Here is a 53,398-nt window from a genome sequence, read left to right on the forward strand (position 1 = left end):
CAAGTTATAAACATCTTATTCGCTTCATTCGACTCGTTATCTCCATAAATTGTTTTATCATTTTTTATCGTTTGGACAAAAACCTACATAAGTATGGCCTAAACCTTTAGAAATTCAACCCAAGTATTGGCACCTCCTTCCCTTTCTGATGGATGGCCCCGCTTTATATGAATGGCAGCAGCCGTCCAGGACCTTGTCGCCCGGCCGTCGTCCTTGGTTTGTGACTCTCTCGATCCGCGCGGAAGCTTTGCCGTGTTCGGGGAGGTCGAACTGTCTCTTAGCCCTTCCGATTCTGTGATTGACTGCTACGGAGAACCTCTGTTCCTTGCTGTCCTCGTGTTGAGCCGAGTGGCAGGTGAGCCGCAGCTAGAAGCTCGTAGGATAACTCCTTGACCTCTCAGCCGAAGCGAGACGAGGATTTATATAAAATAAAATAAAATCACAGAATAAAATGAATAAACCCGTCCGTGGTATAACGCCTGAGAAGTCGTAGCTACTAAGGTGCTCATGATAGTCGACCAACTCATGGAAGCTTTTAATGAGACCTCTTCCAAGGATATCTTCCCAAGGTAGGTCGTCGGGCTAGGGGCAAAATGCAACTGTTTTTACCCGCTTTTTATTTATATACAGCACCTGGGCAACGGTCTTCTAATCATGACGCCAATTAAAAACCTCGACATACGTGTTTCGACGTGTCGGCTGTAAAACCTCCAGGACGTGATGGGAATGTTGGATCATTAACCCTTTGAAAGTCTCCACCGTACAACGATTGTTTAAATGTATTTTTTTTTTAACGAAGCTTGTCTACAATGCCAAAATCTGTTTGAACTGCAGCATTCTACCTGGAACATTCTATTTTTAGTTTACAGCTATAATTGCCTATGGGAACCCTAAGGGGGACTGGCAGCTTGGAGTCGCTGCCGGCAAATCTACCAAGTTTCTATTGTTTTTTTTTTTACACCAGACCCAAGATGTCCAAAAAACGAAAGGAAAAAAAAAACGAAGTGGGTACCGGCTTATGACATAACCGAACGAAAAATGCGTCTTTTGGGGAATCGGATACATGGATGCGAAATGTACATCTTGGGTGACGATCTTCTAAACGCAGCGGTTCCTTTGTTTACGGCGAAGCAGTGAGATAAGACTTGCAAGTAGAACGAAAGAGCTTTAAAAACCCATGGAGACGGCTGCTGAAAGAGCCAAGATCTTTACGGGTTTCTTTATTGTACCGGATAAGGAAAATATTAATGCTCCTCCGCCATGAAAATATAAGGAGAGTGCGCCCCTAGCGAGACGGTCTGATTCCTTGGCCGCTAACAGAGGTCTCTTCCAGGGGTCAGAGGAAACTTGTAGAAGCTTGCGAAATAAAATAAAGAAAGGTCCTTTCCCGGGCAGCTCGCAGCAGAACATGGCGCTGCTTCCAATATGTCTTATTTCCAGAGCTAATTTCCCCCCAGGGACCCAAATCTATTGTTTCATTCCTACAGCACGAAGCATTGGAAATCTGCCCTCCCATCGAGCGCCGGATTACAGCGATTTGCAAACGCAGCACCATTTCTCCTCGATAACCACCGGGTAATTAAGACTAAGCAATTTAGCCTCCCCGACGGCCGCAAAATGGGAGTGAGTTCCCAGTCCGCTGTAATTCTCGGTTACGGAAGGGGTTAAAGGGCATTTCTGTTCTGGCGGTAATTAGGTTGACAGAGAATTGGCTACTATGTGCTATTAACCTCACAGCCCGCACAATACGTTCCCTGAATCTGTACAACCTGAACCCCGATCCACAGCGCTTAGAAACAGCCATTCTGGGGCAGTCACCATAGCAACCAATGGACCGCTCTTTGGATCAGCTGGCCCCATTACAAGGTTACCTACAGATAATTCTATAACCAGCGAAACGCCATGAAAAGGACATAAATGTGTAGATTATACTGTTTAATGACAGGCCACTTTCTCCCCTCTAGTAGGGCTTTTGACACCCAAAATGGGATCACTAAGGGTCATGCTGGCCCAAAATGGGAAGGCTGTTCTTTTTGATTTTGTCAACCCCAGCCTTGGCCATGCTTTTGTGTTTAGCTACATGATTAAAGGCCATAATCTTGGACTGGGTAGTTTCTTCGGGTGACCGGGCAGATCTTTGGAGGTCTCCCTGTCCTTCATAAATGACCCTGAATTTAAAGTATCAATTGATCTATGAGATAAGATACATTTGTATCTTTAAAACAAAGCAGCTTGGCAGATGCCCTGCCTCGTAACCCTGAATCCTTAACATAACCAAACTCTCCTAAAGTATTGGATTTACAAGAATAAAAACTCCAACAGCCATTCGCGTTGCTCTCCTGCAATCACCTCTTCCACGAGTCCCCTCGAGCAGATCGCCGTTGACTTTAATGTAAAGAGACAGCTCCCTGGCAAACAGGAGACCGCTGTGCTGACAAATTGGCTCCGGGCCTTCAGCTGAAATGTGTTTGGGTTCTCATACTAATGCCAGCAGGTGACGGACCAGCCATGAAATGACCCCTTTGCCCTCCTTCCTATGCGTATCCCGGACCCCGTGCCCAGGCTCTGTGGGTTTAACCAGCCTTGTCTTATCATGGAGGAGGAGGTAGCTCTTGAAGGCAGGACAATCTGGCTTCACAGGAGGAGAAAGATGGTCTGCCTGGCCTTTTGTCTACGCAACCGATCAGGGGGACTTTTATTTTGGAAAGTTGCACACTCTCGCTATGCTTTGTGGCCATAAGGTGGCAGCCGTTTGCCTTTAACGCCTCTATCTCCTTCCCTCCTGGCTCAGAGGCCTACAAGCTGTCATGAGAGGCCCCAACAACCTCCTTCCTACCTCAAACCCTTGCGCTTGTTGCCCTGGCCCAGTCTAACAGCCCCATTTAGTGAGTGCCCCAGCTCTTGTCCACCTCTACGCATCTCAATGACCACGACCTGTGACCAGGGGCGGTCTCTGCTTTTATTTCTCCTAAAAGGTTGGTGCTGCATGGTCTACAAGATGTCGATGAACAAAGGACCCAATGATCGTCCAGCTGTGTGGATCATGGGAGTCGTCGTTCATCAGCTGTAGGCAGTTAACCTGTAGTGAACTCTTCGGTTTTACCCCTTCTGTTTACCCACGTTCCTAAACTGGGCATGGAGGTTCCTACGAGACCCTCTGAGGGTCCCGTTTCCCCTAATTCTTCCTACGACCTTCCATTATTAGGCCGGAGTTGGTAGGGTGAGAAATATAGGGTAGAGGAAACGTTTCTGCTCCCACTTAGTGATGACCCTACCCTTCATATAACCCCTGCCTCAAAATGCCCCATAAGGCCCTCTTACATATTACTGATATTAACTAATGGGAACGGAAAAACTAAAAAAAAAAAAAAAACACAAAATCCAACGCTTTATACATTGTAAGGCGGGATTTATGCTATAAGCACATCCTCACTAGACGGGCACGTAAAATATTAACATATGCTGAAGGTGAATCACCTGGACACGCGTGTGCATGTAACTCACATGTTCTTTGTGCCCCTAATATCCTCTTATTTTTCTTCCTATTTCTGGTGATTTATGATTAAAAAAAGCCGACTGTCTCCCGGAATAGTCATAGTTTATCCGAGCATTTTCTGAATTGGAATTTCGGGGCACTCTGTCGCGGATACAGTTACTCTTGTGTTCCTTTTGTACAGATGGTCGCCGAGCAGGAACCTACTATACGTCGACTGAGAAATTTGGCAACTGGAATTGTGCAGACGTCGGATTATCACTCACAGCTAACACGAAAAAAAGCCAAATGTCTTTTTTTTCCCCCTTTGGTCGTAAATTTGGACAATGAAGCGTAGATCACTGGGTAATTAGGCTTCTGGGTAATCGCCGGACAGATACATTTCGTGTCCTCGGATGACCTCCCACTATTGATGTGCTGGGATACGAGAATAAATATTGATTATGGTACATGAGGTTGCTTCGGCTTCCATCAGCCGACCCCTGTAGTGGTTTATCTCATCGCTCTCCCCTGCTGTCTCTTGACCGTAGAACGGGGAACAGATGGGTTTGTCCTATCATGTGACTTCAGACGACGCTTATGTTCCAATTAGAACACTAAGGATACAGCATTGGGTCTTCTCTGTTCACCTTTAATGCCACCAGGCCACAAAATTGACAATATTACCATTAGGGCCAATAATAAACATTAATATATATATAATACGTATAGAGTATATGCTCAGGTATTGATCGTATCGACTGCTTCTACCAGCCTTAAACCCAGACTGCAGCAGGAAACATTCTGTGATGCTAAATAATTTAGAAACATTTTAAGTATCATTTGTGGAGGCATAAGGTTACATGACTTACTTTCGTCATATAGCATGATGGTCTACTTAATGTGCCAATAATATTCAGATAAGATTAAAGCGCGGACACCGGTGGATTTTACTGCATGTAAATCGGAGCAGGCATTCTGTAGTTATTGGAGTTAGAAACCGAGCGTTCTGGCTCCTTTAACTCCGCCCCCAGCTGGCTCTACCGAAACAGGAAGTGTACCTTAGTATGCTTCCTGCGCAAGATCAGCAGAACTCTAAAATACAATATTGGGGTCTTAAAAAGAGCTTGAGATATACAATTTCCTAACGTAACAACGGATATTTTTGTCCATATAAAGAACGCAGAAATTCGGGAACTATGTGTTTATAGAAAATAAAATGATCCTCTGCTCATTATGGGGGGTATTTCTAGATCTCTAGATCTAGAATTTAGCTTATTTTGATCTCAGATGAGATATCTTTTTTTATATATATTTTTGCTATAAAGGTTTATAGAGTACTACATAGAGTTTTTACGACCTCAGAGGTCCCTTCCCCAGATGCCATCCATACAGGAGAAATTTGCTTAGATAAATAAAACGGCTCTATTTCAATACAATCAGGAGGGAGGATGATGAAATTCTTAGATTATTAACCAGCACTAGGCTTTTATTTAATTGCCAGTTAAGGTTACGGCTCAATGCGAAGTTTGGTGGAAATTTTATTTATTTTTTTAACGAGAAGCCAGCAGGAAATGGGTCAGTTTTGTGTCTTTTTGGTGGAAATATTACCGAAAGAGGAAATATAAGCTTCACGGGGTACGAGTTTAACGCGCTCCTTTGCATCTCACATTCATTTCATTATGAAGAAGACGAGCCGCCGACGTATTGAGTAATTTGCGTTCTTTCTTAAAGCTTTTGCCCACGGTGGCAAATGAACTTAGGTCCTGCCGTGGTGCCTTGGCAGGGGTGGCTGCGCATGCACAGCGCGGGAGCATTGGTTTACATGGGCAGGGTGGCAACATCATATACAAGAAAAAAATGATGGTACGAATGCCTAGGAAACAGGCCAAGTTAAGATTCCTTGCACATATGTTTAGTTGCTCCCCTCTGGGCCACTGGAGGAAGTTTGGGCCTTGCTAGCAGCCATCTTTTTCTCTCTGTGGAGCAGCTTTAATGAGAGCTTTGACATGTCATACAAGTTAATGTGTCAAGTTACAGCTTGCAGGGGCCCCATTTCACTGCATGGGGGACACAAGCCATCCCAGCACCCATGGGAAAACAGCTCCAGCGGCTGTACGGTAGATACAGGGTGAGTGGCCGCCGCCATGATGGCGGCCACCTATGCGTGGCTTGAGCGGTCATGTTGCTGTACGGAAGAAAGCAGGCGCGTACCCCAGTGCGCATGCACCAGGTCCTTAGGTTCCCTCGCTCTCTTAGTGGCATAGAATGGGTTTGTTGAAATAAAAAAAGGGGAGGCGTGGTCTGTGGCGTCAGCGGAGGAGGGCGGGGCTACGCTCGGGGCAGGAGCCATGGCCACACTGGATGCTGAGGTGAGGGGGGACGGTACGGGGTGCCGGAGCTGGTCCCTGGGGCCCCCAGGAGCCGGGGAGGGGGAGGAGACAGGGGCGGCCTGTGCTCGGTGTGAGAAAGGCCCCGGGCCGTGAATGGGGTATAAGGAGCCGTGGGGCGGGGGTGCAGACACAACACAGACACACAGCCCATGGTGCGGCCTCATGTGTGCCCCAGAAAGCAACAAATACCCCACCTGCTGCCGCGCAGTGCATGCCCCCCTCTACATCTACCTGTGCACCCCCACTCTGTAACTTCCTCCTCCGGTGTACCTCAACATTATGTACCCCCCCCCCGCTGCATCACCATCTATCTCGACCCAGACCTATGTAGTTATCCCTACTGTGTACCCTGATGTATCCCCCTACACCCTCCGCTCCCTGCAATACCCCCAAATTATACCCTACCTGCTGTACCCCCCATATTATACCCTCCCCTACCTGCTGTACCCCCCATATTATACCCTCCCCTACCTGCTGTACCCTCCTATATTATACCCTCCCCTACCTGCTGTACCCTCCTATATTATACCCTCCCCTACCTGCTGTACCCTCCATATTATACCCTCCCCTACCAGCTGTACCCTCCATATTATACCCTCCCCTACCTGCTGTACCCCCCATATTATACCCTCCCCTACCTGCTGTACCCACTATATTATACCTATCCCTTTATAACCTCCCCTCCCTGCTGCATTAACCTTCTGTACCCCCTCTGACCTATATTATTACCCCTGTTCATGTACCCTCTGTAACTACTACCCTTTCCTGATTCTATCCAGAACCCCCAATAATTACAACATCCATCCATTTAAGGCCCTGATTAACCCCCGCTTTACCTGCCTGTACAAGTCTGCGCTTTCTCCCCACTCTGTAGATTACGTCTCTATCTGCTTTATTGCCCCTACCCCTGCTTTACTTGCGCCATGTCCGTCCCATACAGTTGCTGTTACTCAAACGCTAACCCCTATCATTGCCTCTCCGTATCCTTCACCTTCTCCTTTTCGACGGGCACATATGACTTTTCCTCCTTGGCCTTCTCCAAACCTACCTGACCATTAACCTTTGTCACCCCGGCCTTGATGGACTATGTTTACTCATAAGTCATAGCCGGTCATCTGACTCGCAAGGCATCATGGGGAACGTAGTGCTGTAAGACTTGAGTGCAAGGGGCTTAGTTACACCGTCCCATCTCCTCTGGGCTTCCGTCCATGAAATCGCCGCTTAAATGGGGAGTTAATTATGTTGATATTTCCTGTTCTGCAACTTTGTGGAATATCGTCGGAGTTCTTTTCACATTTCAGTAAATTCCATGTTTTGTTCGCTGTGTTTATGGTCGCTTGGTCGCATTTGTAACCGTTCCACAAATCCAACTAGGGTTCTACATAACGCTTAGTCCTACTTTTAGGGAGCGGAAAGCTTCTCCTTGTCCTAGACATTGTTGTAAACCCGCAGACCAAAGAACCGCACGATACTCCAAATTCCAGATCTCTACAGGTTCTGAAATGTCATTAAATTTGTTACGCCAGCCGTGGGGTAATCACATAAACGGGGTTCTTTTGGAACGAAGAACGATAAAAGAATTCCTTTGGTTGTGGAATCACCACGCAGCCCGTCGTTACACTATCGCACTTCGATACAAAATGTATTCACCATGATTGACCCTTAATCTTCAAAGGCCACATCCAATTTGGGTTTGGGTTGAGTAGGACACTTGGTCTTCCGTTGGCATTCTGCCTACCGGTTTGACGGTGGTGTTATGTTTGGGGGGCTGCACGTCCCACCGGCCATCTGCTGGAGCTTAGGAGCATGGTGTCCACCGCCCCGTAAGATGAGACGCATCAAACAGAATGATCTACCGAAAAGATTCCATTTTTAATTAGTACTTTCAGGGTGCATCGCTCTCAATCTCTATTTCCTTCACATGTTGCGTACAGAACCTCGTGTTACAGTGTACCACAGATAAATCTACACAAAAAAGAAAAGCCCACCCTAAAAAGTATATAAATACTCAGATTCCGGGGTGCTGCTGGAACGACCGATATTTACACACGACAAAGCGAGGATTCCGTGGATAAATCCTGAGGATGACCGTATATCGCTTATCCCGCCACTTTGTCAAAGTACCCCGAAGTTCTAACAGGGCTGTATCGCTTACAAAAGAGCGGAATCAGTATTGCTCATTTTAGAGCTGAATTAACCCACTGAGTCCCATAATTTAAAGCCCTCCCTGGACAGTAATAACGAGGCACAGATAGTTTTAGATAAAAGGTCCATTTACGTTTGGTTGAGTCGGATTCATCATTTCAAACTTGTTGCATTCTGGTTGATGCACCTCAATTAGTATAAAAGTTATTACTTTCCTAGACCCTTCAAATACTCTGTTTTGACCCCAAATAGTTTGAAAGCTCAATTCGAAGGGCCAGTTATATCAATTCTGCAATATGTAGGCTCATTTTACCATCAGGTTGAAGGACCACCGAAGTATCTGGTCTACAAGCCGCCGGTGGAACATCTCAGCCTTAAAGAGGTTCCAAGAAATAAAAAAGGGAGCCTTAGAGATTGTATCGCTGCACAGATTTCATTGCTGTTAAGGGCCGAAGATGGCCCACCTGTGGTCTGGTGTTTGGTGACACTTGAAGACTATACTCGGGGACCATTGTGGCCTTTCTAGTCTTCTAAAATAAGGCTTATCACCACTGTTCCTGAAGAACCTAGCTTTGTAGCTCAGTATGTAGGAGCAGAATGTAGGCCAGGAGTGTTGGTTACATTGTTTCCCGGCTCGGTACAGACTTGCTGATGCTATTTGCCTGCTTTTCTGGGGTCTTTTAAGTTCCTTACAGACCCCTCTACCACACCGGGGTTTTGTTTGATGGGCAGATCCGCAGAGCAGGGGATGTCCTCTCGCCTTTCGGTTTATTTACAGTGTTTTCTTGCACAATAGGACGTGCCATGAATCTTTATCTGTATTTTAGGAGGTGTTCATATGTATGGATCAGATTTCAACCCTGCTGTCTGGACTGAATTTTAACCCTCCTTCTCCCATGTCCAAGATCTGTATTGTATTTAGATCGTTCCGGGGTGCGCCTTTGTGTTTCCACGGTGGTCCTGCATCTCTCTGTGCATAGAGGTAGAAGGACGTTTAGATGTTTTATTTACAGGTTAAGCCTCCGTCGCCCGCTGGGAATGTGCAGCAAGTCGTGGCGTTGTGTTGTGGTAATAGCGAGATTAATGTGAGCTCAGGGGACGTGCGCCTCTGACAAAGCAGATACCCCCCCTGCCAGGTGTCTGTCCAGATGGGAAAAGCTGCTAGGGCAGATTATGGGGGTTTGTTAGACTGGCTTCACTCGGGTGGTCCGGTCCTTCTGAGTCCTCCAACATTTATCACCGCGCACACCTTCTTAAGAGCGTAGATAGCAAGTCTATTTGCGACTCCATGAAAGCCGATACTAGGTTTAATCCGGCATTTTTACATCTCCTTCCTCGTAGGGTTATTACGGTGGGCGGCCCATTTATTTGTTTGCCTCCTTTGATGCCAGCTTATGAGATGGTATCTCACTTTTAAGTAATGTTACTTAGGGAGCAGTGCTTTGCAAGCAGGCCCTGCGTATAGCCAAAAATAAGCTAAGGCAAGATTTTTGTAGAAAGCCGGGGAATAGGACAAATCAGAAGTAACTTTTTAGGAGTCCCCGGCCTTTGCTGGTGAGATGTTAGCGTCGGTGCGTAAAGACTTTCACAGAACTCATATAAAACGTCTCTACGGTTTTCCATCATTTCCAGTCATTTTCTATGTATTGGATTAATGGTAAAAGTAATCAAAGTAATGCTGCGGAGGTTGTTTAATGCAGCATTCTTTTATCTCGATCTGAAGCTAGCAATCATATTTCCCTTTGTTGGTTGAAATCCACGTATAAATTGCTAACAAGCTTTTGTGAAACCAGGCTGAGGACCATCCATGCACGGCCTTCTATCTCGCAGCGTCCACTAGAACTCGGACGGACGAAGCTTTCTTGTTTGGCAGAAAAAAAAAATGTGATTTAATGAGATTATGGAGATCGTTATATTTATACTTGGGTTCCTTTATTGGAATGAACCATTGTGATTTGCACTGGTTAGTGGCTATATAGCGCTCATCAGGTATCGATGGATCATACTACCTTTGACAGCTGTGGCCAACAATAATTTGGTATACGGCACCGGAAGCTGCAGGGTGCCAGGTATACCTTAGACCGTTTTAGCCCTCCGTGGTTGAACGTCACCGAATCGCTGTAGGGTCGCAGCATGTTTTGGGGTATTTTACTATCCCGGATAGGCCTGACTCCGGTATCCAACCTCCTCCTTGGGGTTAATTTGTCAAATTAAAAAAATAGACTTTTTTTCCTAGTTCTCTCCACGGTCAGTGGTTATATAATGTGCTTAGTGATTTATGGGGTAATAAAGCAGCGGTGCAGGCGGCTTCTGATATAATGTGGTCTCAGGCCAGTGAGAGGGGGGTCATTTGGGGTTTTCTCTCTAAACCGGGAGTTTAGCTCACTTTGCTTTATGAAAGGCCAATAGCGGCAAGTTTCTCCGGCAGGGGAGAGCTGAGCCGGCCCTGTATAATGCATTGAGGAGCCTGAAGTCATCTCACTGATTTAACCATACATTACATTGAAGCTTTTACTGTCAGAAAATTGCGCTTCCATTACTGTTCTGATAGCATACATGTGATTAGCTGCTACCATATTCATATTGATTTTAAAGGGAGCTCAGCTTCCATTAATTAAAGGCTACTGAGCATGTGCAGGAAGCTTACTTGAGTACACTTCCTGCCTTTAGTAGGGGCATCCGGGGGCGGAGTTAAATGAAGCAGAAATCTCATGTTCTAACTCCAGTAACTGAAGAACTCCTGCACCGATTTGCATGCAGTAAAATGCATTGGGGTCCTTGGGCTCCGGTATACATTTAACATGAAAACAGTCCCTATAATATCCTTCACTGAGGGGTTTTCTTTATGCTCTAGGGGACAACTGAGAGCCTTTGACTCGTTGGAGTTGAAGCTCCATCACGCTCGGCCGTAGGATGGTGGCCCACCTTGCTTTTCATGCTCTGTGTAATAGAAAATGTTTGACTATAGCCTGGGACTGAGAGAGACATCCCGGGGCTGTCCGCTGATGCCCTCACCTTTAATGATTGTTGGGAGATAAGCGGCCGCTCCTGCCCCACGGAGATCTCAGACAGCAGCTGCCAGGCCTGATATTAAGTGTCTCAACGTGGCCGCTCCCTACTTTGTATTCAAGGGTTTATTTTGTTAACTACTCATTTAGGATTTGGTTGATTCTGCCCCAAACACAGATATTGCATTCAGGTGTACCCCAGGCTGCTGTCTCTTTAAACTCCCTTTTATTTAAAGTGTCTCTTGAGGTTTTCTTCAATCATATACCTTCAGAAAGGCCATTTTTATTCTTTTTTTTATTTTTTTAAACAAAATACTGTTTGTAGATAATTAAAGGATACAATGTTACCTTTCCCTAACTCCGCCTTTTACCTAATTTGCATAATTATTCACTCCTCTCCACCTACTTCCAACTGCTCCATCTGAAGCTTTCAGGACATACCATCTTCCATCACAGGGTGGAATAAATTAATGGGGAACAGTAACCGAGTCAATCAGGTGAGAACGGATGCCCCCCCGTGAGTAGTTGGAAAGGTAACGTGCATTTTGTTATGGGGCCAGGAGAACGTAGAATGCGTAGTAATCATGAGAATGTATACGAATTACAAGCTGCCGGACAGCATTCATCAAGGAGTCCCTGCCGCATGTGGGCATCTACTTTTTAGACGGGCGGCTGGGGTGGGTTCGCGTGCGAGCTTCACCATACAACCCCCAGCGTTAATGGATTCCGTTAAAGTTTAGGAATATAGAATTTCACAAAACGTAACAATTTGGCCCATTGTTGGACCCACCTGCCTGAGGTCTCTTGGTGTATTAACCTCTGCCGGTTCTGCTGGAACACTGTAGCCTTCCCTAGGACACCTAGAACGTATATGATGAAAGGTTCTATTCCAAAACACAATCAACTGTTGAAACCCAAAGAATAAATTAGATAGAGAGAGCGAAATTTTTATTTCTAAAAACACGACCGTCCCCGTGATCCGGTTCACGCATTAATACAGCATCTGTGAGCTGGTTTGGTGCCGTCAGGAGGAGCTGCTGAGCACGCTCCCAGCACCTGCCGCTAGATGAAGCGTTGGAGCCACCATCGTAGGCCATGGCGGAGGTAGGACTTGTGATCTCAAGCATTAACGAGGTGGCCATTTAATGCCGTATCATTTGGATACAGGTTAATACATAAACATACATTCCATCTGTCCGCTTCTAGTCCGCTTACCTTCTCTCTTATGTTTCAAGGTCTACAAATAATGGCATTAAACATGACTTGGGCCCCATTGATTTCTTTTCATCCCAACTTGGGTTTCTAGGGTTCTGGCGACAGTTTCATGCTGTTCTAATGGGGGGGGGTAAAACCAGGGGGCTGTTGTATCTGAGGCTGGAAGGGTAAATCATTGGGTTGGGGTGGATCAGCCACAGACCGGTCTCGCTTTGTACCTCCTCTGATTTAACTCTATTTTGGGTGAAATCCCAGGCTTTACGCCCCATGTGGCTGCTTGCAAGGCCGACTTATGTTTCAGTAGGTGGTAAGAACGTGGGTTCCTTGTGTGTCCGTCCGTTACTGAACAAAGCTGTAGACTTGTTATTGCCCCAGGGGCACCCTGATTCATAGTATTGACCCCCCCCCCAAGTCCACAATACGGCCACCGTTGTAACAATCATCACATCTCTTATGGCTGAACTCAATGACCTGAAATCATCTACTCAGCTGTCCCCTCCTTTTGCCCTACAAGTGCTTACCTTCCCGGGGAGGAAAAAGCTTGCGTGAATGGCCTTTAAAGAAAACTGTGGTTTTAAATGTATACTTAGTAGCAACTTGCACAGCACATCGCATGGATCAAACTATTGTGTACAATGTGTGCCTTTTATTGCCGTTTCCGCCGTAACGTATAGGCGACGTTGTATTTTAAAGACCTTTGTTGGATTTGTCTTATTGGATAAACGGGGGAGAAATAGTAAATGCTATGGCAGCCGTGACAGAGAGGTGAGGAATGTCACAATTTCGCTGACAAATTATCCTGTTGCCAAGGAAACTCCCATATGGCCTTATTGCCTGAACCGGGGGAAAAAATAAACCTTTTTATTTATTTTTTATTCACATACGTTCCCATTAAGCATAAACATGGAGTCTGTATAAATATTTAATTGCGTACGCCTCCCCGCCGCCGTGTGTAACGCTTTGTCGCGCGGTCCGTGTTTCAAACACAAACCTCACAAATAAAAGTGTTTGAGTTAAACCTAGACCTTTAAACGCAGCCGCTGCAGACGTGTTCATCGGCACTATAGGGGGCCCGGAGGCGCTGTTATAATGTAAAGAATGGGTTTCTCAGGCATCGCGGTGTTAAAGATACAGTATCACTGCACTGGCTTCCATTGGTAGGAGACATCTTTGTGTTAAACCAGGACAGAGACCGTTGTGTTACATTGTTTATTGTGTTGACGTTGAATAAGAGGGCGAGTGTCTTTACAGAGAAGTCCGTTATTTGATTAAGGTGGCTCCTCTCGCTGTAATTGGAAGATGGAGCTCAATGTTTGGGGAAGGAATCCTCCTGCGTGCATTAGGGGCACGATCTGATAAGTAAGTCGGTGATGTTCGCTGCTGTCATAGCTATGACGCTTCCTCCTCCTGAAAGCTTTTGACTATGGCTGCGTGAACTGAGCGTTCCTCGAGTCCGGCTGCACCCACCGTCTGCCAGGAACGTGAGTCTGGAACGAGGCTCAGGCCTGAAGTCTGGATCAGGAAATACGGCTGCACTGGAGGGTTCTGGAGTCGCTGCCGACGTGGACTTGTTGCTTTTCTATTGGAGGAGACCCCGGCGTGGTTTCTGTAAGGGCTCTGTGCCGCCTCTCTCCCCGTTTGCATGCGTGTTTGCCAACTGGGACGCGTCTCGCGTGTTTTGCATGTTGATCTCGAACTCATTACGAAATGCTTAAACCTGGCTGTGGATTGTGTGACCTGTTAATCCAGCTGCTGCCATCTGACACCGGGCCGGTGCTGGGAACCAGTCTGTGACACTTACTGGTAACCATTACCCAGGTTGAGGTCTCTTTGGGGGGGTTTTCATAAATGATGTCCCCTGTAAGGCATCGTCACCTGCTTTGGATGGCCTCAATGCTTGGACTAGGACGATTCTTCATAAAATTGGAAACGCAATCCATAAAGTTCTATTTTCTTCTCCGGAATCTCCTTTGAGGTCTGCCGGTTGACCAGCTTTCTCGGATAGGCAACGTGTGTCCCATCTACAATGTCCCGGGTGGGCTTCCAGATGCCAATGGTTTGGGGTCCTCCTTGAATCTTTGATTTCATTTGTGAAGATCAAGAATTCTTTTCCCTAATAGCCCCGGTTAACGAGTTGATAACAAAATATATTGAGTATTTCTTGTTAACGAATGTTTTTTGCTATTTTTGGATTCTAGTTACTATGTTGCGTGTATTTTATCTTTGGAATATCTGGGTTCCTTTGTAACCAGTTGGGTAAGAATTGGCCTCGACTGGGTTTATAATTTTATTTCTGACGCTGTGTCGCAGCTCTTCCGGGATCCTTTGTCCAGTTCTTTGACTCCAACAACAGAATTGTGGGGCACAATATTAATAAAATGGATACAAATACAAAGTAATAAGTCTTGAGACACGAAAGTTCTGGAAAGTTTAGGAGCGACTTGTACCGCTTTATTTCGGATCGCTCCCCGCGTGTTGAATTTGGCCGGCTTCATATAGATAATGAGGCGGGAAACCATTTAAGATATTCTCGTTCTCCGTCTCCCAACTGCCTCCTTATTCACGCAGAAAATGTACAGACACATTATCCTCCCTTAATGGCGCATGGGATTATTAGAAACGTCATATTCGCTTTGTTGTATCTCCTTTTGTTAACCCTTTGTTACTGCGTAGCGACTGCTTCAGGTACAGTTGGGAAGAGTTTTGTTATTTGGCTACTGTGTATCCCCCAAAGCTAGTTACTCACCGCCGCCGAGAATACGGATAAGGAGTACAAAAGCCTTATTTACAGTAACACTTTTTTTAATTACATTTCTGACTAGTTACGTTAAATTTATATATCGCCAACAGACTCTGTAGCGCTGTTACAATAGGAGACGGTGGCTGTAAATAAGACAATTTAAATATTAACATGAGTATGTATATTCAGAGGTCACCTGCAAGGTCACTATGGATGGTTTATGGGTCTTTATTATGGGGCTATTATTTTGTCCCCCCCTTTTTCAGGCGAGGGCTTTAGATGTGTTATTGAAGTGACGTCTTTGCTTGCGATGGATAAATGATGCTTTTAAGTCGTAAGAGTGTAGGCCGGCTGGCATTCAGGAAAAGCCCACCTTTTTGAAGTTGAATGTCACCCCCACGTGTCGGGGGGGGGAAACCGTGCTGCAATATGCTTGGATTTCACAGCGACTGCTAAAAATAATAAGAATATTTTTTTTTTTAAAACACAGTTTGCCCAGTTTTGGTTGCATTAACCCATGCCTTGCATCAGCTTTCTGGAAATGGACTGAGAAGCGACCCCAAGATAACGATCTGTAGATGGTTTTAACAAAAAAAAACAAAAAAAAAACTTGAGCTGTCCTTGGTCTCCGCTGTTTTTTTGCTTGTTTTTTTGTGTTGGCCCCAGTGGCTGTCTCTTTTGTGGCTTCCCGGCCGGTTTCCGGAGCATGCCTGCTTTAAGTTACCTATAGAGGGAGCCGGGTCATGTGACTCTGCAGAAGCTTTTGTGGACCAAGGAAGAGGAATTGCGAGCAGAGCACGTTCGCTGACTCCCGCAGGCCTGTATATACTGCTCACGCTTTCCGGGAAGGCTATTTATCTGGGGCTGGCAAAGAAATCACAATCATTCCGGGTCACCCAACCGAGGGCCGCATCACAGAGCCGAGTGAGGGCCGCTTGTGGCCAGCATTGTTCCTCTCAGCTTGGGTTGTAGGCTACTTGCGCTCTTTCCTTTGTCACCAAACTGTTCTAGAATGTAGACGGCTTCTCGTTGGCCGTGGCTCCTCGCTCCCGCGTTCCGCGAGCTCGGAATGTTGTGGTTCCGGGGTCTCTGCTTTTGTTACGTTGTAGCCGCAGATCAGGCGGATAGTAACGCCCGGGCTTCCCGGAGGTGGGACGCGTTCTCAGCTCGTAGATGTTGAGTTTTTGAAGTCTTTCTGAGATAATCTACGTCTCAAAGGATTTCTCTTGAATTTTATAGACTTCAACCGCCAAAGCAAAACCACAATCAATCTGGATTTTGCCCGAGCGTGGTTACGCTTTTGTCTTATGAATTATTTTCCCACCCCTGCCAAATAGGTTCTTCTATAATGTTTATTGTTCTCTACATCGTAACCATCTCCAGTCTCTGTATTGATCATCGCGTCCAGTATTATCTGTTATTAATATCGCGCCAACAATTCCCGCAGAACGTCTTACAATACGTTATATTCAAGGGGAATATAAGGGTAAAACAATCCAAAACAGAGGGGAAAGAGGGCCCTGCTCGCAAGAGCTTACAATCTAGGAGGAACGGGGCGAGGAGAAGCATAGCGAATGTCGTGGTGGATCTGTTGTGTAAGCGGAGTTGCACGCTGGGGTGTGGATATCTCTCCCTTTGTTTTGGGGGAAATACACGTGATACACATTACAGGGTTGGGGCTTGTACCCTTCCATGCGCGCTGTCCCTTTAAATCTGCATTTTTTTACCAGCCAGATTGCATTTTCTCACTCTTTTCTTGGGCGGCGGTAGCGCTCGGTCCTTAATTATGTATATGTTTGAAAAAGTAGGGCATAAGACCGTCTTCTGCCAGCAATCTCCATGGCATTTCATGGATACCACCTCCTACTCCGTTATTCTACCAGCCGAGGGACGGTGCCCCAAATATATGCATATTTTTGCACTTTATGGATATTTTTTAGCAATTTTCTGTCCTATGTGTGTGCAATTTATTTTTCTCACCCCGACTGGCCTTCGCTTTAAGTCGGAATGGGTTAATGCCTCAAGTTGCCAGTTTCTTTGTAATTCTCCACCGTGTTTTTATTGTTGCTGTTTTTCGCCAACAAAGTGAACTTTTTTTTTTATTGGATTATATTCAAATTCAACTGCCGTAGACTACAATTCCTATGATGCTCCTCCAGCCTTAAGGACGCATCATGAGTATTGTAGTTAACCGTTCCGGCTGTCCTTGGAGCTGTCGGTTCTAAATATTCCATGTTTCATGCTAGACTAATTAGCCAGGAGTCCGGTCTATGGCTGCTCGGCGCTCCTGGCTTTCCTTAAGCTGCGTTATTTTGCTGTTTAGTAGTTATCCCCCCATTATCTGCGGTGTCCTGCCTGCTCTGTTACTGAAAGGCATGTGCTCTGTGCTTTCGGGTCTCTATCCCCCTTGATCAGTGATACCTCTAGGAATCCTACATACTGCCATTTGTTTATACTGTATCCAGATCTTAACCCCCCCCCCCCGGGCCCATCGCATGAAACTCTAATCAAAAGCAGGACTGTTAATATCATTAGGTCCCCCTGTTGGCTTTTAAGGCCTTTCGAGGTCCATGTGGGTTTCTGTGATAAACCCCAAAGCCCCTGTCTGTTCCCCCCCCCATCGGCCGTTGCCCCTGCAGAGTCTGCATTGCATGAAATGGCTGCGGAGAAGTGAAATGGTGTCCTCGTTGCTTGGTCTATCAGCAGGGGGAGCTCCATCTCACGCCGGCTCACCCAGCATCTGGATCACTCGCTCCTCTTGCTTTGAGTTCTCCTCCAAGACTGTTTGCAATAATCCAGGTGACACCGTTTGCCCCCAAATCTAGAGATTACCGGGGTCTGCCCCCCCACCACCACCCCGGTTCACCGGCTTTTATATTCCGCCGTTCTGTTCTCGTAACTTTTCCAGCCAAAAGTTCTGTTTTAAAGCCTGTTTTGTGTAAGTGGCTCTCGTGGAAACTCGTTCTTTTGCTTCTTTTCTCGCAGTAACAATGAGCGGCCCCTACAGATCTGGGTTTAAGAAGCAGCTGCCAACGTCGGTGAGCGTTGGCCGTCTCCTGACCAGGTCTCGCTGAGTCCTTACGCGTAGCTCCAACTAGTTTATTTCTTTTTGAAGCCCCTAGCATTTCCTGCCTTAATCTTGCATTTTTGCATAAATTAGTCCAAACCTGGACTTAAAAGATCCCAGGTTCCCAGCATGCATTGTTTTTACTATTGTCTTGATAATACGGCTTCCTACACTTTGGTCAACAGCGGCCGTGAAGTCCGGCATTTAGGAAAATGTCCCTGAACCGGTGGGTTATTTGGAAAGGCGCTGCACGAGTAAGTAGATGAGGAATTATCGGAAATGTATCTATTGGTAACTGCTCGCGTTGGGTCTAAATGCGGACGTCAGAATTGTAACGAGTGATCGTTTAGTGCTTTCGAGTCTTAAGTTGTACTTTCTATAGCGTGATTCCATAATGGAAGCCTGCGTAGCGTGTAAGAGCAGCTGTGATTTATAGGATATGTATGTAGTGTATGTGAATGTTTCGTTCTCCTGTTACTAGTAAAGAGATCCAGCCAAAAGAGGGTTAAAAAGCGGTCTAACTGGAAACGAAGACAAGCTGTTTCCCCGTCTCTGGATCCGTCCTGCTGTCCTTAGTGGTTTTGTATCCCCCGCTTTCATGTTGTTTTCCCGGTGCCCTCCATCGTCTCGTCCCCCTTCCCCACCTCTCTTCTGACGGCGTTATCATTTGGCTACAGACACGGCCATTGAGATGTTTGAATTTGTCACCAACCGTCTCCGAACGTTCAGGCTTTGTGGCCAGCTCGGCTATCACCCGCCGGCACGCAGGGCTCGGTCTGATACGGGAGCGTCCGTCGGCTTCACCGGCCCCTCTGTACAAACTAAAAATAATGGAACCCCAGGCGGAAGTATTAAGTAAAACTCAGCTGTATCCAAGCAGCTTGGGGGGACCTTCTTGTGGTTTTTCGTCCCTGTGTGGGTTTTGTGGACCAGCCGGTTGTCTTTACTCTCAGAGCTGACTGCACACAAGTCTTTATTTCGTTTTCTTCTACACGAGGGGAATAACCCCCTTGGGCTCTTCTGCTGACATTACTTCGGGGCAGTATAACCGAGAACAATGCCTAGTTTGCGCATGTTGGATGTGTGGAAATCTAATAGATCCCCTTTTGTTTCCACAATGGGGCATTTGCATTATTCTAATTGTTTCAAGAATTGTATTTGAATTGCGACACAAAACCAAAAAGCGACGGGCTGTAAACTGAAGAGTTTTTACGCAATACGGTGAAGAGGGGGGCCTTGGAATTGCTGAAAGGGAAGAAGACCTTTGGACGTACGTCGTGATGGCTCTGTAGCCAAGATACATAACCGCGGCTGGCCAGTAGGTCTCTGGCAGGCAGCTGAAGTACTGTAATTCTCATTACCCATAGGCAGCCTCTGCACGGCTCCCACAATGGCCGTTATCTAGGCCTGGTATCCCCTGGCAAAGCTTTCCATGAGACTATTGTATATGATGGCCCTATATAAGTAGTAAATATGTAGAATGTCCCGTGTTTGATGCCCGTTCTCTGGGTGTGATCACCCAGTGTGTGGCAGTTTAGAGACTGTCCGCAATCTCCTTGTGTAGGTGTTAAAGGTTCGCCCTTATCCTACTTCTGTGTGTAAATCTGCCTTTTGTGTCGATTAACCCAGTAGGCCTTTGCCAGAAGAGGAGCGTTTCATAAAAAAAACCCCAAAAAACAGAAGATTGTGTTTGTTGGATCCTTTATGGTTCCATGGGAGAAGCCCAACGTTCTGAAAGGTTCTAGGTGAAGGCCAAGGCTTCTGAGTCCTCCTCCTAACGCTTGCAACAGACGGTTACATTGTTGCTGTCAGATACAACTTGAAAGGGTCACCAAGCTCATAAACAATGCAGTGAGGAAGTAGCTGTGTGTTCGCAGAGCATGCTCACGACAAGCCTGTAGGGGGAGGTGGATGGGAAAGGATGATCTAATTCATTGCAATCCTTGGGATTGAAGGGAAAAAAAAGACCAGGCTTCATTTTAATGACAGAGCAGAAAGGGTTCTTGAGGGATTGGCCCTGTAGGCCTCGGCCTGCGATTCCGCACCTGGAGTGTCCTGTCTCTGTATCCTTTTTTCAGCGCATGATCCGAGACCCATGGGAGGGGAGCCGTCTGTAATGTCTTTGCTGCAATGATTCATTCTTATCAGGTTGGTCTGAAGCCAACCTGTTGTCTGGCTCTCTGAAGCCTTCTCCTTCCTTAGACCTTTTATTTCACCCACTATACTTTTTGTTTCCTTTGTGGGGAGATTATTTTTTTTTTTTAAGGGGTGGCTTTGGGGTTGCGGGGTCTTGAGGGCAACAGAAGTGGATTTCGGAGCACGAGGTAGATGCAGCATTGAACCTGCGTCATGTGGATTTCTCGGTCTAAATTCTACCACGAGTGGTCTCCATGCGACGGCTTCATTATCTTCTTACCGTCTGTGGACAGTATCCTTAGAACAGGGATGGCTGGACTTTGGCTCTCCAGCGATGGTGGACTACATCTCCCACAATGCCTTGGCAGACGGGGACGATGACCGGCCTGGTCAATTCCTCGGCCTTTCCTGGAAGATTCTTTTAAAATAATTTTTGCTAAAGCACCATATGGCGTTTGACTCTCCTTTGCTATCACTTCAGAATACAGAGAAATAGAAAATAAGTCTAGGATCTAGAAGAACAATCTGGCTTATTCAGTATTCTGAGATAATGGGAAGTCGGAGTTCCGGTACGGGGACCACATTGTATCTTCTGATACGTTCCTAGGGGCCACAACGTTCTTTGTAACCCGACCTCGCGTTTGCCGTTGGTTCGATTTCACTTCAAGACACTGTTATTTGCAGAAGTCAAAACAAATAGTGCGTAGCTGGGGTGGAATTAACATAATACTTGTTTCTTGAAGAAGCTCGTGTATTACGAGTCTTTACAAGTCTCGCAGGTACAAATGTTGAGGGCAATGGAAGTGGAATCTCTAATCTGGCCTTGCGTTGCCCACCCTTCATCCCCACCTTTCCTATGACCCCGGGCAACCTTTTACCCTGTAACATGGATTCCTATGTTATCAGGACTAGAATTTCCACTCAATCGTATTGGGAAAATCTGGCAGATGGGTCAAAAAAACACCTAGTAACCCTTCGCACCCTGCTAGTAACTTTCCTGTTGAACCTTGGATTATACTCCAAGGATGTCCCTTAACCAAGCTGAAGGGAGTGCCAATAAATGTATAGATAAATATATATATATTTTTTTTAAATCCAGTAAAATTGTTTTGTAGGCCAGAAATCCATGGGTTAAACCACGAGATTATTAACTAGCAGTAACACCCTTGCATTCCATCCCAGGGATCTTCTCCTCTCTATCCAGTCCTGATGACCCGCGGCTCTCTGTAACTGTATCGAGTCTCAGGATTCATTTTGTTGGGAATGATTAAAATACTTCGGCATTTGTGCTGCTATGAATTAGAGCCCCAAATTAAGAAATCATTTTGGGGAAAAACATCTGTTTGTTATATCTTGAGGTATTCATAAAACACCCGATGTCTGGTCTCGGCTGACCCTTTGTTGGTGGTCCCAGTTTCTCCCCTTGGGTTTGCTATTGATCCTGCGCCGTCTACGCGTTTCCGTCCCAATTAAAATCCCCCCTAATCCCTACATACTGCTGGATACTCTTGGTTCTGTGTTTTTAATGTTTTGTTTTTTATTTGTAAGGGAAGATCATCACGTTGGTGGCTTTTGTTCTTTTGATTCTGATCATCAGACTAATTTTGATGAAGTTTCTGGAGATCAGATCTCCAGCGAGCTTCTGTTTTTTAGCCGGTTCCATGTGCTTGAGCCTCGAGAAGCCCTGCTAATCACCGTGCATTGAATGTAGGACGGCCGTCAGAAGAAGGCAGCAGGGACTCTTATTGTGAAAGCAGACGCTGCCGTGCTGTTGGCTTTTGTTGGGTCTGCTGTCGGCCGACATTTTCTTTTGGAGGGTGCTGTGCTTCACCCCCCCACACACACTGCCAATCACAAGCCTGCTAATGGGTGCCTGGTGGAAAGAGGGCAGGAGGGAACTTTTGCCTCTTGGGGGGAGATAAGAAGGTATGGCTTCATACAGGAAAGTTGCAGCAGCAAGTTGTGCAGGGAAGTGGGGGGAGGGGGGGATTAAATGTACAGTCAGCTGACCAAAATGGTTGGGTGGCATGGATCATGTGGGGTTGGTGTTTAGCAGTGTGCAGGTTTGGGGCAATTGTGCGTGCGATTGCCCCCTCTTATTTATAGCATGGTCATCATTTTGCAAAGACACGGAGAGGACGCGTATCCCACGTAGAAGCCGTTTGGGCTTTAAACGGAGCCTCGTAGGCCGGTCGAGCCGGACCTGGCCGCGTCGGTCTAAGAAATTCAGGTGTTTGTGTCTGAGATCACCGATCGTGTGGAAGGATCTTTGGATCTGCCGTGGTCACAGCTTGGGGGGAGAGCTGTCTCTTTAGCTGAAGGTCCGTCTTCCCTTGCAGGGTCGGGAGATGTAGACAGTTGGCTCGTCTCTTGGGTAAGATTGCCTCGGCTCTTCATCTTATTTAAAGAAGAGGCTGTGTTTTTTTAATTTTATTTTTAAATGCACCGTCAAACGTTCTTGACTTTGCTAGGCGTCAATGGAAAATATATTTCGTCTCTGGGATTTGGGTCGGACGGGTCACATGACTGCTTCTAGACTTAAACATAAATCAGCAGGTATGGTGCCTTTTTTTAATTTGATTTACTTTTAGCCATTAATTGCGTTTCTAAAGGCGGCAAGGAAAAGGAGAGTAAAATAAGTACGTTGGAACGTCGTGTTGCCACGCGGGCTAAAAGGAAGACGTAAGCCACTTTGTATCGGAATTATCTTCAGCTCCCTGGCACCGGACTTTCTTTCTCCGACCTTTTTGGATCTCAAACAGACTCATATCTGCCCATGACGGACAGACCCCGATGCGGGATACCCTGCGTGTTTGCAGCTCCTTTCTCTCCGGAGAGCTTCCCGTTCATGTTGAGCGGGGTCCATCGTTTTGTATCGATGTCGCTGGATCTGTTGCAGTCTGATCAACTTCATCAATCTAATTCTTTGACTCCTTGAAGAAGCCGGGACGGGGTTTATGCCGGCAAAGGCTGGCCTCGGGCAACCGTCAGAGAAAACTGCGTGCAAATATAAGCCTTTTAAGCTTGTGGGCTCCGTCGAGGACCATCCGTCGGTTGAACTCGGTCGGTGTCTAAGATCTTCGGCGGCCCGGCTAGCGCCGCGCGGTCTGATGTTCACGGCATCCGGCATGTAACGAGTTCAATGAATGCTTTAAAACATTTATTAAAATATCTTAAGTAAATGCGGCTCAAACAATGTTTCTGAGGCTCTGCTGCTAACAGGGCGACAAATTCCATGAATTATCTAAAAGCGGCTATTTTCTGGGGTCCATCGTGAGGTTAAAATGTAGCATTAAGATCCCAACCTACCTGCCAAGGGTGAGGTTTGCGTTCTTGGGGTCCTACGTTGGGCGCCGGCTGTATTTTTAGCTCGTGGCATTTCAAACTGGCGACGAGGGGTGGAATTTGGCCCTCGCGTCTCTCTCGTTGGCTCCTTGGGGTTCTGCCATGTGTATGGAAGATAAGGATTGAATTGTTTCATTGTATCCTAAAACGTTATTGTTCTTTCTGGTTTACAGAGAGTAGGAGCCGGTAAGGTGGATGCGTTTCTCAAGACGGATTTGTTGAAAGATATTTCCAGCAGCAAAGAGGAAGGTGAGAAAATAATCTTACAAGCGCGCCGTTTAGTTACATTGTTATTATAGGCTTCAGTATCTGATATCTTCTTCTCGTGTTGTATTGGGCTGATTTCCCTTTTCTTCTTCTTCTTCAGTAACCGATGCCATGGCTGGGGATGAAAATCTTCCAGACAAGGCGAGTGATACCAACGGTTCATGCGAACATAGCGAAACTCAGGACCGCCACGCTTTAAACCCGCTTGGGGGGCAAGACAGCCCGAAACTGCCTCACCAGGACTCTACTTTTAAAAGCTGCTGGGTGGCAGAGAATGGCGTCTGCGAACGAGACCCCCTGAAATCCAACAATCCCATGCAAGCCTCTGTAGTCGGGAGCAACGGCTACATTTTAAGCAAAACCGCTGCCGTCGAGCAGCCTTTAAGGACTTCCAGTTCCTCTCCCCTTAGCGGCCACGCCGCCAAAACCCTCCCGGGATCCGCCAATAGAGTGAAGACGGCGCCCAGCGTGTACGTGACCCCCGTACCATCCCCCGCACCACCTCAAACCGGAGACCCTGCCAAGGACGAGGCGGTCAAGCAGCTCGATGCCTCTCTCTCCGACTCGAAAGTTCACAGAGCGCGGAAAACCATGCCGAAGACCGGCAGCAATTCGGTAATATGGGTGGCGGGATTTACAAAGCTTTCCAAGTCGTATTTTATTCGATTATTTCTCCAATGCTTTCTTTTTCCCACTTTAAAGCATAAAACAAATCAGAAACCGGCAAAACGAACCCAAAAAACATCAAAGAATCCACTTTGTTCTCGATTCCGATTTATTCCTGAAAACGTTCTAGTACACCTTCTCGTGTTCTTTGAAGGGTTACTCTGATTGCCGATTTTATTATTTTTTTTTCTCCCGTTCTGTTAAAGCCCATGCACAAGGACCCCAAAGAACCCGCAGATCTGAAAGAATCCGAGGAGAGTTCGCCCAAAAACGGTTTGGAGGGTGTGAAGCCGCAGCCGCTGGCCCTCTCGACCGCGCTACAACAGGTGCTACCTCAGAGCTCAGCGACCGCTGCAAAATCTCAGTCGGGTAAGAAAACGGATAAAAAAAAAACTCGCTCTGTTAACGATAAAGAACGGGTTTTTAGACACTATTAGCGACGGCTATTTTTCCCCAAAAAAAAGTTTTTGGCGTTCCTAGCTCCTATATATCATACTTTTTTGGAAGGCAGAAGCAGATCTGTTGACCGTTTCCAAATCAACTCTATTTTTATTGGTATTTACGAGGTCCGCCGAAAAACCCCCCAAAACAGATCAGCCCCCCCATCACGTCATTGATGAGTATTTCAGGTTCGTCTCATTAAACATTTTGCGGTTCTCCCGGCTCCCCCTTCCAGCTGCCGTGGCGTCTCGAAAGAAGAAACGACGGATGGGAATGTACAGCCTCGTACCCAAAAAAAAGACCAAAGTGTTGAAGCAGAGAACCGTACTGGAAATGTTCAAGAACATCTCTCCTGGTCCAAAGGTGACCGCTCATGTTTTGGTTTGGGAGAGTCAAAGTAGTGTTTTTTAAAGTAGTGCTTAAATATCCAAATAAACTCCCAATAATGTCCTCCATGCCCACCCTACAGAGCGAGAAGGAGTCCGATGTCCCTCACGTCAATGGGGAAAACGCGGATATGGATTCCGAAGAGGAATACTCCGAGGATCCAGAAGAGGAAGATTATCACAGCGGGGAGGCACCTGCCTCCGAAAACCAAGAGGAGCAGAGCGCTTCCCAGCAAACCGCGTCGGAAGCGGACAGCGTGAAGAAGGTATAGCCGTCTTACAGCGCTTTAGGGAAACCAAGGGGGGGTCGCACTATTTGTGTGGCCCCCCGATTGTATACTTGGCTAGTATGGCATACATGCTGCGGCTTCTTAACTCTCAGGGGGATGACCTGGAATCCGAAGGCGATGAAGAAGCCGAATCGATGGAGTCCTTGGAGGAGGAAGATGATGGAGATGAGTCTGACCTGGTGGGTGAATTATCCGTTTTTTATTTAAGGTCTGCTACAGGTCCTGCTGAGCGAGGCATGTGACATAATTATTGGGTTCACGCAGAGAAGTGGAACGATGTTGACGTGTTATAAGTATGATTTAAGTCATATGTAGCACCTCGACGTTCGTGTCTTCAAGTCCTTTGTCGGTCTTTGCCGGTGTTCTTGGGTGTTGAACCTTCTTGGCCTATCTCGCCCTTTTTATAAAGAAAAATGAACATTTCTCCTTTTTTTTTAGAGCTCCGAATCCAGCTTAAGGAAGAAGCAGCAGAAAAAGAGAGGCCAGGCAGGGAGCCCGTGTATGAAACCCTCCAGAAAATATAAAAAGAAGACCAAGACGAAGCCAGACGACCTTCACGGTAACAACTACTCTTTATACGTCTAGCAGAGCCCTTGTTTGTCTCTCTGACGTTTGCGCTGATTGGCCCTCGGGGAACCAGAAGTTAGTATCCGAGAGCGAACCGCGCAGGTTCGTTCCGTTACAACACGCAGAGATGGAGAGCAGTGTAAGTTTCCTGCAGGTTTGGGAATGTCCCTCCAGGGTGACGGTAGATACAGAATGATCTGCCGGCGGCAGCGCAGAATGAATACGCGCCACGGAATAGACACCCAGCGCAGCGCTCCGACCTTAGCTGGGCAATAAAAACTTCCACAATCGGTGGGAAAAATATATCCAGAAATAAAAAAAAAATATATACAAAAATAGACATCCTGGTTTTATTTTTTTCTCCTGTGTAGTTGCGGGGAGCGAGAGCCAGGAAAACAGCATGGAGTACACGGAGGTGTCCCTGGACAGCCTGGACCTCAGAGTCAAAGAGATGCTGTCTCCTCAGTCCAAAGGTGAGCGTTCACTAAACGGCAATTCCTCCGTCTGTCCGCCCGATAAGTAAAATCAAGTGTGGCGTATCGAGCGTATACATTCGGGGAGAAAAAGGGAATTATCGTGTGAATGCAGCGGCCAAAACTTTTATGGAAACGTTTTAATTGGGAAGTGAATGCGTTCCGTGTATTTTTACAAAAGAGTCAGTGGTTTGAGTAGCTGCACGCGGGGGGGGGGGTTGGTTAAGCAGTAGGAGCTTCTGTTCACTGTGCTGGGGGCTCCAACTCCTCTCATCACTCTAAGCCAGCAAGCTGCCGACCTCCAAGCTCTTAATGGGGTTCACCTGCCTGTAGGTAAGACTTCTGGTCGGACGCGCGTTTTAAGGCAGACAGAAGCTTCAGTAATCCGGCCCCCGTCTCCGAGGCTGTCTTCATATCCGATTACTCCGGGTATTGCTTCTCCCAGAACCTCGCAGCGATCGCTTATACTGCCCCCTGGTGGCCGCTCCCCGCATTAACGATCAATCTCCATAATTACCATCCAATCCACTCCTCCTCTGTCACGAAGCGGCCGCTCTTTGTGTCGGGGGGCGCGTTGAATGCGCCGCTCTCGCCGGAATTGTCTTTGTCACGCTCCTCGCCCGCGGGGACTGAATTCACTTAAAGTGTATATGTCATCCCAAAAAAATACACGGATGGCAGGACCCCCCTCGGTGACGTATAAAATCGTGTCTATGCTCGTGCAAGACGGGTTCGTAGCCCAGGTATGGATAAAGATTTCCGGCTATAGTTTCATCGCCATTAGGTCGATCGGGGCTTAGGGGCGAATGGAGGAACCTCTCGCCAGCATAACATTCAACCCAGGACTGTTTTTATTTTGACGGGTGTCTTGGGTGGCGTCATGGTGAATAATCCCGGTTACGTTTTCCTTTTAAAGACTTGTTTAATGGAGCCGAAGCCATGGAAACGGACGGTCTTCAAGGGATTCCCCTCTGCAGCTGCCGGATGGAAACCCCCAAGGAAGACGAGGTGACGGTGAAGTCCGGGGATCAGTGCATGGCCATCGAGAGCACGGGCAAAGAGGTACGGGGTCCGCGGAGACCATCCAAAGGCCACAGGCGGCTTGTTTCTTTTGGTATTTAGATGGTTAAACCAAACGTAATTGTTTGGCAAACGCGAGTGAAATGCGTCGGCTTCTTCTCCCTTATAACCGCACGTCCCTGGTTTCACAGCTGAGCCGGTGTGCGAGCGGAGTGACAAAGTACGAGCTGATGAGGCCGTCCAACAAGGTGCGGCACCTGGTGCTGTGCGAGGACCACCGGGGCCGGATGGTGAAACACCAGTGCTGTCCAGGCTGCGGCTACTTCTGCACGGCGGTGAGTCCCGACCCCCGGGGGCAACGAAGCCCTTCTGCCCGTCCGGAACTTGTGTCTTTAGCCAGTTTGCAGCTGTTTCGCTATTTGATTTAATAGCGGATGCCGGTTGTTCTCCTCCTGCAGGGGACTTTCGTGGAGTGCCAACCAGAAACCAGCATTTCCCACCGATTCCACAAAGAGTGCGCCACGCGAGTGAACAACACCAGCTACTGCCCCCACTGCGGGGAAGAGTCCTCCAAGGCCATAGAAGTGACCATCGCTAAGGCCGATACCACGTCCACGGTGGGCGCCACCATGTACGGACAGAAAGACAGCCCGGCGGACGGCCAGGCAGACACTACGACAGAAAGGTAAAGAAGTGACCCAAAAAGAGGAGCCGAGGGTCTGTTCAGAAAATGCCAACAGACTAGACGGTGGGGTATTGGTGCCCCCCACCAAATACGCTACTGATTCATGTGCGTGCGATAGAACCCGTTGGTAATTGCTGAATTCTGCAGAATTTCCCCCCAAAGTTTCTAGAGCGGACAGAATTGTCTTTCACACAGTGGAAGGGATGAGCGCGGTTGTCCCTGATGTTTTGTTAAACTCCTGTTTCCATAGTGATTTCACGATCCGGAAATCCACGCACGAACACAAAGCCGATGTTCCAGCTCCGCCGACTTGCGAAACCTCCGAGCCCTCCGAGGCCGCCGGCTCCGGGAGGTTCTTCTACCAGGGACAAGTCAAAGAGACCTTGGAAAGCGCCCTGCTTGCCCTGGACTCCGAAAAGTGAGAGCCGTCCTATGAGCGCTGAGCTGAAGAGGGCAACATAATCCCCGAGCGTTGGGTGGAAAAGGCGTTTATCCGCTAAACCTTTCGCTCCTTCTCTCTCCGCAGGCCCAAGAAGCTGCGTTTCCACCCAAAGCAGCTGTATTTTTCTGCTCGCCAAGGAGAACTTCAGAAGGTCCTCATGATGTTGGGTAAGCGCTCATTGACTCTACAGCCTCAAAGGATGGAGATAGAATGTATCGATGCAACCTGAACTGCTTTGTCCCTTACAGGCATCCTGATTTTTATTTTTGTAATTAAACTAATTGAGTGAAGCAGCCCCAAATGTGCTCAATAATGTCATAAATTAAAGATAAAGTGTAAAGGGACAAGCGGGTTCCCACGCCGCGGGGCTGCTACATTGTTTCACCGCTTCGCGTCGTATCCGGGGTGAAAACGCAGCCAAATCTCTGCCTTTTCCGTTACGATGTATAAAGAGACGGTTAATTCCATTTTTTCCCGGCGGTTTTTGGGCTGCGGGAGTTAAATTCCCAGAAGTCCTGACATTTTATGTAAATGCGGCGATGTTACTACTCGCAAAATGCTGATGCAGACAAACCGCGGATCCGCTAATAAGGTCACAGCAGCTGCGGCGCTAATGAAGGGGAATGCGAACCGCGCCGTCGATGAGCGTCTAACGTATATCTCTGCCTGCAGACAAATATAAACCGGGGGGGGGGGTCAGAGAATTAAAGTAGATTAAATGAATTAGACAAAAGGGCTGGGGCCTGCATGGTGCACTTTTTGGGGTTTTTACCCTCACTTGTTTCATTTTTTGCATGTGACCATAATTTTAATTTATTATTAAAAATATTTGTCAACTTTTTTTTTTGGGGGGGGGGTGCCCTTCCCTAGAAGACATCAGACCCTCCTGTAAGCCTTCAGGGAGGATAGAAAGGGGTCTTATATCCCTCCAGGGAGCGCGGCCTCCAAAAATGAGGATGAGGGGGCCCTGTTCCCATTGTGGTGCCTATCAGGCTTCCAAAAAAACACTAGAATACTAACAAATACACCTCCATCCTCCCGAGGCTACCGAAAACTCCGTAAGGAAGATGTTGAGACGGCTGATCTCGCTGAGCCTGATTTCTGATACAGATTCCTCGGTTGTTTTTGCGGAGCCGTTACAAAGAAACGCGAGATTCCGTAGAGTTGTTTGCTGTGAATACAATGTTTCAGGCTATTTGTTTTTAAAGTAAAATTGAACGTCGTCTTGTTGTTCGGCGTGATGGACGTCACCATAAAACCTCATCGAATTGATCGAACAGGCAAAGGCGCGGTGAGAAAAGCTGATGGTTTTTAATGGTGTTTTCTTTTCTTTTTTTTCTTTCCAGTGGACGGCATCGACCCCAACTTCAAAATGGAGCAGCACAGTAAGCGAACGCCCCTTCACGCGGCCGCGGAGATGGGACACACCAGTATCTGCCACATGCTGGTTCAGGTGGGTAGCCGGACAGTTACACGTGGCCCGGGTTTACTTAATTGTGTAACGGCCCTCAGAGGGCCAGTCTCTGCTTTACGCATAGCACGGGGAACGCAGACAAAGCTCTGGATATAAAGACATCCCTGCTTTGGCCCTCCGGTCAGCTACCGGGACCCCAGTTCCCCAGAGCTCTGAATCTTACCTGCCCCGATAACCCACGGGTGTCCCTTCCTGCCCTTTCAGGCTGGTGCCAACTTGGACAACTCCTCAGAGGATCAAAGGACTCCGTTAATGGACGCGGCCGAAAACAACCACCTGGAGACCGTGAAGTATCTTGTCAGGGCAGGAGCATTGCTGGACCCCAAGGTGAAGACCCCCCCCCCGTGGTGTTCTTGGCTCGTTTTATATATATTTCTGAGTTAATTCAGTCTTTTTGCTGAAGCTTCCCAGGTTTTCCTCCTCCCTGCTGCTCCTCGCTGACCGACCTGTTTCTGTTTTTAGGATTCGGAGGGATCTACGTGCCTGCATTTGGCTGCCAAGAAGGGTCACTACGAGCTGGTCAAGTACCTCCTCTCCAGTGACAAAATAGACGTCAACTGTCAGGTAAAGAGTCGTGACCAGGTACATTTTACCGCTAGTGAGTGACCGAGGCTATTGGAAGAACGTAGAAAGTTATTCATCTCTTGTTGACAAACGGGTTTTGGATAAATGTCACCGGAAGCCGTTTTCCTTCAGGGTTTAATGAGTTCCCTCTTTTACCCCCTTCTAATTTCCATTTAGGATGATGGAGGATGGACGCCAATGATCTGGGCCACGGAGTACAAGCACGTGGATCTGGTCAAACTGTTACATTCCAGCGAGGCCGACCTCAACATCCGTGATAACGTGAGTGTCGTGGGACGTGTGCTTGGGGGCTTCGGGTGGTAATGGCATCAGATTTCCCGCTGCTGTACCCCCCCCCGGGGTAGTTAAGGGGTCATCTTTACGTTCTTTGTGCTCAATCGCTAAAAACGCTCTGCCGTCCTTCACTTACCGTCTCCTAGGAGGAGAACATTTGCCTGCACTGGGCAGCTTTCGCTGGTTCTGTTGAAATCGCGGAGATCCTTCTGGCTTCCAAATGTGACCTGCGAGCCGTAAACATTCACGGCGACTCTCCCCTCCATATCGCCGCGCGGGAAAACCGCTACGAGTGCGTGATGTGAGTAAACCGATCCCGCGGCGTTCCTGATATTGTGCTCGGCGCGGCAGCCGATAGGCGCAGAGGCCAGTAACCTATGGGTGCGCATAATGGGGAGTAGTACTGTTATTTACTAAATTGCTTTTATTTTTTACTTTATAACATCCCTGGAGTCCTAGATACGCTAAATCGGGGTTCCCCTGTTTTTGTTTTGGTATGGTCCATACTGTGTTTAGCGTTGTATCTGTTCGCTTGTTACGTTGTTGCGCGCCGCCGTCAGACTGTGATTACCGATACAGTAACCCTGGGCCGCCGTGTCTCGTTCCAGGCTCTTCCTATCGCATGGCTCCGACGTAAGCTTGAAAAACAAGGAAGGAGAGACCCCGCTGGAGTGCGCGAGCCTCAACTCTCCTGTCTGGGCGGCTCTGAAAAAGAGCCACGGGCTGACCGAGAAACCAGCGCCCAAGGAGAAGGTGGTGAACAGGTCGGTGGAGTCGGCGAAATGCCGCGGGCGCAGTCTCGGTGAGGGGCAGTCCTGCGCAGAAGAGCGTCATTCACCTTCTTTTTTCTTGGCATTTCTTGGACAGGGATATATCTCGAGGTTACGAGAACATGTCCATTCCGTGCATAAACGGCGAGGATTCAGAGCCGTGCCCCACCAACTACAAGTACGTGTCGCAGAACTGCGTGACCTCGCCTCTGAATGTAGACCGGAACATCACTCATCTTCAGGTACGGCAGGGCGCCGCGTGCCGCGAGATCGCGCCGGTCTCCTCCGTCTCTCCGGCGGTCTATGCGGGTCACTGAGCTCCCGTCACGCGTGTTTCTTTTCTCTTCCAGTACTGCGTGTGCGTCGATGACTGTTCATCCAGTAACTGCATGTGCAGCCAGCTGAGCATGAGATGCTGGTACGATAAGGTAAGCATGCAAGGTGCCAAATCCTCTCCCCTCCCGGGGGGTTATTTTGGCTTTGAGGTTTTATTACGTGTGTCGGAGGTATTGTAATGTCTTCTACGGTAAGAAAACCAGCCGTGTTGCTCTCCTCCGCAGGACGGACGCTTGTTACCGGAATTCAACATGGTGGACCCCCCTCTTATCTTTGAATGTAACCACGCGTGCTCCTGTTGGCGGACCTGTCGCAACCGCGTGGTGCAGAACGGATTGAAGTGAGTCGCCTCGGTCCGCGGGTCCTCTCTGTGAAAGTGTCCTAGCTTCGGGGGTCTATAGATTGTCTGACAGCCTAAATGCTTTGGGTTACGTTTTTCATTCCCATCACTGTGACATCACACCTTATGCCGGCCCCGGGCGCGATTGTATATGAGGACATAAGGTTTTAGCTTTTGGGCCAGTTTTTTACACCCCCGGGTTCCTGGTTCAGTGTAAAATGTATGGATTTAATCCCAAATTTGATGACATTTTAATAAACAGAGTGTTTTTATCCTCCAGGGTTCGATTACAACTTTACCGCACCAAGACGATGGGCTGGGGCGTGCGTGCGCTGCAAGACATTCCCGCGGGGACCTTTGTATGCGAGTAAGTGATACGAGCCCCGGCGCTTCTCCTTGCTCTCTCTCTGCCGTTCCCCAAGCTCTCCTTCTCCCGTTTCAGACACAAGGTGGGACGGGTGCACATTAATTACTGTCTGTTTTGCCCCCAAGTCAAGATTCTCTGCCCTGTTTAAGCACTGAGCAGTAGATACCCCTTTGTACTTGGTGGTAAACTTTCTGGCGTCGCGGGAAATGTCTTCCCCTCTTGATTTCTGCGCAGGCGGCAGGCGCTTGCGTTCGTACCGTTGCGCGTAAGCCGGGCTTTTCAAACGAGAGGTTGGATCAGAGGCTAATTTTATCAAACCACGATTTTGGATCAATAAAGCAAATTAAGTAGGAACTTGGCACGTTGCGTTAACTACGAAACCGGGAATTGGGATACGCAGTGGTTTCCGGCAAAGCAGATGCCGCCTCGCTTAGCGGATGTGCTTTTGATTAACTTACTGGAGTTCTGGTGCGGCACATCGGTCTCTGACTCACCGGGGTTAACGTTTCTGTCCTCTTCCCCTGAATTTGGCGGCTCAGCTGTTTTAACCATCGCAGTCCAGACTGAGGACTATGGAGTGAGTAAAGGGTTAAGGGTTATCACCGGTTTCTTGACACCTCCTCTCGCCTCGGACAGGTACGTCGGAGAGCTGATTTCGGATTCAGAGGCCGACGTTCGCGAAGACGACTCGTACCTTTTCGATCTGGACAACAAGGTAACTTACGATTGTCACCGGGACCTCGGTCGTGACTCGCGGGCCGCTTTAAGACGACCTCATTGAACTCGCAATGTCTAAAATAAATACATATTTAGAAAATAATAATTTTAATCATTGAATAAATCGGTGCCCTCCCTTGGTCAATAACTAAAAACCCAGAAGAGACGGCAGGTGGCCACAAGGTGATTATGGGAGTTGTAGTCCAGTGACGTCAGACCCCACATGTCTCTAGCGGTTATAGAGGCTGTCACGTACATTAACGTGTATGTAATTAGCGAGAGGGCTGATACGCTCTCATTGCGCTGAGCGGGCTGCCAGCAGAGACTCTCTCCTCGACCCCGCTCCCCGCCGACTGCTTACCGCGCCGAGCAATCCGGCCATCCATTAAACATCATTACGAGCGTGTCCGGGAGGCACGGCCGGCTCCTTTTCTAATGCATCTTTCAGCTTGGGGCCGGACGCCGTGGTAATTAAAGCCGGCTCGTCCGTCTCGCGCGGTGTCGCTGCCTCGTTTGTACGAATTCCACAGCAAATGCCGAAATCCGGGCAATTTCCCTTTCCTACGTGTCCGACTTCACATGGAAAAGGGGCTTGGGGCACAAGCCATACAAAGTGTCACATGCCCACAATATTTATCAGATCAATACATATTTTATTTATTATTATTATTAAATAAAATATTATATAAGCCCTTAGCTTAAAGGAAAATAGGAAAAAAATATAAGGTGTAAAGGACCAGGAATAATTTATTATGATTATAATATTAATAATTTTTGATTTAACGCAGTTAAATAATTTGCCTTCCGGACCTCGTTGTATTAAACTGCTCTTTAGGGATCCCGTTCAGAATATTATGATAAATGTTCATAAAAAAAAAAAATCTTAAAGTATTTTCCAGGATAGAATAGTTTCCGCGGCGTGCAATTAGAGCGGCCCTCGTGGCGGAAGTAATAAGGCGGCAGCGGGTAATTGGGCGCTGAGATATTATGAATCCATTTGGCTCCGCGGACCGTCTTGCCAGGATCAGGAAAGTGATTTAAAGCCACGTGACTTCCAGCTTTCTCTGCGCCCGCGATAATGTGATTAATCTCGTACACGGAAAGAAAATACTTCTCGGGGCTCCTGTGAATTACTCGAATGCCACGAGATACGCCGTTTATCCGGAACATTCCGTGATTTACGTCGGTGATGATATTTCGTTGTAGGATTCCATGGATTTCAGTTGAAATTGTGTTTTTATATGTATTTATTTTTTTGCTATAGGACGGAGAAGCTTACTGCATAGACGCCCGTTTCTATGGCAACATCAGTAGATTCGTCAATCATCTGTGCGAGCCCAACTTGCTCCCGGTCCGAGTCTTCATGTCCCACCAGGACCTCCGCTTCCCCCGGATAGCCTTCTTCAGCAGCAGGCACATTCCCGCCGGAGAGCAGATCGGGTGAGAGCGTCTTTCATCAAGGAAAGGGGGCGACGGGAGGCAGAATCCGGCCCCCGCGCCCTTCCCCAGCGTTATTCCGGAATCTTTTAAACTCTAGAATCTTTCCTAATTGGCTTTGAACGATTTGTGCTGTCTGCCGATCTATGGGGCGCGAAAGTAAATGTCGTTTGGGGTTACGTTGTTACGATTTGCTGTGTAAGCAATTATTTCTCTGCTCCTGACTGTGAATCAATATATCCATAAAGAGCCGGCGCTCTCCCTCCCTTTCTAAGTTTTAACTTTTCTTTCCCCCCCCCTCCTATAGATTTGATTACGGGGATCGATTCTGGGACATTAAGCGTAAGCTCTTCAGCTGCCAGTGTGGCTCTTCAAAGTGCAAACACTCCGTCAAAGATGTCTCTCCGTGCCAATCAACCCCCCCGCAGGAGACCACCCCGCAAGAAAACGGCTTACCTGACACTAGCTCCGCCGCGTCCCCTAGTGTCTGCTGAAAAGCACCGGCCACAGGACGACGCGTTTCACCGAGAGCAGAGGGGGCCGAGACCCCCAGGCATAGACTTTTTTTTTTCTTCTAAAGACATTTGATCCCTTCTAGTCACAGGAAGGGAACAAAACTAAAACTGTATTTTGAGAAAGGGCAGCCCAGTGGAGGCTGCAGCAGACGCTTTCCTGGGCGCCATCATTTTTAACCCTGCCCTCCGACCCCTAAAGAGACGCGAATCCTTCTCCAGTCCAAAAAAAAAAAATATCCGACTGGCCGGTGGTTCAGCAGCAAAGGAGTTAATGAGCGAAAGTATTTTTCACCCCCCCGAGGGGAACAATTGTATTAATCCCCTTTCTTTCTCTGTCACTCACTCACACACACACTCAAGCAAATTAAACCTAATGCGCTTATTTGTCCTCTCGTTCTGCGAGGGCCCTGGGCGAGGGAGATATTAGACCGGTTATTGAACTTTCAAACCGGGCGCGTCTGTAAAGGAATCTTAAATAACAAAAGACCGAACTCTCTTATCACGTCGCAGGGAAGGGGTTACGGGTATTCCGCTGGAGCTCGCATCTGTCCGTCGGCCGGAAGCGGTGGAAGGAGTCTTGTAAGACTTTGCTGTCCGTTTCGGTTCGTAGGAAACGCGTCTTTTGGGGTTTTGTTGAGAAAACGAGTTAAGTATTTCCGTCTGCTTCCTGTTGCTTTGTCCCCGGGCCCTAACTGAGAAGGTGACTGTGTATCTCTGCAGAGTCAGACGTCCGGGGGTTTAGGACAGGATTAGGCTCTGACCTGGGAGTTGCGTTGGGTTCAAAGCCTGGACGGTGGTCTTCGCTAACCGTGCGGTGTTTCGTGGCATCCTCGTGTGGTTTCATGTGGCCGTTCTGTCATGGTGGACCACAAACCTGCACTGTTGGCGGCTTAGTAAAGGGAACCTGAAATTGTGGATTCGAGAGGCTACAAACAGTTATTGAGGCCCACAGGTTAATGGCCACCACCTGTGCCAAAATTCCCAACCACAAATGCAAAGCTGCACCGCGGCTCAAAGGAGAATAGTTTTCTGTAGGTGCATCTAGAACATGAAGTTCTAGATACATTGTAGTCCTATGATGGCCTCCTAATATCCCCACGGTTTGGTGTTTTGTTTTTCTACTCCGGGTTACTTCAGGCCGTGGTGAGGTCTTTCATGGTCCCTTTATCCCCAGAGACGCGTTTTCAGTCTTCCTATTTTTGCAAGGGGGTCCCATTTAACGTTGGAAGACCGTTCCGGGTGGATTCCACCTCAGCCTTTTGTGTAAAAGTCCCGAGCGAGTCCGATTTAACCAGCGCATCTTCTCAACCTCTGTAAGTCAGCCGCGAGCCTAGCTCAGCCCGTTACGACCCAGCGTGAACTCCTTGGCTGCTGTCCTCTTGGGGAAGGAAAACAAAGGACTGAAAGTGGACACGAAACACGTTTTCCGGTATTCTACAAATGGAATCTCGGTCCTTTACAATATTTTTACTGAAAAAATAAAAACGTTTTGGAAATAACACAGTTAAAAGGTGCTGAAAACGCTCATGATTTCTATGCTGAACAGAAATGTTATCAATTGTACCATAAAAAAAACTGATTTTAGGATAAACTACCGGAAGTGAGAACCTTTTTTTAAATTGTTAGTATTATCGTAGTGTGAATAAAATTCTTTTTGTATTTTTTTTTTCTTTTCCACATTACCTTTAATTAAAAATCTGGCAGTAATTTTTATTATATTTTATTTTTTCTGTAAGTAGCTCAAACACCAATTTTTTGTTTTTCTGTTTTGTGAAACCATCCACGTTTGTGATTTGTATTTAGTTTTTTTGTTTTTTTTTTTTAATAGAGCCTGATTTTTTTTTTGTTTGTTTTTTTTTTTTAAAGCTTTTGTCTGTTTTTTTTTCTTTTTATTTTTTCCCTGTTCATTTACCGCCCTTGACCGTTGCCACTTTTCTTTCATCTTTTTTTTTTGTTTCCTGTTTTTGTTTTCAGTGAAACAATAAAAAAAAAAAAATTCTTTAACTCACTTTGGTCCGCGCCATCTCTTTCTGGGCAGCTAGAAAACGTCCCTCTTTCGCGCGGCTCGTAAGGATTTCCACGTCAGACGCGCGTCCGGATTGTTTGTTTCTTTTCTTTGCACACAATGGGGTTGACCTAAATATCGGCTTTGGTGAAAAGAAACTTTCTTTGACTGAGACGTCTTCTGTGGGTAATATAAAAGCATAATGTCGCATCTCCCGAGGCATACGAGGTCACTTTCTTTTCTTCTTCTTCTGGTCAAAGTATTTCAATGGCGCAAAATGCGTTGGGTCTACCTGTGCGTTTTCACAGGCAAAAAAATATAGACAACACCTACTTTTATATTACGATTACAGATTGTATCCAGATCTGAATTTATACATAAAATAAAATCTCTTTAATAGGCATAAGGAAGTCGGTAAGAAGGTCTTGATCATCGGTCAACGGGTACATGCGCGAATGTGTGACTACAACGAGATATAAAATACCCATTGTACAGCGCTACGGAATTTAATGGCGCTATATAAAACAATAAATAATAATAAAATAAAAATAGTCTGTGAGAAGATCTGTGATGTGAACGGGGAGAATGGTCATTTTTGGAAGAGCCCAAAGCTAGAAATCGCCATCTACATTTGGTTCCGTTCTTCCATATTCTACAGCAAAATTCTGGTTAAAATGTATTTTTATAATTTTTTCTTATTATTTTTAGTTCCTATAAGCCCGGTCTGAACGACGCTCCTCTTGAGTTCTGAGGAACGGGACACTCGGGGGCATTCATGTTAATTAAAATTTCCATTTACAATTTTGTTTAATCTGTATATATTTTTTTTTTATGTTTTTTTTTTTTTTTTTTTAATCAAGTTTGAAATTTAGAGAAAAACTCTTGTGCGTGAGCCAGAACTCCGTGACCGACCACAAAGCAAGAGTCTTCTTTAAAGGCTTGGAGATGCAACGGACGCCGACCGGTAGCCGGCCGACATGCTCTCCTGCTTTAGTGGAGATCTAAATCGGTTACAATCAGTTCTAGCGCGGATTTCCATGACGATCCTCAGACGCAGAGGACCCCTGTGCGTTTTTATCGTTAAACACCCTGAATGGATCCACCAGAAGACAGAAGAGCCTCCCTTTCGCCGGCAGAACGCTCTGACGCAGGGAAGGAATGATGCTTCTCTTCCCGGTGACCTATTAAAAGGTTTCGGAATCCACGCCGCTAAAAGCTTTTTTGAAGTATTTGCTAAAACAGGTCCCGAGGGGGTGGTGGCGGAGACTGCGAGGAACGAGCCATTGTCATCGCTACACATGGCTGAATTAAGCTGCCGGGGACGGCCCAAGCTGCCCCCCCCCCCCCCGTATTCTACCCATCTAGCCCTTTGTGTTACAATGTAACACTCCGACAATTAACGTTCAAGGAATTTGCTGGCCTCGTTAGCTTCTACAACAAGGTTCCCAATTTAAAGAGCCGCGGGTTTGGGGTGTATATGGGGGTGTTTTACAAATTGACACAAAGCCATCTTTTTCGCCCGGTTTATGAGGGGGCTCGCTGGTTACGTTGTTGCAGCTGTAGGTATTTTGTACGTTTCCGTAGGTTTTGGATCTGATTTTAGGCAACACAAGAGATACTTTATATGATGCGTTGAGTGAAATCATTATTCCTCCCCCTCCATCCTCTGACGGCTCAGGTCGCTGGCTAGTTGAGGGTCTTGTTCCTTGGTCTATAGCTTTGGGGCCAAAGTGGAACTAGAGAAACATAGCCGGTCCTGGTTGTTGCCAAACCTTCACAGAGAAGATGGAAATGAGGGTCTTCAATAAACGATGGCGGCGTCATTAAAGCCCAGTCGCCCAACCACAGCTACCCTGTTACCCCCCCCCACGCCTCCTCGTACCGGTGTCCGGCAGATCACAAGAGAAGGAGCTCGATCTTAAAATCAGAACATGTATTAAAGCTACACAATACCGCTCTAACACGCCGCTCATCCACCCTCTCCTTCTGTTAACCATTTGTTGTGCCCACTTTTTCCACAAGGGTTGACTGGCGTTGGTTCGAGGGGGCAGTGAATTAGTTCACGTTCCTGGTTTGGCCACAGGGGGCGCCAGTGACAGCAAACCGCTGGTTCCCAGACGTCTGATCCTCTCCTACGGCAAATGACTTTATCCCATGCATGTTTATTCCCTCACTTTATTAACCTCTACCGCATCTGCTGGGAGACTGTTCCATTTATCTGCCACCCTCTCTGTAATGTACATTATAGAATCCTGATCCTTTTGTGCAAATGTCCAGCTGAGTTTCTGCAGAGTTCCATGAAGAACAGAATTGTAACATTTTCCCAATATCTGTATAATTAGATCAAGGACATACAGGAACCCTCCCCAGCACTGTATACAGTAACAACCCCCAGCACTGTATACAGTAACAACCCCCAGCACTGTATACAGCAATATAACCCCCCAGCGCTGTATACAGTAACAACCCCCAGCGCTGTATACAGTAATATAACCCCCAGCGCTGTATACAGTAATATAACCCCCAGCGCTGTATATAGTAATATAACCCCCCAGCGCTGTATACAGTAATATAACCCCCCAGCGCTGTATACAGTAATATAACCCTCAGCACTGTATACAGTAATATAACCCCCAACGCTGTATACAGTAATATAACCCCCAGCACTGTATACAGTAATATAACCCCCAACGCTGTATACAGTAATATAACCCCCAGCACTGTATACAATAATAACCCCCAGCACTGTATACAGTAATATAACCCCCTAGCGCTGTATACAGTAATATAACCCCCAGCGCTGTATACAGTAATATACTCCCCCAGCACTGTATACAGTAACAACCCCCAGCACTGTATACAGCAATATAACCCCCCAGCGCTGTATACAGTAACAACCCCCAGCGCTGTATACAGTAATATAACCCCCCAGCGCTGTATACAGCAATATAACCCCCCAGCGCTGTATACAGTAATATAACCCCCCAGCGCTGTATACAGCAATATAACCCCCCAGCGCTGTATACAGTAATATAACCCCCAGCACTGTATACAGTAATATAACCCCTAGCGCTGTATACAGTAATATAACCCCCAGCACTGTATACAGTAATATAACCCCCCAGCGCTGTATACAGTAATATAACCCCCAGCGCTGTATACAGTAATATAACCCCCCAGCGCTGTATACAGTAATATAACCCCCCAGCGCTGTATACAGTAATATAACCCCCAGCACTGTATACAGTAATATAACCCCCAGCGCTGTATACAGTAATATAACCCCCCCAGCGCTGTATACAGTAATATAACCCCCAGCGCTGTATACAGTAATATAACCCCCAGCGCTGTATACAGTAACAACCCCCAAAGCTGTATACAGTAATATAACCCCCAGCGCTGTATACAGTAATATAACCCCCAGCACTGTATACAGTAATATAACCCCCCAGCGCTGTATACAGTAACAACCCCCAAAGCTGTATACAGTAATATAACCCCCAGCGCTGTATACAGTAATATACCCCCCAGCGCTGTATACAGACCCGGAGCCGCCGTTGCTGTCAGTCATGTGATATTTTGGGTGACTTTCCCACCACACTGAGCTGATGCTTTATGGCGATGCTAATGAAGTCCGTTCCCCCATAGTCAGAGAGTCAGACTGGGTGATTTAGACTGAGTCATTCTATTGTTCCTCACAGGCAGTATGATAAGGAGTCGGGGGGGGTTAGTAGATCGGGGATCAGATAACAGAGCGAGAATCATACAAACGGCTGATATGCAGCTGCCTGAAAACTTTATATTATGGGGCAAAAACTACAACTAAGCGATATTTATGAACATTTATTTTTTCTGAAACCAGAAATAAAAAAAATGTCCTGAGAGATCGGCTTTTTTCTGGTTACAGAAGAAGTGTAGAGTTAAAACATGCAGTAAGATTTACAAAGATTACCAAAAAAATGGCAAACTCTAATTCGTAAAACAGAATAATTAATTTGTACAAAATATTTAAAATCAGAACCGTTTGTTAAAAAGGATTAAAGGAGAGCAGATCTTTCTTCGGGAGACACCAACGCTGGCCGGATCTCTTAAGAAGCTTCTCCAAGAGCGTATCCAACGGCGGCTTCCATTCGTGTTCCAGTCGGGAATTAAAATGTACATTTTTGTGCGCAGGCACTAAAGATCCCCCCCCCCTTGTTTTAAAGGGTAAACTCCAAAAATTCCTCCGGACAGGATTTGGGCCGCGTCCTGCCTCACATCCTCTGCGGGTTTGGGGAGTGTTGATGGTTACTTGAGATTGAACTCGTTGAGCGGAGTGGGCGCTGCGTCTCTGCCCAACATGCAGAAGCTGATCCGGCCGTCGCGGTGGAAAGAAACCAAGAGTTCGGTGGAATACGGTGGGTGGCGAAGGAATGAAACGTTTGGGAATTCCGGGAGGTCAGAAGAGACCATCGGAGGGTCCAGAGATAGATAAATAAATAAAGGTTCCACGTCAGTGTTAAGTGGGAATTTAATATATTTAATATTTAAAACAAAATAACTTAATAGATTTAAAGTAAATATTGGCAAAAATATCTAAATTAACCAAAAAGCCGAGAACCGCCCCACATGGCAGCTTCTATGTACGCACAGAAAATATTTAAGTAATAACAAATGTTGCAATTTTGGGGAAGTTTGTACATAAAATGTAACAATTCTCAAGCCACACCCACAGTTAGTCATTATTTTTTTCTTTTAGTGTGAAATAACGGATCATTTTCAATAATTAGGATTTTTATATTTTATTTATTTTTTTTTGCACGTGGATCTATACATTTCTGAATCTATACATTTTCATCAGGGCCAGGAAAGTCAGGCAGCTGCCCGGACCGCGGGGGGGGTTACTTTACTGAGAGGGTGGTAGATAAGTAGAACAGTCTCCCAGCAGAAGTGGCAGCGGTTTATACAGCGCAGGTATTTTTTTATATATATTTTCCCAGTTAAAGCAAAAATTATTTTTGCCCTAAATTCAGAGGAATAGATCTCTGTCTGTCGGGGGAAGGGTTAATGAAAGGGTGATTCGTAACCAAGGCAGCAGCGGCCGCTTCCATCCACGAGATATTTATTTAGCTGGCGCTGCTCTCTCTCCCACAGGAAGTGACACAGGAAGTACATGCTGCCGTTTCCATGACCGGGTCTGGCCTTATCGGTTGCTTTGGCAACAGCGAATATTGGCATATGTGAGAGCGGGTTAGGAACTGACACTCGTTTAGTTACAGTATCAATAAACGGAACGTTTGGTAACATTCAGCAGGCTCCATACCCCCCGGGGGCGACACCTATAGGAATATATACTGTCCGGCCGAATCAATCGGTCGTTCATTATTTAGATGGAACCAATAAATCTCTATATAAACACAATTAGAATCCTGGCGAGCCAATGAGAGATGAGCCAGGCAGAGATTGCGCCTCCCATTGGCCGCGCTTCCAACATATTTTTTTAAAGCTACAACTGATCATACAGCGAGAACGCTAATTAACATGATATACCTAGAACCCTACCTGAGTCTCGGGGTTTTGCCCTAATCTCAGGGTGACGGGGCAGATTCTGCAGGTCGCACAGTCTGACTCCTTCCTATTCCCCCTGCTGGGATCAGATATAAGACTCCCAGTTGGCACTTTTGACTCCCAGTATGTTATGGTTGATATCCCTGCTTGAATGCAGGTGACTCAATTAAGTGTATATTTAAATAATGACAAGTCAAGGTTTCCATGACGACCGGTATTAGAGCCATTTGGGTAACACATTTGGCGAGTCACTGCAAAGAATCTTCACGATGGGCTATTAAGGGGTTAATATACCTCGTATATCCTTTTCTAGAACCCACATTTTTAATGACTTTGTTACATTTTTAATTACTATTTGGAGTCGCTCCAGAATATAGATCAAAAAATATTGATTTCAACAAAATAAGATTTCCCCAAACTCTCGTCCGAATCCTCCGATGCTGGGAGTTGGGTGAGATCTGCTTCATTAACGCAGGAGGCCATTAATCAGTCATTAAACGTGCGCCGCCTCGAGCCCCGCCATATCGATCTTTATTAACGGGGCTCGGACCCAATGGCCGCGTCTTATTGAGTAGCTTCACGTTTGCACCGATCATAAATAGTTAATGCTAGAAATGTACGACTTCATTATTATTATTTGCGATTGCAATTAATTAATGAATATCGATAACGGGGGCAGGGGGCCGGATCGTTAAGCCTCTGGGTAAGGCCAGCTGAGCGGCCTGATAATATATTTAATATATTGTGCTCTCTAGATGGAGCACAGACTGGATCCAGTATGAAGCAATATTATGCTATCGGTTAGGGTGCCCCCTGTGGTCATTTGTAGTACTGCAAGCAAAGTGTTGGTTTGGGGTATTAGTAGATTAGGAGCATTAAAGGCTGATTCCGTTTTATGTTTTATTGCTATGGTTCCAGCTCTCCGCTCCGTCGGGTACAACAGCTGGAACCTCCTGACTCTCGGTATAGAATATGGAAGTCCTTGGTCCAAATCAATCAAAGAGTATCAGCCAGGGTCCATGGAAGAACCTGAGCAGGTGGACCGGGTAGAAGATGGACCTTCCAAGGGCAACGATCACCAGACTTTTTACCATGATGTTCGCCAGCTGTGGGACGAGAAGCTAAATGAGATGGAGCCCATAAAGGAGGACTCGTGCAGATTAGTTTCCTTCCACAAGAAGTGCCGATCGCCTCCAGGAGACAACTGTGAGGACAGGTAAACCCCAGGTTCGATGGGTGATGGGATGAGGAACCTGGGAAAAGGATGTGGGGTATCAAGACCACCCCATTCCCTCATCTCATAATAACATGGAGTCTGGATAGTTGTAGGGAAGCCTCTCAACTCCCCCAGATTCTAAGAGCCATGTCGAGTCATTAAGACCAAGCTGTCACTTTGTGGACCGGGGGAGATGGGTGGTGTCTGCTGTAAAATCCCTGGTTCACTTGTAGTATAACTGAGGGACATTATGAGAAAATGTTTCTTACAGAAAGGGTAGTAGATACGTGGACTAGACTTCCAGTACAGACAAACACAGACAAATTCAAGAAAGCCCATAATGTGCAGAAAACTCACCTAAGGAATTAATTAAACAAAAAGTTAAACAGAACCTGTTGGCAGATCGGCCCCCGTTGGCCCTGTCTATTCGGCCCGTTTCTCCTGCTGTAAAGACTCAAACCTTAATCAGTCGTTGGTCTCGTCTTAGATTCAGGAGCCGTATGTCTATCCCATGCATGTTTAATACCCTCACTGTATTACACTCTACCACTTCTCCTGGGAGGCTGTTCCACTTATCTACCTCCCGCTTAGTAAAGAAAAAAAAATATCCCCTCTCTCTTACATTTGCACTTTATAAATGACTAAGCCATGTTGAAGATGGGTTATTAAATCACCCCGGCATCTTACTTACAAGTTATGAAACGATTAGCTGATTTTGGAGCTGGAACTTGTGAATTATTTGTGGCACGCGCCACGGTTATCTTGGTAGACAATTGGTGGACAATGTTGTGGCCAAAGCAGAGTCAGGGCATGAGGGTGATGGCGTCAGAATGTTGTGGGCCAGAAAGCACGTGCATCAGGCCCATCTAGCGGCTGCAGTCGTCCATTAAATCTGCCAGGTGTCAAAAGGCAAAATGCTAACCGAATGGTTTGGAGAGCAGAGGTCACTAAATGTGGTTTTCTGTGGTCTTTTCCCACCACAGTGAATGGTTAACTCTGGATTCCTGTTTAAAAGCCCCTCCGCCTCTCGGGGGCCCTGCTCCCCAGGAAATTCTGCCCCAGTTTCTCTACCGTGCCTTGAAGGCTCTGCAGCTGCTGCTGATGCTGTTCGGAACTTCATAAATCAAGGAAAATGGCCACGTCAGCAACAAACTCCCCAGGGTCCTCGTGGCATCGCGTTCTGTACAGAGGGAGCGGCGTTCATTTTAGTTTTTATTTTGCGTCCTCAGTTTTTCTTCTTTGCTACGAGACTCTAAAGCCACCGATCTCCAGAGCAGCAGAGGCAGATAACCCAGAATTAGTTCTCAGAACAGTAACTTTAGAGGAGCCTGAAAACAATTCATTTTAATTAATCCGAGTCACTCTTATGCTAGGTTTTTATCGCCCCAAACTCTTTCTTCCACGACTTTACTGGAGATAAGGAGGGCAACTGGAAGGAAGTATACATGTTCGGTGGTCAGTGGTACCGGGGATATGACACCATACAAAGAACTTTTACTTTACTGAAAGGGTAGTACAATAAGTGGAACAGTTTTTCAGCAGAGGTGGTAGAGGGTAATACAGAGAGGGTATTAAACACGCATGGGATAGACATACGGCTCCTGAATCTAAGACGAGACCAACGACTGATTAAGGTTTGAGTCGTTACAGCAGGAGAAACGGGCGACTAGACGGGGGCCGGATGGATCTGTTTGGCTGATGGGACCCCCAGGAACCGTCCTTTTTACCCAGACGGGTGGGTATTGCAATATATTCCCATGCAGATTAAGCATTTTTTTACTTTCCTTATTATTATTTTTTTCTCACCCAAAAGTGACATAAGAATTAAAAAAAGAAACGAAATAAAAAGTGTCCTTGCCTCTTTCAGGTATCTCAGGTCCTCGTTTATTCATACTGCTGCAGCAGGAAGATTTTTATCTGTTTGTAACACTATTTAGAGAGACTTTCCAAATATTAATAGAATTATTTTATTAAATATTTGAATTTTTAATGTTAATCTTAATTTGAACCCAAACCTTATTCCAAGAGGGGCTCCATACAAGGCATCAGACCTCTTGCAGGGGTTTTAGGGGTAAATATGCACTAAGGTGAGAGAAGTCTCTCCTGGTCTAGAAATGTCTCAGTGTAGCGAATGGACTGAAAATAACTAAATTCTAAAGGCAGAGATTTCCCAAATTTAGGGTATTAACCCTTAAATTGGATACCCTGCCTTCAAATAATCTAAGGGCCCCAAGAATTGTGCTGTTCTGACTTTAACCCATAAACCCCCAGGGCAGGGCTGTTTTCATTTGTGGGGGAAGGGCAAGTTGAATTTTTAACTCTGTAAGTGCCATGAGAGCTGCATTATGGGTTGCACATGAAATCACAGGAGACTTTTATGGCTCAGATTTTGATTCTTGGTGATGTGTAAATAAAAGCACCCGAATCCCTTTATCTGCACCCTCTGTGAGCCATTTTACACCCGATTCTTAACCCCTTGTTGCCTATGGACCAGAGATTACAGGCTGACATCTTAACAGTATAACATATACAGTATATATATATAGTATATTATATGCTTTTACTATTTATTATATGCTTTTTGGCTTTTTCATTGTAGCAGCCAAATTCACACCCAGCCATCTCCTCACCCCTTAATTCTGATTTGTCACAACAGATCCGCAGATTACTAAGTGCAGCCTATGAGATCCTGTGTTAATTGCCCATTCCGCCTGGTTTAGAGCTTATTACCCACCCCAGGAGCTGTCCTAGCGGATGACACCGAGGGGTGAGGAGCACTTAGTGTTTCAGGAGCATTGAGCAGCTGGACAGCTCCCAGAGGGTCCTGGCCCCGCCCCCCGCCTGGGGTTCTACAAGCAGATACAATGTATCCACCGCTGGAGCCTCCGCTGGTGGCACCCGGGTCCTAATGCTCACCAAGGACAAGGGGTACATTGGGGTCCCTTATGGGCCACCAACATTTTCAGTGAATTAGCTTCCTCCATGACCAGGCAGAGCTAATGACTGAGATTTCTGTGTCTACGGGCAAAAAAAGGAGGAGGGGGGGAGGTGCAGATATTAACCCTTTGCACCACCTGTTCCTCTGCAGTAATTCACCAGCAGGACCACTTGACATCCTGCTGGCAGTGAGTTGGGGAGGTTTGTTGCTCTGTAAGAGGTATCTGAATTCCCCCTTGATTTTGGCAGAGAGGAGGAGGAGGGGGTGGGGAGGGTTGCAGTGGATGCCTAGGGAAGAAATCTTTTGCTTATTCTAAGGGTTGTTGGGCAAGGTGGAGTCCTTAGCTCATTGGCTGCTGGGTGTCACATGCCTTGATTCTTATAGGGGGCTGAGGTTCTGAAACTGGTTACTGTCTTCATACGGTAACTAAGTGTCTATAAAGGTACCAGCTACTGGAGCTTGGAGAACATCCCAATCAGATCCAGGAACATCAGGCAGGAGGCTGGAGCATATACCCTCTACATGCTGCTGCTTCTCTCTTACTCCTACCACTGCCTCCTCCTTCTCCTCCTTATTTCACACACATTTCTGCTGTCTTATTAAGCTCTTCCCTATTGTAAGGCTCAGAGGGAGAAGATCCACCTTTTGATCCAGGATTCCAAGTTGACAATCCTGCATGTTCTTGTGGAGCCTGCGCTGCACAGCAGATCTTCCTGGTGGTGGAGACTCTACATGAAAGGCATCACATTGTGAGGACTGCTGTGCATGGGGATGTGTGTGCACCCCCCAACCTTGCAACCTGGCATTTTGGATATTAACCCTTGGTTCTGTCAATTTGTAGAATGGCACGCTTTGGAGATGATCTGCCCACCCGTTATGGAACCGGAGTGCCTGGGGGTACTGGAAGGGGCAGCAGTAGACAAGGTGGTCCTCAGTCTGGCCAAAGGATGTACAAGCAATCTATGGCTCAAAGGGCCAGGACTATGGCTCTGTATAACCCCATCCCAGTCAAACAGAACTGCTTCACAGTCAACAGATCTCTGTTCATCTTCAGTGAAGACAATGTCATCAGAAAATATGCCAAAAGGATCACAGAGTGGCCATATCCTTCTGTTCAGTCTGTTGGAGTGGTTGTATGATGATATGGGCAAGTATGGCTGATGTGGTTGTAGGGCTACCTGTCTATGACACCCCCATCCCTGCGCATGTGGTCCCTTTAATTCACAGAATGTTTCCTGTTACTTAATGTTCTATGTGGTGTGTAGGGGGGGGGGCTACCCATCCCCATTTAAAGGAATATTGTTGAATGGTTAACCCTTCCATATTCAAGGAGTGGGGGAGGGGATCTAGTGGATATCACTACAGCCCTTTCTGGTTAATGGTTAGACATTAGTGCATTCAGGTCTCTTTTTTTCTTATCATGTATAACCAACCTTGGTGAACAGCAGGACACCATAACCACCCCTGTGCCTCTCAGTATTATCACCGGCGCAAATGTTCTGCAAACCATACCTTGGATCATTTTGATTCAGATGCAATCTTATTATTTTTTGCCAGCTATGTAGAGGGGTTCATTGGGGCATCATAGTATGCATCAGAGCCCCACCGTAGACAGGGGAAGGTCAGGAACCCAGATGCCCCCATAGCCCCCATGTCTTTGGGTGTGTGTTGGATGCCTGTGTGCCAGTGATGCCGCTGTGGGTAGCTATGAGGAGCTGTATGTTTTTCTCTTATGAAATCACACACCTATTGATTCTTTAGTGAGAGCCCTGAGGCCTTCCTCGCAGAAGCCTAGCAACCCCGGTTTCCATTAACATGATCAGGAAGGAGCTGATTATTACACCCCCTCCAATGGATTTAATCCAACAGAGGGGTATCTTCCGCCTAGTCCTACCTATTCCCTGTGGCCTTTTTGGAAATGCTAAAAAAATATAGTATCCCCCCCTTTCCCCCGGGGTACGCCTAATGGGTTTTGGTTTTTCCAAATATATCCACACAAAAAAAGGCAACCCAATATTAACCATTTGAGTTCCAGAGGGGTGATTAAAGCATCTCTCCATTTAAAAAAAAAAAAAAAAAAAAACATTTTGGTGGAAAAAAACCCTGAAAAATGGAAGAAAAATAATAATAATAAAGAGATTATGCGATTGGTGATAAGGGTTATGAGAAGAAGGAGGTTCACCTACCAGGGCAAGGTCAGCAGGGAATAAAAAAAAAAAAAAAAAAAGTGGGGTGTTATCTATTAATAACACTGGAAATCGGGGCCTATAGCGGGATTTTTCATGCATATCAGGCATTGATATAATAAGCTATGTATAATATAGCATCTTCTCCCTTAATGTGGCTACATTGTATCACACAGCAGGGTATATGTAGAGCGTGTATCAGTATGGGGGTGGGGTCCTTGCTGGCTCAGGGTGTGTAAAGATCCGTGTATATGGATCCTCGTATTGACTCTCTCCATGGTGCCGAATCGTGGGCCATGTGTCACGAGTATAACGAGAAGCCCCGACTAACTGGGACCCGTGGGTGATAACTCACTTTTCCTTGGGATAGGTCGTGCACCCCATTTAGAATTTTACAGAAGACCGAATGATCACCGAATGATTCCAAAAACACATTAAAAAAAGTGTTGTTAAATTTAGTATTAAATAAAGACATTAAAATGGACAAATTTGACGTTCTAACTCATCGCTTAGAAATCCCAGCCCCCGAGCGCTCCCTGTTTTAAAAGGCTAAATGGGTATTTTATTAATATTTCATCGCCGTTAAATAACATGGACTCCTGCTAATTCCCCTGGAGTTGTGAACAGCATCTCACGTTGTGAACTTTAATCTGACGAGAGTTTCATTTCATGAACTTGAAAACCCCACATCCGCTAATTGTTTTAATGGTTTTATGTCGTTTAACTCTCTGTCAACCAGAGCATAGGGGGTTAAGCACAAGGAACCATATGGCCCCTGGCAAGGTGTCATGAAGCAAGCGTTACACTGTCATGCATGGTCACTGATGCCCCCAAACATTGTGAATGATGTCCATAGGGTGCGGACTGTATAGGTGCCCTTACTTGGTTCCGTATCTAAGACCCGATGGCATCTTAATTTAGGCCAAGCTAATGCCCACCATATTGGGTGGGACCGGCAAAGAACCTGTTACCAACATCCATATCCTAAGCTTTGCATCTCCGAGGCTTTGGCAGAAGTCTTTATGCGAAACGATTGCGTGGTGTAAAAATGTATCCGGTTATAATGATGTCCGTTGATTTCCTTGACTGTTCGCACTCCGTTTGAATATATGATTTTAGCCACCATCATTGCCAACTGCATCGTTCTTGCCCTGGAACAGCATCTGCCCGAACATGACAAGACGGATATGTCCGAGCGATTGGTGAGTACCCTGTGGCAGGTCACTGAGGTCCCCCGGTGACATAGATCATGATTTTACTTTCCAGGGCATCCCACCGACACAGCCGACCACATTTAAAACCCATTTCTTCTGAGTCCACAAAATATAGTTTATTTGTTTATAAGACGTTTGTTTTTTTTCTTTTACAATATTCTAGAATTCCATGGGGATTTTTCTCATATTATTCCATTTCACAGATTTGAAAAAAGACAATTTTGTAAGCAATATGCCTTTCCTTCTCCGTAGAACCCGATAGGATCACCGTGCCCAAATTTCCAGGAGAGGGCATGCGTCCCCCCTTCCTACGCCCATCAACCCCCTTATCATATATTGACTTTTTTAATTCCGATCCGTGGAGTCCAGTTCACCATCATTACAGCCTTTTAGATGACGGCAGAGTTGTAACATTAATAATTCAATGCTATTCTCTTTATGTAGCTGTGGTAACTCATGTGATTTTTAATGCACGTTTCATGAGGACTTTCTTGTGCCCTTGTTATTTTTTTATGTGTTGTAAAATGTTTTTTTTTTTAATGTTTTTTTTTTTAAGGCATGGCAGTAAAATGTTATAACTATTAGAATTTCCTAGAAGATGTATCAAAGAGAAAGTAAGAAATATGTGCTACATCCCTTAATATGTAGAATTAGATCCATAGCTTCTGTTAGGGACTTTCCTCCTGCTATATAACCAACCATGGGTGATGAGGTTTCATCTTCCGTAGGTAGACCACCATATAATTGTATCTATGTAACGGTGAGATATTGTGATAAAATGTTGTTGTTTGTGGTTCAAATAATTTTGTGAAATGTTTTGAGGAGCTTTTCGGTGAAGGAGACCCAATATGTTGTTGCTTTGTCCATGATGGACCACCAGACATTCAGTGATGGAGACCCCATATGTTGTAGCTTTGTTCATGATGGACCACCAGACATTCAGTGATGAAGACCCCATATGTTGTTGCCTTGTCTATGATGGACCACCAAGCATTCAGTGAAGGAGACACAATATGTTGTTGCTTTGTCCATGATTGACCACCATGGTGTCCACCCTTGTTTCCATTTGTGAAAGGTCTGAGCTTCATCGGAAACTTTTCTTTGAAATTCTTAGACACCAATTTGAGATCGATTTGTAATTTTGCCCAGACAAGACCTTAAGAAGACACCAAGTCTTGTTGAAGTCATCATATAAATTTTATTTCCAGACACACCATTAACATTCATCTGTCCAAGCCACCCAGGGTATGACGTTCCTCGGCGTTTTACGATGATTAAACACATCACCCCTGCTCGGAGTCTGTCTGAGTCATTAAGTTTGCGTTGATGGGCAATGAATTGAAACAATTTACCTATAGACCGGTTCATTCCGCGTTTCATTAAATAACCGGTACGGTTCAGATGTAGTAACAGGGAATTAATTACATAGTCGACGAAGAGATTTTAACTCCTATGTGTGTTTCGATGTCATGTAATTAACCTGTAGGATCTGAGTCGTCTTTGTGCTTCAGATGATGCCACAAATTCCGTTGTCTTCATTCTTGATTATTTGTCTTGAGCTGTTGGACAACTTTGCCAAAAAACCTCTCCTTGCCAATCTAGCTGTCGAGGTGTTGAGTATCTTCTAAATCACCCTTCATAGTTTAGGAGGATACAAAGTAATTCCCGAGGTATAATTGCGAAGTGATACCCGCTATTTATTCGAACACGGATTGCAATTATATCGCAACACCCAACACTTATTAAAAGCGGACACTGGAGCATAGATTTAATCAGAGGGAGCTCAGATTAAGTATTGCTTCTCTCTCTCACTTGAATGAATTGGAGATAAGGGATCGCATGTATCCGAGGACGGCATTCGGCTAACGGCAGATAAATAAACTTTGATTTTAATATTGTTTTGTGACCTATACTGCTTTGGTGCCGAGACATTTTAAGATGAAGACTGAAGCTTAAATGTATCCGTCAGAGAGAGATGACCGGGACTGGCGGGTCCAGGTTCTGAATCTGGAAGCCGTGTAGCGTTTGCAGCAGATTCCAGGGTGAAAGGGCAAATCTGTATTAAGAAAATGCACTTAAATCCAGAAAAAAGGGGGGAATATTAACTGCAAAGTGTTTGCAAAGCAAGCACCCCTGGTGTTTAAATGGTTAAATTACACAGCCGGGAGGTGATCCATCCCCTTCAGTCCTCTCCCAATACCCCTTTTTCCTCCCCTGATGCCCCTCTTTTCTAGGAGGTCAGAATGTTTGCTGGGTATGAGGGGATCGCAGGGTTCTGCAGCCCTAAACGCCCCGATAATGTGTATAGAAACAGCAGGAAACGGCTTTATAAATTAAACGGGGTCAATAAAACCCATTATTTTTCTAAATACCCCACCCAGTTACCCAAGTAGCACCAGCCACACCTCTAACCACACCCCCAAAACAAAAAACTGCCCCCCGTTTGTAAATTACAAATGTTTGGGGGGTCTGACTGGAGGATTCGGAAAATAATTCTCTCTCCTTTAGGAAATTTAAATTAAAAACAGATAATAACTTTTTATCTCAAAAATCACAAAATAGTAAAATTAAAACTCTACTCAGCAGCTCGGAATCGTGTAAATGGGATTAGGAGTCTTATGTATTCTGTTTAGCAGATCAGCCCCGGCCCCGGAGCTTTCAGTATAAAATTTCTTCTTGTTTTCCGATGTTCTATAGAACGCAGAATTTCACATTTTCGC

At 46.3% G+C, this 53,398-nt stretch overlaps 2 protein-coding genes and 1 long non-coding RNA gene across 3 annotated transcripts in view; all 3 read left to right on the forward strand.

Annotated features, from left to right (window-relative positions):
- The first annotated feature begins 5,798 nt into the window (after positions 1 to 5,798).
- On the forward strand, positions 5,799 to 36,378 carry EHMT1 (euchromatic histone lysine methyltransferase 1). The gene is made up of 27 exons (XM_053473031.1): positions 5,799 to 5,844; positions 23,695 to 23,770; positions 23,889 to 24,403; positions 24,661 to 24,823; positions 25,131 to 25,258; positions 25,365 to 25,547; positions 25,664 to 25,750; positions 26,010 to 26,130; positions 26,510 to 26,611; positions 27,528 to 27,673; positions 27,823 to 27,966; positions 28,090 to 28,316; positions 28,567 to 28,734; positions 28,843 to 28,925; positions 30,105 to 30,211; positions 30,437 to 30,559; positions 30,695 to 30,814; positions 30,974 to 31,078; positions 31,237 to 31,391; positions 31,699 to 31,854; positions 31,958 to 32,102; positions 32,211 to 32,288; positions 32,421 to 32,536; positions 32,817 to 32,903; positions 33,540 to 33,618; positions 34,885 to 35,060; positions 35,365 to 36,378. The coding sequence occupies exons 1-27, from the start codon at positions 5,824 to 5,826 to the stop codon at positions 35,549 to 35,551; spliced, it is 3,798 nt and encodes a 1,265-aa protein (XP_053329006.1). The 5' UTR covers positions 5,799 to 5,823; the 3' UTR covers positions 35,552 to 36,378.
- An 84-nt stretch (positions 36,379 to 36,462) lies between these two features.
- On the forward strand, positions 36,463 to 37,163 carry LOC128502859 (uncharacterized). Its single transcript, XR_008355171.1, has 2 exons — positions 36,463 to 36,793; positions 36,854 to 37,163. It is a non-coding gene; the product is annotated as an uncharacterized LOC128502859 (long non-coding RNA).
- Positions 37,164 to 47,909: 10,746 nt separating this feature from the next.
- Positions 47,910 to 53,398, forward strand: part of CACNA1B (calcium voltage-gated channel subunit alpha1 B) — a 92,949-nt gene continuing 87,460 nt past the window's right edge. Inside the window, exons 1-2 of the mRNA XM_053472525.1 lie at positions 47,910 to 48,380; positions 50,561 to 50,666. Of these exons, the coding sequence (XP_053328500.1) occupies positions 48,121 to 48,380; positions 50,561 to 50,666 (366 nt within the window). The 5' untranslated portion in view covers positions 47,910 to 48,120. The remainder of the gene's footprint in view (positions 48,381 to 50,560; positions 50,667 to 53,398) is intronic.

This window comes from Spea bombifrons, chromosome 8 (genome assembly GCF_027358695.1).
Source record: "Spea bombifrons isolate aSpeBom1 chromosome 8, aSpeBom1.2.pri, whole genome shotgun sequence".
In the NCBI taxonomy this organism is placed as follows: Eukaryota; Metazoa; Chordata; class Amphibia; order Anura; family Pelobatidae; genus Spea; species Spea bombifrons.

Coding starts and splice junctions, on each gene's coding strand:
- EHMT1 (XM_053473031.1), top strand. CDS start 5,824: ATGGCCACACTGGATGCTGAG. Junction 25,548..25,663: donor AAGCGGACAGCGTGAAGAAG/GTATAGCCGTCT, acceptor CTTAACTCTCAG/GGGGATGACCTGGAATCCGA. Junction 32,904..33,539: donor GCGGGGACCTTTGTATGCGA/GTAAGTGATACG, acceptor CGCCTCGGACAG/GTACGTCGGAGAGCTGATTT.